General features: G+C 47.8%; 1 protein-coding gene and 1 non-coding gene across 5 annotated transcripts; both read right to left on the bottom strand.

Annotated features, from left to right (window-relative positions):
* Positions 1-6,624: 6,624 nt before the first annotated feature.
* Positions 6,625-50,682, bottom strand: AZIN2 (antizyme inhibitor 2). 4 transcript variants are annotated; one of them, XM_027576281.2, is made up of 13 exons: positions 50,554-50,682; positions 50,342-50,462; positions 49,497-49,670; positions 47,903-48,076; positions 39,389-39,561; positions 38,264-38,398; positions 37,331-37,496; positions 35,798-35,960; positions 34,464-34,576; positions 15,991-16,205; positions 13,262-13,396; positions 9,540-9,668; positions 6,628-7,575 (listed from the first exon to the last, which is right to left on the bottom strand). In XM_027576281.2, exons 3-13 carry the CDS (start codon positions 49,599-49,601, stop codon positions 7,488-7,490), a joined length of 1,596 nt encoding a protein of 531 aa, XP_027432082.1. In that variant the 5' UTR covers positions 49,602-49,670; positions 50,342-50,462; positions 50,554-50,682; the 3' UTR covers positions 6,628-7,487. The 4 variants fall into 4 exon arrangements, with proteins under 4 accessions (XP_027432092.1, XP_027432099.1, XP_027432082.1 ...); XM_027576291.2 differs by lacking the exon at positions 49,497-49,670 and adding an exon at positions 46,752-46,875 and having other exon boundaries at positions 6,625-7,575; positions 50,342-50,682; XM_027576298.2 differs by lacking the exon at positions 49,497-49,670 and having other exon boundaries at positions 6,626-7,575.
* On the bottom strand, positions 26,828-26,932 carry LOC113917236. Its single transcript, XR_003518173.1, has one exon. It is a non-coding gene; the product is annotated as a U6 spliceosomal RNA (small nuclear RNA).
* Positions 50,683-53,879: the final 3,197 nt, after the last annotated feature.

The following is a 53,879-nucleotide window of genomic DNA, read 5'->3' as shown; positions in this document are numbered from 1 at the left end:
AACCTCACCAAGGAACAGGAAGTCCTGCTCCAGGGACTGAATGAGAGCATGAGGGTTCACCCCAGTTGGGGCGTGGCTTATCACATTATCCAAGGCTTGCTGTCCTTAGAATTTTCCACCTGTCATATCTTTTTTTTTTAAGATTTTATTTATTTATTTGACAGAGAGGGAGAGAGCACAGCAGGGGGAGTGGGAGAGGAAGAAGCAGGCTCCCTGCTGAGCAGGGAGCCCAACGTGGGGCTCGATCTCAGGGCCCTGGGATCATGACCTGAGCCGAAGGCAGACACTTAACCAATGGAGCCACCCAGGTGTCCCCACCATTTGTCATGTCTTAAAACACACATCACCTGTGCTTTCCTGAGGTCATGGAGTTTCCACTTATTACATGGTTCTTCTGGAGAACATGGCCCTAAGCCCCTGACAGGCAAGGCTTGGATGGCATGGAAATTGCTGGGGCCCTGAACCCCTGCCCAGCCTGGAGCCTCCCCTCTACTTTACCCACTGCCTGATCTCTGGGATTCAGAGGGGCAACAAAGGGAGGAAGTGGGTATCACACAGCTAATACAAAAGCCCAGAATTCTCACTGGTGCCCAAGATCTCAGACGTCTATCCTGACTATCTGCCAGCCACAGGTTCATGGCTTCTTCCACCCATCCAACGATAACCAAGTATGTTGGGTGCTGGGTTCATAATGACAAATGAGACCCAGACTAGTAATCTGTGCTTGGAACAGAACAATGATAATGAGAAGTGCTTGGATGGGGTACAGGAGTTTGTGGAAGCATAGAGAAGATACCATTAACCAGCCAGGGAAGGAGAGTTAAGATTTCCAAGAAGAGGCATCTAAACCAAGAACTGAAGAATGACTAACAACTTGTTGGAAGGAAGGTGGAAAAAATAGAGGGAACAGAAAATGCAGTGTAGGGGTTGGCAAAATATGGCCCACTTCCTGGTTTTATAAATAAAGTTTTATTGGAACATAGTCATATCCATTCACTTATGTATTTGTCTCTGAGTGCTTTTGCTGTACACAGCAGAGTGAAATAGTTGTGACAGAGATACTATGGCTTGCAAAACATAAAATATTTACTACCTGTCCCTTAACAGGAAAAGGTTTGGTGACTCCTAGAGGTTACAGAACTCATGATGTCCTTTAGGAACATAATGGCTGAAGGGTAGAGGGAGGAAATGTGCAGTAGGCAGCTCACATTGAGTCCTTAATGGATTGATCCAGAAATAGACACATCTGATTTAAACTGATCTTATCAGGATCACCTGCATGGCTCAGTCTATTAAGCCTCCAACTCTTGATTTCAGCTGGGGTCCTGAGATCAGCCCCACATCAGGCTCCACGCTCAGTGGGGGAACTGCTTGAGATTCTCCCTCCCTCTCTCTTTGCCCTTCCCCCCACTCGTGCTGGCTCTCTCTCTTTCTCAAATGAATAAACAGATCTTTTAAAAAATAAATAAACTGATCTAATCAGATTCTCTCTTCCTAGGAATTTGAAATGAGGAATATAAGACCCAGAAATGGAGCTGAGTTACAATAACATCTGTGAACCTCTGCTGATGGGGCCCCCAGACTGGTTAATCAACGATTCCTTTGAGTCAGAAGCCTCTTGCAATCAGTTCCCCAAACTTTGAATTTTCATTTCCTTTCAAAGTCAGTTTCTGTTATTTTTAATAACTTTAAAATTCAGTGAGTAGAGAAAGAAGAATGTGAAGGGGTATGTAGGTTTAATCAGCATGGTCCAATGTAAGTATAATATGAACCACATATGCAATTTCACATTTTCTAGTACGCACACCGAAGAAGGTAAAAAAATGAGTGAAATTAGTTTTAATAACATATTTTACTTCACCCAATATATATAAATATTTCAGTATGTAGCCAATATTTAAAAACTGTTAATGAGATATTTTACATTCTCTTTGAATTACATCTTTGAAATCTGGGGTGGGGATGCCTGGGCAGCTCAGTTGGTTAAGCGTCTGCCTTTGGCTCAGGTCATGATCCCAGGGTCCTGGGATCAAGTCCCATATGGGACTCCTTGCTCAGCAGGGATCCTGCTTCTCCCTCTGCCTGCTGTTTCCCCCTGCTTGTGCGCTCTCTCTTTCTCTCTGATAAATAAATAAATAAATCTTTGAAATCTGGGGTGTATCTTACATTTATACCACATCTCAAATCAGACTGGCCACATTTTGAGCACTCCATAGCCACATGAGGTTGGTAGTTAACATAATGGACATTGCAGATTTAGATCCTCAGGGCCGTGGAGGGGCAGCTAAAAAGTCCCGGCTTCATTCTGAAGGCAGTGGGCATCCCCCAAAGAGATTCAAGCCAGGAAGTAACATGATTAAAAAAGATTCATTTTAGAAAGATCATTCTGACTTCCCCTTAAAGAATAGACTGGACAGAAGTTAAGGCTAGCGTTGGTGAGATCAGCTGGGAGGAGTTAAAGTCATCCAGATGAGAGATGAGAGATGATGATGACAGGCTTTGGCAGTGGCAGCAGGAATACTGAGATACAACTGAATTCAAGAGATGCTTAGGAGACAGACGCAACATGCCTCGTCATCACTGTTGTCCTGAAACACGAGTGCTATTTCCTACCTGCACACCTTTGTGTATCTCCTCCCCACTACCCCATCCCAAATATCTTCTTTTCTCTCTGGCAACCAAAGAAGCAAATCCTCCCAATTTTTAAGGCTGTAGTCCATGGTAGCTATGCATGCAGAATGGTTTGCAGCAGGGGATCAATTAACAAATGTCTCCGTCCTCCCTCAAGAAAGTCTTTTCCAAGGGTGCCTGAATGACTCAGTCCATAGAGCATGAGACTCTTGATCTCAGGTTCATGAGTTTAAACCCCACGTTTGGCTCACTTAAAACAAAACAAAACAAAACAAAAAACAACTGAGGGGCACCTGGTGGCTCAGTCGTTAAGCTTCTGCCTTCAGCTCAGGTCATGATCCCAGGGTCCTGGGATCGAGCCCCACATCGGCTCCCTGCTCTGCGGGAGACCTGCTTCTCCCTCTCCCACTCCCACTGCTTGTGTTCCCTTTCTCGCTGTGCCCCTCTCTGTCAAATAAATAAAATTTTTAAAAAACTGAAAAAAGAAAAAAAGAAAGTCTTCTCTGAATGCTCCTGCCCACACCTTACCCCCAAACCTGAAATATGAAAGCTGGGAATATTGGTGCCCCCCCAACTAGGTAGGCTAAAGGTCCTGTTCTGGGAAGTTGTTGGCAACTCCAAGAGGTGCAGTGATTTCAGCTGCATGAGTGATGGCGGAGAGTTGTATTGAACCAGGGTTATGGTTTTGCCAAGAGAATACAACAAACAGAAAAGAGACAAGATTGTTGAGGGTGATCATGAGAGAATGATGCTAAAGTTTGACCATGGAATTTAAGCTGGCACAGGAATCTTTAAGTGCTATTCATAAGTATTCCAATTCTCCAACCTCACCCCTCCACCTCAACCTTCTGGACTTTGGGTAAAAATGCACTTTCCTATTCACTTGATGTTAGACATGGCCATGTGACTAATTTTGGCCAACTAGTAACAGATCCTAGCTGAAGCATATTTTGTTGTCAATTGACAACAAAACCCTCAGAGTTCTCTTTTCCCTCTGACATAGTGACCAACATGACTTGAGATGTTGGCTTTTCTGTCAGTCTGGGTTTCTGACTACGATAAGCAGAGCCCCCTGTAAACCCACAAGGTTCAAGTTTGTCTGAGCAAGAAATAAAACCTTATTGTGTTAAAGCTTAAAATGTAAACCTTAAATGTAAGCCTAAAATTTTGGGATTGTTACTCCATTCCCACTTAGCCTATCTTGACTGATATAGCTGGAAGAAAGAACATTAACAGAGAGAAGAAATGCAAAATATAGGATTACTAGATTTCAGTTCCTGGTATTAAAGGATTGGTGGAGTCAGAATAGGAGAGAGAATAACTGGAAAGATATGAGGTGTTGCTTAGAAAGTCAGATTCATGGCGAGGTCAATGGATGACTATGAGTGAGTGGCTGAGATGAAAAGAAGACAAGATCTTTGAAGCAAGAAATGGAGAGGACAGAATGTTGGAAGGACTATCTCTGTGTGTACTGAAATCATTAAAGAATAAAACACAAGCAGTGTTGAAGAGAGTGACAGCCAGATGCTAAATATGGTATTGTTTCTCTTCCCACCAGCAAGACATGAATGCCATGATGGCAGGGACTTTCGTGCTCATTTTTGTGTCCCCAGTGCCTGGAACAGTGCCTAGCACAGAGAAGGCACTTATTAATATTTGCTGAATGAATGACTAGATGAAGAGGAGAGTAGCACCCCATACACTTTGACAACTAAATCTAACTCAGGGAAGAGAGTTCCCTCCAGTTCTCGCTTCCTTGACACTATTTTACTGTAGCATTTCTTCCCAAGACCACAGTAGTTGTTTTCTCTTTGTCCATCCTAGAGTCTGCTTGATCTACCTTGTTGTTGCCAGAAGTCTTAAGGAACTACTTTTTAAACTCATCCCCATGGCCTGCATGCTAGCAACTCTAGCTAATACTATCCCCCACATTATTACCAAACAGTGACACTGTTCTCTCCTCTGCCTTCTCCCTCATTCCCACACCCTACTCCATTGGCAAATGTCTTCATTTTATTTCCAGACATATCTCAAATTCGTCCCCTGCTCTTCCATCCCACAGCCACTGTCCTGGTTCCGATTCTCATCATCTCTCCCCTAGCCTACAACAACAGTCTCCTCCTAATCTCCCTGCTTCCCATCTCTCTATATTATCTAGTCAGCTATTGCTGCATAACAAAGTACTTAAAAATTTCATTAAAACTTAAAACCACAAACATATTATCCCACAGTTTCTTTTGGTCAGAAACCTGGTAGTAGCTTAACTGGGTACCTCTGGCTCAGGGTCTGTCACATGGATGCCATCAGGTGTTGGCCATGGCCAAAATCATTCCAAGGACTGCCTGGGGAGGATCCACCTCCAAGCTCACTCACATGACTATTAGAAGTCCTCAACTCCTTGCTAGCTATTGGACAAAGACATCAGTTCTTTGACACATAGTCCTCACCATAGAGCAGCTCGTACCATGGCATATGTCCTCCCTAAGAACAAATGAAAGCAAAAGAAAGAGAGGGTACCCAAGACAAAAGCTATAGTTTTTGTAATTGAACCTCAGAAATAATAATCCATCACTTCTAACACATTCTATTCATTAGAATGGAATAGAATCAACAAACACAGTCACGGAATCAATAAACAATCTCACCAGGCTGTGAGTACTGGAGTTCAGGATCATTGGTGACATCTTAAGAGACTGCCTACCACATCCTCTTCACTGCCTCCTAGGGAGCCATGTAAAGGGCATAGCTGACCATTTCTCTTTCCTGCTCAGAAACTTCTGTTGACCTGCTGATACCTCAAGGACATACCATTCATAATATGCCCCAACCTCCATTTCCTTCTCATCCTCCATCCAGTACTCCAGTTCCCAAGAAAGAACTCTAAATTATCACACTATTATTCCTTTGTACAGACCATTTCCCTGGTCTGGAATGCTCCCCTCCACCTCCCCTGACTTTTCTACCTGGCCAACTCCTACCCATCCATCAAAGCCCACTGCTTCTGTCCTAACCCTAGCAGGCAGTTACATCTATCCCTAATCAGACCTCCCTTGGCACCCTGTGCTTTCCACTAACAGCACTTACCAGACCTAATCATCAATATTCCCACTGGTAGATCTCACATGATCTTAAACTTAACATGTTCAGAAGTTCATTTCTTTCTTTTTTTAAGATTTTATTTATTTATTTATTTATTTATTTATTTATTTATTTGAGAGAGAGAGAGAGAGAGAACAAGCAGAGGGAGGGACAGAGGGAGAGGGAGAAGCAGACTCCCAGCTGAGCAGGGAGCCCACTGCGGGGCTTGATCCCAGGAACCCAAGATCATGACCTGAGCCAAAGGCAGACCCTTAACCGATTGAGCCAACCAGGCGCCCCCAGAAGTTCATTTCTGCTGATTTTCATATTGATAGGATTTAGCAGATGGATCTTGGAGCCTCACCCTCTTAATTGGAGACGTACAGAACAAGTTATTGAACTTCACCATCTTAATGGATGTTATTAAAATGCCCAGAGAGCAGCCATTTGGTATAGGGTCCTACTAAATAGATACATATGCTACTGTAAAGGCAATTATGGTCCCCGCAGGCTTCCGTAGGGCTGGGTGGATACGATTGAGAGGTTCCTCCAGAGTGGGTCAAGATGCTTCCCAGCCTGCCTTCTGTTCTAGCCAAGCTACTTCCTATGGAAGGCTTAGTCTCCTAACTTGTAAATGGAAATAATTTAAGCAGTTGCTATGTTAGCAAGTCAGGTGCAGTTTTAAGTGCTTTAAATGTTCGTTAATTTAATCCTTAGAACAATGGTATGTGATAAGTACAATTATTCCATTTCACACAGAAACTGTGGCACAAAATGTGAACTTGCCCCAGGAAACGGGCAATCATGACAGAACCAGGATTCCAAAACAGGCAGTGAGGGGTCGGAATCTGTCAAAATAACTCCACAGGCTTGTGCAGATTAAATGAAATAAAACGAGTGAGAGGCAAGGGCAGGGCAAGGCACACAGTTAGTACTCTTTATTATTTTAAAACGTAAAAACAGCTTGGCCTCCAGGTCAGGAATTCGTTCAAAGTCCCTGATTTTCCGCGTGAACTCATCAGGTGTCTCTCCCGGGTATGAAATGGGTGGGCAGAGAGGACACCTGAGACGAGCTTCCAAGCACCCCACAGCAATCGGGTCCTTTTCCTCTAGGATCCTCCCACTTTGTAAGTGAGGCGGAAGTAGCTGGTGGAAACAAACCCACTTCCGGTGTTACTTCGAGCCTTTCACGCCCGGCCGAGTCCAGGTAGCCGCCTTCCCACGCCGCTTTCGTCCCGGGCTGACCCTTTTCCTGTGCGAGCCCCGCCCGCGGCGAAGGTTCGGTTTTCCATTGGTGGAGGCTGGTAGCTGCGTCGGTCTTTCAACCAATGGACTCCGCTCTCTCTTCCGTTTGGTAAGGTCAGCTCCTCCTCCGGGCCGGCAGAGAGCGCGAGAGCGCAGGGCTCGAAGCCTAGGAGGCTGTCTGGCACGGAAGGGACGTCACGCTACCGGAAATCCGCGCCGCCGCGGCTGGCAGCCCGGCGTTTGAGGTTCCGTGAGGCGGTGGCGGAGGGAGTGGTTTCCGCCCTCGGCGGTCTCGCTTGTTCAGTGAGAAAAACCGAGCTCCTTGCACGTAGTCACTCGGCGTGAAACTCTCCCGAGACCAGCGTGCTCGCGCACGACTTAGCAGAGGGACCGCCCGGGGGCGGGGGGGGCAGCTGCTCCGCCTTTGGAGCCCCCGAGGCCGGTCTTGCAGAAGTATCTCCGTTTCACAGATGGGGAAAGCGAAACCGAGACAGAGTAAGGTTACCAGCGGTAGTAAATACAATGCAGGACGCTCAGTAGAGCTGAATTTCGGTGTCATCCCTCCACAAGTAACGTCCCTCTGTAAGAATATCCCACGTATTTTCCGAGACATAACGCTTCCTAAAAAAAAAAAAAAAAAGTCCGTCGTTTGTCTGAATTCAGATCTATCCGGCAGGCCTAGGCCAAGCTCACCCAGCTGAGTGGAAGAGCAGAAAGAGCTATTGAGACACCCTGTATGCCTTCCCGGCTAAGGCTCACCCGTGTGTCGACCTCACTCCGCCTGCGTGTATGCTGAGGTGGCCTGCGGGGGCCCCAGCCCGTGCCGGTCTGCGGTCGGCCCTCTGCGGGGTCCAGGCTGCTGTTCGGGAGCTGAGCCGAAGGGGCCAGGTGCGCGCCTGCCTCACCTCGCCCTCCAAGCCTAGTGTATTCAGAATACACTAAGCATCTACTCTACCAGGCTCAAACCCAGGCTCCAGGTGACACTGGCAGTTAGGGGAAGCTCCCTGTCTTTGTGAGATTAACAAATGTAGAGAAAAATTACCTTGTGATCAACAGTTCTTTAATACCGGTAGATAGATATACAGGATACTGTGAATGCTTAAGCACTACCTAGCAAAAAGGGAGAGACACCTAAGCAGAGACCTGAGAGAGTCCTTCCTTCAACCTTTATTTATGGGACAGCTATGTATAGAGCAGAGTCTAGGCACTGGGGACAGGCAGTGAACAAATCTCTGCCTTTAAGAGCTTAATTCCAAATAAATAGTATGTCAGATGGTGAGCTTTGAGGTGGGGGGAAGAGTAAGGGTAGCAATGGGTTACAAAATGCTGGGGTGGGAATGTTCCTTTTAAAGAGTGGTGGTCAGGAAGGTTTCACTGAGAAGGTGACATTTAAGCAAAGACCTGAAGGGGTGAGGGAGAGAGATCATGGAGCTGTTTGGGGCTCTAAGGATTTTCAGGGATAATCTTGATGTGTTTCTTACCTTAAATAACGCTTTCAAGGATCTAATTCCTATAAAATGTGACTCCACCTAACATAGATGGGGGGGCCACTTTGTATGGTATTCAGAAAAGGCCTTCCCAAGAAGGTGACATTTAAGGTGACCCTTTAAAATGGGAATAAGTCAGCCCAGGAACAGCAGAGGGAACGGCAAGGGCAGAGGCCTGGAGGCAGGAAAGAACTCTGTAAATGTGAGGAACTGAAAAGAGGCCAGTAGGCTGGAGCACGGTGAGAGCAGAGTGGCATGAGATGGGAGAGGTGGGCAGAGGCCTCAGGCAATTTCGCTTTTAGTGGCATTACAGTGGGAATCAACTGAAGGGCTTTCAGCAGAGGACTGACAAGATCAGGTTCAGGTTTCAGTATGATCCCTCTGACTGCTAGGAGGCTGTATTGGATAATTTTGCTGGTTGAATTTACACAAGTTTAGCTGCTCATCCCAGAGGTACCAGGAAGAGGATTTAAAATGGAGCAAAGTGTTGAGAGGGAAGTCCCATCCTGTGGCCTTCCCTGTGGTCCCTTTACAACTGAATGAGCTGGCCTGAGCTTCCAAAGGGAGGGGTGACACCCAGAGAGGCACAGTCTCCCTCCAGAACAGGCATAGACAGAGATGACAACTTGTATCCCTGGGACCTCCATAAGGTTCCCTGGCGGCCACCAGCCCACCAGCTCTTCTCCTTCTGCCCCTTTTGAATATACTTCCAATTATCTTCTCAAAAGATCCTGTCATGTTTCTGTTCCAGAAGCATATGGGGCTCCCTACTGCCTACAGAATTAAGGTCAGACTCCTTACTCTCATTCAAGGTCCTTTATGACCCCACTGCACTGTGAGTTCCTTGAGGACTCATCTCTGCATCACCAGCGTCTGCTACAGGGCATGACCACAGTAAATGCTCAAGGAATACCTCTCAGCATCACTTACTTAGCACCTAATGATGTGCCAGGCTCTGAGCTGAGTACTTTATACCAATAGCCCTCTGAGGGAAATCTATTGAGCAGCTCCATTTTACAGAGGAGGAAACAGATTCAGACAGGTCTGATGCTAGGTTTGTTCACTTGTCCATTTGATATCCGCTTTTTGAGCACTTACTTTGTTCTGAGTAGTGAAGACCTAGCAGTGAAAAAAGTAAAGTTCCTGCTGCCAAGCTCACATTCTGGAGGCGCTGACAGATGATGCACAGAAGAACATGTAATGGAGGGTGGCGAGTGCTGGTAGGTACTGTGAAGAAAAAGAAAACCAGTTGAGGGAGGAGAGAAAGACTGGAAAAGTGCTGTGTTCTAAAGACTGACCAGAGAAGCTTTTGCCTGTAGAAAACATTTGAGTAGAACCAGAAGTGAGTGAGCCCCACAGATAACCCGGGAAGTTCATTTCAGAGTGGGGACAGCATGTGCAGGCCCAGCGTGGGAAGGAAGGACTCTCTCAGGTCTCTGCTTAGGTGTCTCTCCCTTTTTGCTAGGTAGTGCTTAAGCATTCACAGATGTAGGGAGTGTTTGAGGAATGGAGGGGCCAGTGTGTCTGCGGAGGAGTGAGAAAGGGAGGAGGAGAGGGAATCAGAGAAGTAGCTGGATGAGGATTTTAAGTGTTACTCTCGATGAAAGGGGAGTGGCGGCGGCAACTGGCTCCAGTGCTGAGCAGAGTGGACAGCGGAGGGGCAGGAGGGGGCCAGTCCCTGGGCGGGAGGGGTGGCGGCTTGGTCTAGGAATGGCAGGAGCAGGTCCGTGAGCCTCCCAGAATGAGCGAGCGAGCGAGCGAGCCCACAGGAGAAGCCTCAGGAGGTACAGATGGGTTGTGGGGAGGTGTTGAGAGGAGGGTGTCCCTTAGGTGTCCCAGGGCAGGATGGGTCTGGCAGAAGCCAACAGGAAAGTGACCCCCGGGGCAGCCAGCATGGCATGCACGTTCACTGCCAGTGGCCTGCTTAGGGAGGCGCTCAAAGGAGGCAAATGCCTGTGCAGGCCGGGCTCCCGGAGACCCAAGTCAGGTTTCCCTGGAGAGGCCTGAGGGCCTGCACATCCTCCACCTGTTTAATACTCTTCTCTTCACAAAAAGAAATGACAAACAAAAGCAACTGAAATGACTGTTTATTATTCTCAAGCCAATCACAGCAACTTCTGTGTGTATCTTTCTCTCAGAAAAGTATAAATTTCACACTCTTGCAGCAAATGGAACATGAAACATTTGAAAGGCTCCAGTGAGGAATCCGTTCAAACTCCGTGCCAGCCGCTGTCACTTTAAAAGCCACAGAAGCATCTCCCCAGCGAACCTGCCTGAACCCGCCTCGTTCGGAGGAGGCGGCGACGGGCTAGGCCTGGATCTCCCTGCAGCCAGCGGTCTTAGCAGTGCATCTGCTGCTTTTGGAAGCAGATGGCCGGTTCCAGCACAACCTGTGTTTGCCCTCCTTCCCTCTCCTCCAAAGGAGGAGCATGAGCGGGTCCAGATCTGCTCGGGCATCAAAACGGAAGTCTCAGAAACAGCCTCACGCTCGAGGGCTGAGCCCGGCACGGGTAAGATGCAAAACCTGGTGGTGGGTAGAGAAGCAGCGGGCAGTACAGTGACCCTGTCTGCTTGGTCCCCGAGTCTCTTGGGGTCCTGACCTTTCAGCCTGTTTATTGTCGAAGTACCACAAACTAGGCCCAGCCTGGAAAAGGCATCTCTGCTTTTGACGAGCGCCCAGTTCACTCAGAACACGTTGCCTCATGAGGTGACCTCAGAGCCACATGCAGGACCCAGGATTGGCTGAGATGCTGAAACTGGCTGACCAGGTATGATATTGTGACTTATAATAACAGACGTGTTTTGTTTTCATCCCCATTCCTGGCACAGGGATCCTAAAATTTCCTAAGTGACAAGAGCGACAAAGGTGTCTTTTGTTATATCCTACCCTCAAACCCTGGGGAGGGGAGGAGGCTGGAGATTGAGTTCAGTCACTGATGCCAGTGATTTAATCAGTCCTGCCTAGGTAATGAAGCCTCCACAAAAGCCCAGAGGACAGGGTTCGGGGAGCTTCCAGGCCGGTGAACACATGGGAGTGCTAGGAGAGAGATGCCTACGGGGCGCGGGAGCTCTGCACCCTTTCTGCAGAGCTTGCCCCCTGCAGCTCTTTCTCTGGCTATTCCTGAGTTACATCCTTTCATAATAAACCAGTAACATAGTAAGTAAAGTGTTGCCCTGAGTTCCGTGAGCCCTTCTAGCCTATTAACTGAACCCAAGGAAGGGGGTTATTGGAACCTCCAATCTATAGCTGGTTGGTCCAAACACAGGTCACGACCTGGACTTGGAGATCGGTGTCTGAAGTGGGGGGAGAGTGGGGTGGTCTTGTAGGAGTGAGTCCTTAACCTGTGGGATCTGAAGCTATCTCTGGGTAGTGTCAGAATCGAGTTGAATTGGGGGACACCCAGCTGGTGTCGGAGGACTGCTTGGCAGTGTGGGGAAAAAAACCCCACGTACCAGGCTTACCCAGGGAGAAGCTCAAGTGAAGGTATAAAAACATTCATAATAGTATGTCCAGAACAGGCCAGTCCACAGGGATGGGCAATAGATCAGTGACTGCCAGGGGCTGGAGGAAGGGGGAAGTGAGGCGTGAATGCTGATGGGCACAGGGTTCCTCTTCGAGGTAATGAACATGTTCTGGGATTGGACAGTAGTGATGGCTGTGCAGACTCTGTGAATATACTAAAAACCCCTGAATTCTGTACTTGGAAAGGGTGGGTTTTAAGGTCTATGAATTTTATATTTCAATTTTTTTTAATTACAAAAGAAAAAAATCTTTCAGGTCCCCTGTAGCAGCAGGAGGAACTCTAACATCTGATCTCCTTTGCTAAGCAGCTCACCCCCCGCCCCCGGCCGCCCAGTGCATTGCCTGGGACCCTAGCAGTGACAATGAACTTCCAGTTGAGGGGACATCAGTGTCAGGGCCCTTGGCACTGGAGATGGTGGTGCTCTGTGGCCAGCCCGGCTCTGGCAGTTACTGCCTGAATAAGTGAAACCAATCACCCATATCTGCATTGCTCTTACTGCCTTGCAGACGTGCAAGGACAGTAAGGGTGCAGGGTCTCTTCAGAACGTCTCTGACACCCCTCTTTGCTCTTTATCTTTAGTATGAATTTCCAAAGCTGTGTCAGGTACTCAGTTGCCCCCACGTTGCGCCAGGCCTTAGGCGGGGTGTTGGGTTCACATAGAGGCCCCCCACCAGTCGGGAGCTGCAGCTCCAGGGCTGAAGGATGGCAACTCTGACCCCTGCCTCAACCCCTAACAGCTCACTCTTCCTCATGACACCAGGCATAGTGGCCTGTGCAGAGGACAGAGAAGAGTCAGAGAAGCTGGGTGCCGGTGGGAGATGCCCACACTGCAGCTGGGTCAGGACTGAAGCAGAGGGCATGGGGCCATCAGTGTAGGGTGGGAAAGTCTTGGCCCTGGCCTAGCCCAGGCTGCTTTGTGAATTGAACTGCTAGATTCCACTGGAGTATTAAAAAAAAACCCTAAATATTTATTTGCTTCATATTTACAAAGGTGGGAAGGAGACCAAGGGAGACCCCAAGAACACCCCCACACCTGGCTGACCAGGCCCCTTGCGCTGCAGAGGAAGCAGACACAGCTGGAAGGGACAGGATTTATGTTGCATACTTGAACTACAGCGAGTGTAAGACGGGTCCTATTTACAGGGCAGAAACACTACAGGTGGAGCGTGGGGGGCAGCAGAGTGAGCACCAGAGTCCTGGCCAAAGGGTGCCCCTGCTTGCTGCCTTCCCCACGTCTCCCAGAGGCATCTCTGCAGCCCCACTGGAGTTCTCCGGGGGGAAACGGGGTCCGCTCACATGATGCTCGCCGGGGTGAAGACAGGGCCCACGCACAAGGTGTCCGTGATCTCCCAGCCACAGGACAGAGGCTTGCACATGCCCTCAGCATCCTCCTCCTGTTCTGCAGGCAGCAGCTGCCCTCGAAGTGCTTCCCTGCGGGCGAGAGAGGGGCACTGGAGGCAGCCGGCATGGGGCCCACAGGCCAGGGGCTCCTGAAGGCCCCTGCACCAGAAAAGCCAGCCCGCTCTGTATATACGGTTCCCACCTGGCCCCAGAGCATAGCCTCGGGCAGGAGCAGGGGTGGGTCTGCTGACCTCTTCCCCCACTGCTCTCTTGTCCCCTGTGGGCCCCCCTACAACAAGGGAAAAGGAACCCACATTTATTCAGTACTTACTACAGGCCACACATTGTGCCAGGCACCTTACTTACAGCATCTAATTGGGTCCTCCCCCAAACCATGTAAGGGATTATCCCCATTTTACCAATGAGGAAATTGAGGCCGAGAGAGAAGTGACCTGCATAAGGTCACATCCCTAGAAGGTGGTAGAACTAGGATTCGACACGACTCTCTCAGTCCAAAGGCCACAGTCTTTATATCCCAGGCTTAGGACTTTAAAAAAAATCCTCTCCTGCCCCCCTCAAAAATCCTACAAACCTACCTACCCGGGTTGATAAATGGCCCCACCGTCTGACCAGCTGCTCAGCCACAAGTCCGGAATCTTGTTCCCGTGCCCAGTCCATCCCTGCCGAGCCCAGCTCCTGAACTTCCTTATTCCTCTCTCCATTCCCAGGGCCACCACCATCTCTAGCCAGGGCTACACAGTCTCCCTGCTCTGCTCCTGCCTCCTCCAGACAATTCTGGCCCAGGTCCATTTTTCCAGGAGGCGAATTCCTGCGCTTGAGCCGCCAGCAGCTTCCGTCTGCTCTCAGGCCCTGCCCAGCCCAGGCTCCCACCTGCAGGAAGGCCACCCTCCTTGCTGATGTGTACACTTCAACAGCAAGTCAGTGGTCAGGCTGTTCTTTCCGGCGGGAGGCTCCCCAGGCCAGGCACCCTGCACCCTCTGTCTATCTCCTTATCTCTCAAAATGGGTTGGTCCAGTTTCTTAAAAAGCATCCATGACAGACTTCCCACTGCCTTCGAGATCAAGTCCAACCTGGGCCTCCAGGGTCCTTCTCCATCCAGCCTTCTGCACAGGCCACTCCAGCCAGATGCAACTATTTGCAGTTCTCTGAATGAACGGGACTCAAACCCCCACCTCTTTCAGTCTGGACCACCCCTGTCAGCCTTCCTGCGGCTGGCTAACACCTCCTAGCCCTGACCACCCCTCCGTACCCCGTTGTCCCTCGCTCCCCAGTGACCTTTCTGCTCTCTGCACCAGAGTCTGTGTGCGAAGGTCACCACGCCATCTTGGGTTCTCTTGTCCCCCGGGACCCGGCCCAGAGCCAGGCTCTAAAGCAGGGCGTTTGGGCAGGACGCCTTTGATAATGGGGAATTTCTGGCACAGCCATTTTAATACATCAAAATGTTTTGTTTCTAGCAATGAATAAACGGACTCCCTGCACCTCCTCTGCCAGTATTTGCTTATGATGGAGCAGGGATAGTCTAAGGAGGCCTGTGTGGTTGGCTTTTTAAGTTTGGTTCAGGCCTTGTCACAACACCCCTGATGTCACGATGGCTGCATCAGCCCAATCCTGTGCCCCCCGCGGGGAGTAGCCACAACAAAGGTCTGTTGACTGGATGAATGAAATGCGACTTTGAGACTGAGCCCCATCAGGCTGGGGGTTGGTAGCATTGTTGGGGAGCAGGGTGCTCAAACACCCAGCATGTCCCCCAGAACACAGGCTGCACTCACTCCTGAGGCCCAGCATAGAAGTCCCATCAACTGCTGCTGCCCCTGCAGGCATCTCCAGCCCCAAGAGGAGGCTCATCACCACTGACCAAACCTCTGTCCTTGTGATAGCACGATTCTGTGCAGGTGAGAGGAGATGACTGACAGAAGGCCAGACAGGAGGGTTCAACCAAAGTGACTTCTGTCTGCCTCGTGCCCCTCTTGGCTTACTGGATCCCAGCACTGGCCCAGTGAGGCAAGCGGGGTGAGTGTTGTGTGCATTTCCTAAGGAGGCTCAGCCAGCAGGCAAGTCTTTCCCAGGCCACAGAGCTCAATCCACGTCTGCCCTTGTCCTCCCTTATTGCCCCCAGTAGCCAGAGTGGTCTTTCTAAAATCCAAACCAGACCATGTCACTCCCCTGCTTCAAATCAGTCCATGCTTCCCACTGCTCAGAGCCCTTCACTTGGCCTTCAAGGCCCTTCCTAGAGCCAGCCCTGCTCCCTCTCTAGCCACAACCAACCTCAGGTAGTTTCTTGAAGATAGCATGCTCACTCCCTGTTCTTTCTGCCCGGAATCCTGTGCTGCCTCTTGCTGGCTAACTCCCATTCATCTACCATCTTCCTTCCTCTGGGAGGTCAGTCTGGGCTCTCAGGTTCCACAGCCCGCCCTCACCCCCGGCTATTATCAGGAGTGACTGTCTGCTCTTCTGTGTCTCTCACAGGGTGCTGAGCTTCTCAAGGGAAGCTCTGTCTCATTCATGGCCACGGCCAGGTGCCAAGCGCAGGCCTCACTTGGAATCAAGAGCCAAGAGCTCCTTGTCAAACTGGATTACATGGAAACCAGTCTCAAATCTCAGATTTCTCTTGTTCCCTGCCTGCTCCCTTCTCCCCCACTCCCTTCTCAGCAGGGCCCCCTTACCAGGCCACCCGGGACATGGCATAGGTGACTCGGCAGGTCTGGGTCCCCCCAAGGGGGGAAGCCATGCCCACGGTGTAGGCGCCCATGTTCTCAAAGACCAGCCAGTCCCCTACGTGTAGTTGCGGCAGCCACAGGCCCTCAGCCACACGGTCACGGCCATCGGCCACAGGGCCCCACAGGCTGCTGCTGTACAGGGGCTGCTCCGCGGATGATTTCTGCAGGAGAGAGGCACAGTCACATTCAGCTTTCCTGGGCACACGGAGTGCAGCCTTAGCACTCCCTCCCTCAAAAGCTTCCCATGGCTCCCATAACCAGTACAATAAAGACTGGAGGGGCCTTCTAGCCTGGCATTTAAGCCCCTCCCACTTCTCTACATTCATTGCCTTGTACATTCTGAAGCCACAATGCCTGGTCTTCAATCCAGGCTCCAACATTTACTAGATATGTGACCTTGGGCAAGGTACTTAATCCCTCTGAACCTCCGTTTGCTCGTTTGTAAAATGGGAATAACTATAGTACCTACCTCGTAGGGTCACTGAAAGGATAAACGAGTGTATGTAGGGCATTTAGACCAGCGTCTGGCACATGACAAGGGCCCAGTAAGACAGCGCTATCATTATTGTTGTTATTGTTACTACCTCTCTGCTTTGGTCTTCACTGGCCTCTCTGCCACTTTCCAGACCCTGGGTCTGTCCACACCTCTCCAGCCCTTCCCCCTCCCTCAAATCCAGCTTGGCCTCTGGGCCCAGCCCTGGGGCTTCCTCTTCTGTGAAGGCCTCCCAGATGCCCTCTCATTCCATGCCAGGCCCCGTCATAGGAGCCAGAAGTACACAGGTGAGTTAGACTCCCCCCCCCCCCCCCCCCCCCCCGGCTCTCAGTCTGGGGAGGAAGATGGGCCTCCAACAGATAAGCACAGGGTGACCTGGCAGAGGTCACAGAGGAACCCATGGGGTAGACAAAATTCCTCCCATTTCAGGAAAACTGAGGCTCTGAGAGGTTATGTGACTTGCCCAAAGACACAACTACCAATTACATAAAATTAAAATTTTTTTCTTAAATGACTTAAAAATGCAGAAAAGAAATCTCTAACACAGACCATTTGCCGACAACCAGTGCAATTTGTCACAGTGTGGGATTCTGCCAGGCAGGTCCTAGAGGAGGAGTCCCGACTGAAAGATGGATATGAAGGAACCCTGCCTGTGCCCTTTAGTCCCCTTGTCCATCCCCACTGTGCTACTGTGTTCCAGTCACTCCCTTTGCTCTGGGCTCCCAGGGAAACCTCGCTTCCCTTCCCCCAACCCAGCCCTCCCCCTGCTCTTCCCTGAGGGGAACTCCCACCACTCCTAATTTCCCTTTAGATCTCAGCTACAACAGCTTCATGAAAGCCTTTCCTAAAGCTCCATGCTCCCCCCAACAAGCTTAGCCTTCATAGCATTTGTCATAATTTATAATTAGGTATTTGTGAAATGTACCTGCTCAGGCCTGTCTTCCCTGTCAGACTCTAAATTCCATGACCCCAGAGATCATGACCATCTTGTTCACCCCTGTCTCCCCCATGCCTAACAGTCTGGCATAGAGTAGGTGCTTTTTTGAATAATGTCTTTTAAGTGAATGAATGAATGAATGAATGAATGAATAGGAAATACATGAGTGATAGAAAGAGAAAGAACCAGAAGAAAGAACGGAAAGAAAGAAAAAAAAAAAGAGGGAGGGAGGAAGAAAGGAAGAAGAGATTAATAGAAGCCATCTAAAGAGTCTAGAAGGAGGTAGTGGAGAAGACCAACAGGGGAAAAAGAAAGTGTTACAATACCATAGCCAGCAGCAGGGATGAGTAAAATTGAGAAAGAAAAGCCACAGATTGCATAAGCAGAAATAATATTCATGTATATGATAAAAAGCTAATAAGCCATTAGTCTCAATAAAGAAAAACATGCACATATTAAAGTAAAATATTAAAGCTATCCATATTCATTAATTGAGTCATTCAACAAATACTTATTGAGCACCTACTATGTGCCAGGCTTCAATCTAGGAGCTGGGAAGTATATATTCTGGAAAAGGGAGACAAATACATCCTTGTTCATATAACTTAACGTTCTTGTTTATGAGCTTTCTGTTAATAAATAAAATTAATCTCAGTTGCTCTGAATTATTTCCCTTAGCTCCACTTCTTAAAAAGCATTAAGCTAACTTTTAAAGCTTTTCGGGGGAAATGCTATACAAATGAATCCATGAGGATCCTGAGAAAAGAGGTTCCAAAGTTTTTCCACAATAAAGTAGAAAGAAAAGACACCCTTGCATTATAATAAGAGTTCTCTTACTTCTTATTAGTGGCATAAATAAAAATCAGTGGAAAAAAATTTTAACTTCACAGGAAATAATGCAAAGCTACCCTTTTGCTATTTAAAGCCCCCCACCCCCACCCCTTGGGATGCCTGGGTGACTCAGTCAGTTAAGTGTCTGCCTTCCGCTCGGGTCCTGGGATCGAGCCCCACGTTGGGCTTCTTGCTCAGCGGCGAGCCTGCTTCTCCCCCTGCCTGCAGCTTCCCCTGCTTGTGCTCTCTCTCTCTCTGATCAATCAATCAATCAATCTTAAAAGAAAATAAAGCCTCCCCTTCTTTAAGAAAAAAGTAAACAAAAAAAATCTGCAAAATAAATATTCCAAAAGCATGTGGCAACAGGCTTATTAAGTCTTAGCTCTTTCTAATGAGTGTGCAAACTGAGTGGAAATGGACAAGCCCCTGTAAAAATACAAGCTGCCCAATCTGCTACCAGGCCCCCTCCCTGAGAGAGGGCAGGGAGTTTACAGAGCATGCCCACCATTGCCTCACACCTCATCTGGGAGGCAGCTGCAGTTCCCATTTTACAGATGAGAAAAGTCAGAGGATGGAAGTGACCAGCTCTAGGTTCTGGAGGTAGTTAGTAGCAGAACTCCCGAGTGGTCCCAGACAAGGGGCCTCCTAGCTGCACCAACTGGCTGCCCTCCTCAAACAGGCCCAATGAGTGAGTGGATCCACACAAGAAACAAGGTCAAACATTTAAAATATCTTCTGGCCCTGATGGAGTCCTTAAATAATTCCCCAACTTTTTAAAGAATAAGTCAATAATCCCTATTCTACATAAAGAGCACAAAAATATTTTAAAAAGAAAAAAATGGAGTGAACCAGGGCAGCACACAAAAAGGAAAGAAAAAAGAACAAAAACATATGGACAGAATTTAACTTGTGAACATACAGGAAAATCTGAAATGAAACCGTAACTAACCAAATCTGCATTCGTAGCCAAAGATTCACCTTCAGTGATTTACCTCTATATGGAACAATATGGACAATTTACCTCTTTGGAAGACAGGAACAATATGAGCAAGGTGACCCCTGGCTTCATCATAATATGGAAAATATAAATCTAAAATTCAAATCTAATTTTCCCAGTACATGTCAATATGGCATTCAATAGCCTATAGCATCTATTCCTGATTAAAACTACAGACAAAACAAAGTCAAACCCTGCAATGCAGAGAGACTATTTAAAATAAAGAGGCAACTCTAACTTAATGGAAATACATGAGAATGGCCTCATTTCAGAACCAGAACTAACCTTGGTAATTAAGTTCAGCCCTTCATTTTCCAGATGAAGAAACGGGAGAAACAAAGAGAGATTAAGTTAACTTGCCTAAAGTTACTCAGCTACTGTATGGTAAAGTCAGGACTCCAACCCATGTCTTCTGACTCCCAAGTCTGAAGCTTTCTGTTATCATTCCTATTTTATATATCATGCTATTGGGGGGGGAAGAAACAAAAAGGTATAATATATAGAAAATGAAAAAAATATATATTGCAGATGACATGTTTGCCTACCTGGAAAATCCAAAGGGAAGGGGTAGTTTTGGGGGGAAATCAGTGAATCTCAACATGCAAGCCATTGTCTTAGCTCAGAAACACAGGGAAATGTTTCCATTCACGATAGTAATGAAAGCATTATATTAAATTCTTGGATGTCCTTGAGCCACAATAACTTACTCAAAGAAAATAAGAAAACCTTAATGAGAGAAATAAAATACAAGAGCTCTACCTCTCCTAGCTGGAAAAACGTAATACAGCAAAAAAGAGAATTCTCCCCAATTTAATAAATAGATTAAGTAGGCTACTACTAATTAAAATCCTCAAGATATTTTTCTGAATGTTAGAAGTGGCATGATAAAAGAATAAATGTGAGCCTATCAAAGAATACTAATAAGCAATAATGACAGACTCAATTTTTGTTAAATATTTAATTCCTACAAAAAATATTTGTACCACATGTAAGATATAAAGAATAACAATAAAATGAATATCTGTGTACCCACCACCAGCTAAATAAATATAAAATTTCCAAGATCTTTGAAACTCCCATGTGGTCCACCCCAATGACATGCTGCTTCCCTAACCCCTCCAGAGGTACCCATTATCCTGAATTTTGTCTTCATTATTCTCCTGCTCTGTTTGGTACAATATTTAGTACACTTTTGAAATTTGTGTAAAATGAAATTATAGAGTATGTAATCTCTGCAACTTGCTTTTTTTGTTGTTGAAACCCACATTCCCAAGATTCATCCAACTGATATATGTAGCCATAATTCACAATATGCTGCATCGAATTCATTATATGGAACACACCGTAATTTATTTATTACCCTGCCAACAAATGTTAATGTTGTTTCCAATGTTTTATACTATAAAAATAGCTCCTGTGAACATTCTTATATATCTCCTCAAATACACATGCCAAGAGTTTCTTTTCAATATATATCTAAGAACTTGCTGGAAGGTAGGGTATACACATGTCTAACTTTATATGAGTAATGCCAACTTGTTTCCCAAAATAGAAATAGCAACTCCTACCTGTCAGTGTCTAAGAGATCCAACTACTCTATACCCTCACCAACTCTTGATTGTCATGCCTTTAATTTTTTTCTAATCTAGTCAGTAGAAAATGGTGTCTCCTTTTCATTTGAATTTATGTTTCCTTGATTACCAGTGAGGTTGAGTACTTTTTCATTTTCTTTTTTTTTTATTAAGATTTTATTTATTTATTTGACAGAGGGAGAGACAGCAAGAGAGGGAACACAAGCAGGGGGAGTGTGAGAAGGAGAAGCAGGCTTCCTGCTGAGCAGGGAGCCCGATGCAGGGCTCAATCCCAGGACGCTGGGATCATGCATGACCTGAGCCAAAGGCAGATGCTTAATGACTGAGCCACCCAGGCACCCCAACTTTTTCATTTTCTATTTGGATTTCTTCTTCTGTGAACTGCCTATTAAAGTCTTTTGTCTGTATTTCTACTGCTTTTTATTTTTTACTGCTTTTCTTCTTATTTTCTTAAGATGGTTGTGTAAGAGTCCTTCATATCGGGTCATGATCTCGGGGCCCTGGGATTGAGTCCCACATTAGGCTCTCTGCTCAGCAGGGAGTCTGCTTCTCCCTCTCACTCTCCTTCAATGTGCTCTCTTTCTCTCTCTCTCTCTCAAATAAATAAAATATTTTTTTAAAAAAAAGAATCCTTCATAAAATCGTGTACTGATCCCTTATCCAGTTGTATATGTGTTTCCATATTTTCTCCCAGGGTGTGATTGCCTTCCTTTTGCTAACAGATGAACAGAGGCTCTTCATTTTAATGTAGACAGACATCAGTCTTTTCCTTTTTTGATTTGTAAGAGATTCTTTACTGTTCTTCCCTGTTTCAAGGTCAAACAGATATTCTCCTATATGTATGTCTGGGATTTATATTCACATGTGCATTGAGATAGGGATTCAACTTCATTTTTTGCATGTGGACAGTCAGGTGTCCCAGGATCATATATTAAACAATCTCCAGTGATCTGCTTTGCAAGCCCTGTTGAAAATCAAGTTTCTAGATATATATGGGTTTTTCCTGTGCTTTAGACTATGTTCTTTGTCTATTTTTTTATGCTGGTATCTAAAATAAACCATTTTAATTACCTTCAATGTTGGCAATTATATTATCTACTTATATAGATACATATTTCTATTACATATAATTTATTATCCATTACATTATCTATATTTATTATCTTATGGTTACTCTAAACATTTACATTTTAACATGCATGCCTAACTTAAAGTCTAAAATTAATCAATATCTTCCTCTCAGTTAAAAAACTTAGAACACCAGCTTGGTTCCTTTACCTCCCAATTTATATTCTGTTGTTGTCCAGTGTTTTAGTTGATTTTATTTGTGGCAGAGGCTGCTAATTGCCTACCCCAGCAATTCCAACCCTCCATTTTTGCTAGGCACATGACCACCTAGAATAAAGACCATGTGTGGTAACTTTCCTTGCAGGTAGTTATGGCCGTGGGACTAAGCTCTTAGCCCAAGGGCTATGGGATAAGAACTTAAGTATTATGTAGCTACTTTCAGGAAGTTTCCTTAAAAGACAACTGGCACATGGGCTTCACCTCTTCCTTCCTTCCTATAATGGCTGGCACTTCGTGTTGTACCTAGCAAAACGAGGCTGACTCATCTTGCTAGGTATAACTGGAAGCAATGTGGTTCCACATGACTTTAAACCACTATACCAGCTCAGAATTGCCTGTATCCAGACATTTACATAAGAGTGAAATAAGCCTCGATATCTTGTTCAAGTCATGTATTTGGGATCTGCTACTCACAGCTGAGCCTAATCATAATTGAAAACTTTTTTTAAAGATTTTATTTATTTGACAGAGAGAGGGAGAGAGAGAGAAAGGGAGCACAAGCTGGGGGAGTGGCAGAGGCAGAGGGAGAGGGAGAAGCAGGCTTCCTGCTGAGCAAGGAGTCTGATGTGGGGCTCCATACCAGGACCCCAGGATCATGACCTGAGCTGAAGGCAGATTCACCGAATGAGTCACCCAGATGCCTCTGAAAATTGTTTTTAACCCCCATGAATTAAATGTTATTGGTGGTGGTGGTGGTGACAGTCAATGATCCTTTGGATGTACCCACATATTTAGCTATCTTTGGTCACTATTCCTTCTTGCAACACAGACCATCCTTCTGGAATCATTTTCCTTATGCCTGAAATATATCCTTTGGATTTTCTGTTAAGGAAGCTCTGTCTCTCAGTATTTGCTTGTCTGAAAATGCCTACATTTCATACTCATTCTTGAAAAACATTTTGCTGGATAAAAATTCTAGATTGATATATTAAAGATGTTATTCCAGTATCTCCTACCTTCCATTGTTATGGGAGAAAAGCTCTAAGTCTGTCATTCTTCTACAGGTAGTCTTCTATCTGTCTCATTAGTCTCACTAGTTTTAAGATCTTCTCTTTGTCTTTGGTGTTCAGTTTCACTAATGTGTTGTCTAAGTGTGGGATTTGTTGGATTTCCTAAATCTGAAGACAGGTCTTCCTCTCTCCCATTCTGTTGACTCTCTGCCAGTTATTAACTATTTGCCTCTCAGTCCCAGTCCACGCTTCTTTGTCTTGCTTTGTGGTACTGGAGCTGAACCCTATAGACATTCCTTCTTTGCCAGGTAGCTCTATGTTAGGCTTTGTCAACAGAAGTTGCTAGAAAGACATATTAGGAAGAAGAGACTTGCCCTCTTCCAGTGTGCTGTTTCCTGTGTGGCTTCTATGGTTCAGCATATGAGGGTCTGGTAGCCTTCACCTCAGTGGTCCAGTTCAGCCTTGGCCCACACCCTCCAGCAAGCTTCTCTTCCACTCAGCAGGAGGCTGCCCCTATGGTCCAGTTGTGCTGGGCACCCTCTGACAAGTTACTTTGCCACTGGCAGGCTGCATGTCTCTGTGACGGTCACAGCCTTTCTTCAAAGGTTTCAACCTCAGCCTTGGAGGGAGGAGCTCTCCTCTAAGTTGCTTCCTTGTTCACTCTCCCTTACCAGCAGTAGTAATTGCTTTTGCAATTAACCACCTTTAAAGTTGACAATTCTTTATATTAAAATTTCCCTGCTCAAATTACTGGTATGGTTTCTGTATCCTCATGCAATCTCTTCCTGAAACTCTAATTAGACATTGTGTCTGATGTATATTCATTCTGTCTGCCATTTCCTGTGCCTTTCTCATTTTTTATCTCCCTGTCTTTGTGCTACATTTGCATCAGTTCTTTAGGTCTATCTTCCCATTCTCTAATTTTCTCTTCAACTGTCTCCAATAGCTTGCTTACTCTGTGCACTCTTTCAATTGTCATATTTTTTTATTTTTAGAAGCTCTATTTAATCCTTTTAAAAATCTGCTGGAGAGGTGCCTGGGTGGTTCAGCTGGTTAATCAGCCAACTCTTGATCTCAACTCAGGTCTTGATCTCAGGGTCATAAGTTCAAGCCCCGAGCTGGGCTCCATGCTGGGCGTGGAGCCTACTTAAAAAAAAAAATCTGCTAGATCATATTTTTATATTTGCTTATTCTTTGATCACATTTTCTTTTTTTTTTTTTTAAGAGAGAGCACACAAGTTGGGGAGAAGGGGCAGAAGGAGGGGGAGAGAGAATTTTAAGCAGGCTTCAGGTCCAGCATGGAGCCCGATACAGAGCTCAATGCAGAGCTGATCTCACGACCCTGAGATCATGACCTGAGCCAAAATCAAGAGTTGGAGGCTTAACCAACTAAGCTACCCAGGTACCCCTTGGTCACATTTTCAATTTCTTATTTCTTTAAACATTGTAAACATTCTGTTTTATCTTTAACATCTGATAATTCTAACACATGAAATAATTGCAGGTCTGGTTTGCTGTTTAATACTTCTGCAGGTTTGCCCTCATGGTGACCTGGTTCTTTGTGTTTTGTGATTTTTGACTGCAAGCCCATGTACTTTGGCACTTTACTTGTGAGAATTCTTAGAAGTCTAGGCTGAAGAGTTCCACTCCAGAGAGATGTTGTGTTTGCTTCTGCAAGATAAAATAAATTCTAGCCATGAGGCTTTTCAGACAACACAGTTAATATGAATTTGGACAACAAACCCAAGAAAAGGCTAGCTTATGGCTATAAAGTCTCAATTTTATGCCCTCTTCCAACCACTACCAAGATCTAAAAGACATGGGTTTTTGTGGGGTTTTTGTTTGTTTGTTTGTTTGTTTGTTTGTTTGCTGTCCTCCTCTGTGAGATAGGTGTTTTTCTAGTTTCCCCTTACACTAATGATTATGTCCTTTGGGGAGGTTCCCAGCTTTATGCAAGGGATCATATCAGACTCCCCATCCTGACTGAGCCCCTAGGAACCCATGCAGCTATCAAAGCTGAAGATAAATGCCACAAAGGTTCAGCATACACACCCAGAGATAAAGCCAGTTTCAGAGTTAGGTTTTCTCTCTGGGTTAATGAATTCATTTACCACATATTTGAATAGTCACGATTTTACGTGCTTGGGACACACTAGTGAACAAAGTAGACAAAGTCCTTGTCCTCATAGTGTTTACATTGCAGCAGGAGGGAGGCGAACAACGAAATAAGGAAGTAAATTATATAGTAAATTAGGAGATAATAAGTGGTACTGCATAAAAGAAAGAACAGAGCAGGGGGAGGGGCAGGTAGCAGGATTAAATAAAGCATAGGCCTCACCGAGAAGATGACCTTCAGGAAAAGATGCAAAGGAGGTCAAGGAGTGAGCCTGGGTGGTACCTGGAAGAAAGGTGATCCAGGCAGAAGGAAAAGCTGGTGCAAAGGTGCAAAGGCAGGATGGTGCCTGGGGGAGCTCGAGGAACTGCAGGGAGGCTGCCATGACTGATGGGATGAGCAGGAGGGAGAGTGGGGAGGGAGGGAATCAGAGAGGAGACAAGGGCAGATCACAAAGGGCCTTAGAAGCCCTCGGAGGACTTTGGCTCTAATTTGGAGTGAGACGGGAGCCGCCAGCACAGGGTTTTAGGCAGTTTTAATAAAACTAGACATGATTTGACTTACATTTTAAAAGAATCCCTCTGGCTAGTGGGTGGAGAATAGGCTGGCTTTTACTCTAAGTGGAGATGCCTGCTTTCACTTAATTTTGACCTCTGGAGGATCCCCCACTTTCTTGTAAGGCAGGATACGGTTTTCTTTGTTGTCAGTGGGGAGGCTGTTCAGAGTATCTAGACTGCCACATTGCTGGGAATAGAAGGCACCCTACCGGTTTTCTAAACACAGCACAAAGCTATTGCCAAAACGCTACGGAATATGCCGAACAAAGAAAAACAATATCAAAAGGACAGAATAAAGGCAAGAGACGGAAAAAATAAAACTAGTGTACACCGTGGCAAAGCAGTAATCAAACCAAAGGCGTTAGAGATCACTACTTAAGAATTCTTAGGACAAGACCTACCCAGATCCACGCTTGACAAATGCTACTGCAGTACGCTCAAAACAGAGTCACACTTTGTAAACACAAATCACTAGAATAAAACACAACAGCAAGGAAGAAAGCCCAATCCTGTCAGCAGAGAGAGAGGCTCCGCCCAGAGTGGAGTGATGGGAGCTTGTACTCTGAAATTTGGTTCCCAGGAGTCTTATAAAACTCCTGGGGTACTTGCCCCATCTGGGTCCCTCCCCACACCCAACTCTACCTTGCATTTATAAAGTGCCATTACACAGTTACTAAATTGTATCTTTAACCCTAAATATATGTCATTTTAGACCACTCAATCAACATTTAAAGTGTTTATGTATTAAAAAGTCCACCTAAATATCAGTATTTAAAGAAGACCACATCTCCCAATATGTTTTTTTAAAAGTTAAAAACAATGTGTACTATGACACGTTAAAAAAAAAAAAAAGGAACCAAAGTAAATTTTAACAATAATCATCTCTGTATGGTGGGATTAAGGGATCACTTTATATCGCTGTTTGTACTAGATTTTCCCCAATTAACATTCCCTCTCTCTCTTTTTTAATTTATAGGACACTTCACAAATTTGCATATCATCCTTGCACAGGGGCCATGCTAATCTTCTCTTTCGTTCCAATTTTAGTGTATGTGCTGCTGAAGCAAGCACTACACATTCTATTTCTACAATAGAAAAAATATGTATAAAATAAAGGAAATCTATAACTCTCAGAGCACAAAAGGTAAAGAGGGACAAATTCCCTCACTATTAATTGCAGAGCACTTCGTGAAGACACATGATAGTATGTTGAAACTTCTATGAAAGAATAACAAAGAATCACAAAACTAGAATAAAACCAACAGATTGACAAAAAAACTATTTGTATCAAATACTATATGAAATACACACACATATCCATATGCAAGCTTATCTTCATTTGTAAGAAAAAACTCTAAATTAGGTAAATGGAAAATACAAAAAGATATTGACATCAAAGGAAATAAAACAATAAACAAAATGCTTTATCCTTGTCAAGAAGACAGAAATGAAAGAAATACTGAGGTACATACCATTTCAGATAAATTAGCCAACAAGAAAAAGTCACAGCGTGCACTGCTAGTGAGCTTATCACAAAATGAGCACAGCTGCTAACAGTATAGACTGGGCCAAGCTTTGAGGAAAACAATCTGGCAATATGTATCAAGAGACCTAAAAGTGCTCATATCTTTTTACTTGGTAATCCTATTCTAGAGACTCATCGTAAGAAAAGAGTTTTTTAAAGGGAACCCACTTTCAGTGTGTAACTTGAGCCAGCCATGCAAAGAGACTCACAAAGTGCATCCTAGGCAGAGGTAATACTCATGGATACATGAATGAACATAACCAAAAATTAGCAATGTTCAGGGCGCCTGGGTGACTCAGTTGGTTAAGCATCCAACTCTTGGTTTTGGCACAGGTCATGTCTCAGGGTCGAGGGATCGAGTCCTGCATCAGGCTCCGTGCTCAGCAGGGAGTCTGCTTCCCCTCTCCCTCTCCCTTCGCCCCTCCCCCCTCTCTCTCCAATAAATAAATAAATCTTTTTAAAAAAATTAGCAATATCCAAATGCCCAGTGATGGGAAGATTTTATCTGGAGGCAATAATTTTATAGGAAAGTAGTTAAGAGCTTGTTCTCCGGCGACACCCAGATAATTGAAGACAAATAAGCCATGCACCATACCCCCAAGCAGCTCCCATGCTGCAGTTTAAAAATTCTACCCTTCACTAGCGTGCAACTTTGAGCAAGTTGCTTCACCACACCATGCCTCAGTTTTCTCATCTGTAAAATGGGTCTGATAACAGTATCCACCATATAGGATTATTATAAAGATTACATGAGTAATGCCATGTAAAGTGCTTTATACAGCACGTGCTACAGTAAGTACACGGTGCCTTCAGCCGCCACCACTGAGCATGAGGCTTGCAGCTATGCACCACTCGGTGTGTCTGGTGAAAGAGGGGTGACATTATGGATAAATTAGGGTAGAAGACTGCAGAGCTTCTCCCTCCTTTGTTCCTTTAAAATTTTAGGTTGCTCCCATAATTTTTAAAGATTGATTCCATTCCAACATAAAGCACCTACTATGTGCCAGGTCCTGTACTGGGGAAACAGCTTCTGCCTTCAAGGGGCTCACAGTATAGTGGGTGATCCATTCATTCATCATTCATTCAACAAGTAGTTATCCCGCACCTACTTATGGACCAGGCGCTGTGCCAGGTGCTGGGAATGCAGAGGTAATGAGTAGACAAAGTGGCTGCCCCCACAGAGCCTGTGTGCTAGTAGGGAAGGCAGATGATAAGCAAGGAAACAAAACCAAATAAGAATAATTACAGATTCTGGCACATTATGAAGAAAATCAACACGTTGACAATATTATCTCATGGGGAGAAGCAAGCCCCCTTGAAAGAGAGCAGTCAGGAAAGGTTTCCCCAAAGAGGTGACATCTGACCTAAGACATATCAGAAAAGAATAAGGAAATCACCTCAGGAGCAAGGGGAAGAGCATTCGGGCAGGTGAATACAATGGTCCGTAGGGCTGAAGGAGCTTAGGTGTTCCAGGAGCAGAAAGGAGGCCACTGGGACTGGGGCAGGTGAGTGAGGGGCTCGGTGGGGACAGATGCAGCTAAAGATGTGGGCAGGAGCCTTGCCAGCCAGGGTGAGGCGTCTGGATTCTATCCTGAGAGTAACAGGGAGCCACTGAAAGTTTTAAGCAGAGGAGAGATATGATCTTTGGGTATTTTAAAAAATCACTGTGTCTACACTGTAGAAAATAGATAGTAGGAAGGCAGGAGTCGGGGCGAGAAGACCAGTTAGTGATTGCCACACTAGCCCAGGAAGGGGTGATGGCATCTTGCACCCTGCCATGGTGGCAGGGAAGAAATTAGATGGATTCCAAGTGTATTTTGGAATTAGACTGAAAAATTGCAGGTGAACTGCGTGTGGGAAGAGAAGAAAGCAAGAATCGAGAATAATGCCAAAGTGTTACAGCTTGAACAGCTGGCTGACTGGCTGTACTGTTTGCTGAGAGAAAACTGTGGGAAGGAAGAAGTTTGGGTTGGAAATCAAGAGTTCATTTCTGAACAAGTTAAATTTGAGTGCCTGTGAGACATCCAGTAGAAATGGCAAGTGGGTAGGTGGATACACGAGTCTGGAGCTCAGGGGAATGGTCCAGACCAGAGAAATAAATTTGAAAATGATGAGACTGTAGGAGATATTGAAAGCCTCAGCCTGGAAGAGCTCACCTAGGAAAGGCGTGCAGGCAGAGAAGATTACGAGTGGAGGCCTGAGAGTCAACATTCAGGGGGTGAAGCCACAGGGAACATGCCAGAGAGGCAACGTAAGAATGACAGAGGAGAGGGCAAAGCCAAGAGCATGAAGGTGGAGGAAGATCAGTTGCTGAAGACAGAAGTGCCACCTCTGGGCTGGCCACATGCAAGGAACTTTCAAGAGCATCTTCTGTATGGTTGTGTGATCGAAATCCCACTGGAAAGGTTTGAAGAGGGAATGAGAGCTGAGGGAGCAAGGGCAGTGAGCGCAGGCCGCTGGCTGGAGAGGTTTGGACACGAAGGGCAGTAACTGAAGGGAAGGTTACAAAGTCTCTGACAGAAGAGAAAATATGTATGTCCAATAAATGTACAAAGAGATATCCGACTTCATTAGTAATCAGGGACATGCACATCAAGACAGGAAAAACCATCTCACATCCATTCAATCGGGAGAATGTTTAAAGTCTGGCAATGCCAAGCATTGGGGAAAACGTGGATCCACCCAGCCTCTCCCGGGGGACCGCCAAGTGGTACAACCACTTTGGAAAACTGTCTGGCACTGTCTCATGAGGCGGAACAATCATGTGCCCTATCTATGCCCAGCGACTCCACAGAGTCACAAACGAGAATATTCAGAGCGGCAGATCTCACAGTAGTGAAGACCTAGAAACAGCCCAGCACCTGGAGAGGAGAGTGGACAACCGGCCGCAGCATGCTCACCGACAGGGTGAAACAGCAGCCCAAGGATGGGCCTCAGGTACACACAGCAGCGGTGGTGCATCTTAGACTGTGACAGCATGCTTTTTAAGAAGTCCAAAAAGGAAGGCGCCTGGGTGGCTCAGTCATTAAGCGTCTGCCTTCGGCTCAGGTCATGATCCCGGGGTCCTGGGATCAAGTCTTGCTCAGCGGGGAGCCTGCTTCTCCCTCTCCCACTCCCCCTGCTTGTGTTCCCTCTCTTGCTGTCTCTCTATCAAATAAATAAATAAATAGGGGCACCTGGGTGGCTCAGTCGTTAAGCGTCTGCCCAGGGTCCTGGGACCAAGCCCCGCATCGGGCTCCCTGCTCAGCAGAAAGCCTGCTTCGCCCTCTCCCACTTGCCCTGCTTGTGTTCCCTCTCTCACTGTGTCACTCTCTGTCAAATAAATAAATAAAATCTTTAAAAAAAAATTTTTTTTTTAAATTTATTTATTTATTTGAGAGAGAGAGAATGAGAGATAGAGAGCACGAGAGGGAAGAGGGTCCAAGGGAGAAGCAGACTCCCTGCTGAGCAGGGAGCCCAATGTGGGACTCGATCCCAGGACTCCGGGATCATGACCTGAGCTGAAGGCAGTTGCCCAACCAACTGAGCCACCCAGGCGCCCTCTTTTTAAAAAAATTTTTAAAAAGTCCAAAAAGTTTACATCATTAGAACAGCCTTTTTGTAAAGTAAAAAAAAAAAACAAAAACAAATTATAAATACACTGAGGAATAAACTTTGATGTGACAAAACTACTTGAAAGAAGCCATACGAATGGCAAACAGGCACAGGAAAAGAGGCTCAACATCATTAATCATAAAAGAAATACAAGTCAAAACCACAGTGAAATGTCACCTCACACCTGTTAGGATGGCTGTTAGCAAAAAAAAAAACAAAAGACGACCAGTGTTAACAGGGTCGTGGAGAAACTGGAACCCCGGTATGCTGCCCGAGGGAATGCAGCATGATGCAGACGCCGTGGAAAACAGGATGGTGCTTCCTCAAAAAATTCAGTGTGATCCAGCAATTCTACCTCTGGGTATTCCCCCAAAAGAATTGAAATCAAGATCTCTAAGAGGGCTAAGCCCTCCTGTGTTTGTTGCAATATTATTAACAGCTGCCAAGACCTAAATGTCCATGGATGAATGGATTAAAAAAATGCAGTATATCCATATAATGGAACATGATCAGTCTTTATCAAAGAAGGAAATCCTGCAACATGCAACAGCATGAATGAACACTGAGGACGTCATGCTAACTGAAATGCGCTAGTCACAGAAGGACACACAATGCATGCTTGCATTTATATGAGGTATCTAATAGTCAAACTCATGGAACAAAGAATAGAAGTATGGGTGCCAGGGGTTGATGGGAGGGGGAAATGGGAAGTTGATAATCAAAGGACATAAAGTTTCAGCTCTACGAGATGAACAAGTTCTAGAGATCTGCTATACCACAGCCTGTAGCTAATAGTACAGGATCATACACTTAACCATCTGTTACAAGAGTAGATCTTAATGTTAAGTGTTCTTACCACAGTAGAAAAAAAAAACTATATTTAAAAAAAAGAAAAAACCTATATAAAAAAATGGTAACAGGTAAGTCTAAATCGTGGGTACTTTGCACGGGAAGAGACAAAGGAATGAGGTGGTAAAATGAAAAGAATGCTTACTTCACTAAAACAAAACAAAACAAAACAAAAAACAAAGACAAGTCCTCCCATGAAACTTTTTTTACCCCAAAACTGATTAGGAATCTACTGAAACCATGAAATCTAACTATCTAGTTTCAAAGAAATACAGGGCATGGAATAATATATTTGATAACAGCAAAGGGAAATCCAGGGAATCCACCAATCAGGAATATCCAGAATGCAGGAAACTTTAGGACCAACAACTCAGTTTCATCAACAAATAATTAAAAAAAAAAAAAAGTGAGTTTGGGGAAACCAATAGGTTAAGAGAGAGACAATCGACCAAATGCAGTATGTGGACCTTTTTTGGCTGCTGATTTCAGCAAGTCAACTAGAAAAACCATTTATGAGGAAGATGACAGGGGATACTATGGAATTGTTCACTTTTGATTTGACAATGGTATTATGATTTTTCTCAAGTCCTTTCCTTTTAAATATATTAAAATATTTTTGAAAAAATTCCAATAACACTTGTTCTGTAGTTTTCTGTGCTTTTTTCATGACACTGTTGTAGCCTGTGTACTGCTCACCACACGTACGCACACACACACACACCCCTACCCAGCAGGACTGCATTTCCAGAGCGTAGACAATTCTGTCTCACCTACCGTCCTGTGCAGGCCTCAATATAGGGCTTTGCATACTGACAGTACTCAAATGTTTATTAAATTTTTAAAAAGAAAGAAAACAAAAAAGAGCCAGGAAGGCTCCAGCGATAAGAAGTATACTTTGAACCAAGGATTGATTATGTTTAATAGGACTTTCTGTGCCTGAGGTCCAAACACAAAGTCCTAGGGAATGAAGAGCAGGGATGCAAAGCTGCCACCATGACTCGTGAAGGGGACCTTCCTTGGGGAAGAAGATGCAGATACCCCCAGCCAGGCTGGGTCCCTCTAACACACACCCAACACAACTGCAACTAATTTACTGTGTGTGTTGTCAACTGCCTCCACCACCAGACAGGGGCCCAACCCTGGATCTGGTCACATGGCTGGACCTGGTAAGTGGTTGACAGCCCAAAGGATGAAACTTCAACAGCGTCCGGAGGAGGAACAGGGCTGATCACAAAGAGGGTCAGTAACATCCTGGTGTCCAAGGCAGGAATACCAACTGGAGATTAATCAAAATGGAGACCCTGGATGGGGGGTGTGGTAATGAGCTGGGCCCACAGTCCTGCTCATCTGAGTTGCTGATGAAGGGAATGCAGAGTGGGTCATGGACAGCATGTGACAGGAAGAGGGGCACTGGAAGGTGGAGGGGGTCTGGAAGGGGACAGGACCTGGGAAGCAGCTGCCGCCTGCTGTGTGACCTGGGGCGCGGCTGGCCTAGGCCAACCTGGTCCTTTCTCAGTGCGGTAGGATGTGGGAAACCACAAGAATGCAGGTAGGACCGGTGCATCACAGCAGAAAACTGAATTTCTGAGCGCATCAGGGAGGCTTACTCAGACTAGCTGGAGGAAACCACACTGAACAACCCAGCTATGGAACGAGGACATAATCAAGTCATGGCATGGGCAGCTGGAGGTGGGGGGGCCTCCTTCTGCCTGTGATAGATAAGGGGCAGGAAGAGCTACAAAGAGGAGCTGACATTTGAGTGGGTCTTAAAAAACTAGACGGGATGGAAAAAGAGAGAAAAACAAAAACACACTCATGATGATCTGGGTGCCCGTTAGGCACTGCAGTTCCCTTCCAGAAAAGGGGCCACACAACAAAGGCCTGGAGATACGAAACTACAATGGTGTGTCTGATTTTCTTTCCCCTCTTTGTCCATTCCTATTCCCTTGTCACCCTGGAAAAACCCATTAAAGATGAACTGTTTCTTTTTGCTTCTAGAAATTCACTCCAGGCCTTGATCAGACATGGACGTCAAGATAGATATATTCACAATGCTCGAAAATAGCAAACCGGGGCGCCTGGGTGGCTCAGTTGGTTAAGCGACTGCCTTCGGCTCAGGTCATGATCCTGGAGTCCCGGGATCAAGTCCCACATCGGGCTCCCTGCTCAGCAGGGAGTCTGCTTCTCCCTCTGACCCTCTTCCCTCTCGTGCTCTCTATCTCTCATTCTCTCTCAAATAAATAAATAAAATTAAAAAAAAAGAAAAAAAGAAAATAGCAAACCAACTACTAGGTTAGATGGGTTAAAATACTATGTAGTCTTCAAAAAGCATGTTGTCAAAGGTTAGCTAACGGCATGGAAAGAGCTATACCCCATATTGAGTGGAAAAAAGCAGTTACAAAACAATACAATCCAACTTTATTTTTAAAAATAGAATACATTTTTTTAAAGACTAAAAAATCTAATGTTCAAAGAGTCTATCTCTACCTGGTGGGATTATGGATGATCTTCATCATCCCGCCATTTTCTACAATGAATATGTTTTACTTTTTTAAAATGAGATAAAAACACCCCCAGAATGTTATTTAAACACACACACCCAATTGAAAAGATGCCCACGTGGGGTAGGCTCACCTTCTGCAGGATGGGGGTAGGGCACATGTTGTCAAACAGGACTGAGTTGAAGATTCCATACACGCCCTCACCGAGGTGGTATACGATGGTCTTGGGGGTGGAGCCATTTTCCTCTGTGGGGAGGGGAGGGGTCAGGGGCAGCACAAACAGCAGTGTGAGGGGCTGGGAGTGGGGCGCTGGCACAATGGGAGGCTCAGCAAGGATGATGGGTAACTGAAGCAAAAAGGCTGCCCCTTCCTCAGCTATGGGGTGGGTCCTGCTGCCTCCTATGACATGAGGTTCACGTGGTGCACACTCATCCCTGCAGCTGAGCACCCCTGCACAGGACATACTTCCTGCCTGCATCTGAGTCCCTGGAAGCCCCAGCAAAGGCCAAAGAGCAGCCCACCCAAACTCGATACCCCAAGAGGTTAAGCCACTCGCTCGGACTTGCAGCTATAGCAAGTCCTCAGTATGTAAACCCCCTTCACAGCCCCCTCACGGGGCAATGCATGAACTGAAATGAGAAACCAGGCCTCCCGGCTGGACTAACACAGTAATTTTAGATTTATAAAGGAAGCCAGAAGAATGTCATCTCTACACACACACACACACAGACACACGACATTCTACCTGGAGCCCACCACCCCTCCAAATGGATTCTCAGGGGAAGACACACCTCAGCTCTCCTGCCTGGGACCCTGGAACAGAAGGCTCCAAGATCAGAGCCCCTGACCCCACTCACTCAAGGGGCTGCTGGAAGGACTGATCTCTCTGGAAGGGCAGGGATGAGCGCTGATGTTGCAATGTGGGCAGAGAACCCTGAGTCAGCCCGGCCTGAACTTGAATCCAGGCATTGCCCCTCACCAGCTATGTGACTTTGGGCTAGTGACTCAACCTCTCCAGGCCTATGTTCTGTCATCTATCAAGTAGACTTAGACAAATATAAGTTGTCATTAATTATTTTCATTATGTTATGAGCAGCAGTAGGATGAGTAAGAGCCTATACTTTGGAGAGGAGACAGGCATGGGGTCGAATGCAGGCTTTACTTTTTACTATTAAGCAATTCACTTGTATTCTCTTTGGCTCTCAATTTTCTCATCTGTACAATGGGTTAATAAAATATCTGTTCTCCCTAAGGTGGTTTTGATCTCAATCTTCATAAAATGTAAACATGCATAGGAAAAACTAACACTAAATAAGTGTCTTGGGGGTAAGGGGACTTGGTTGTAAGTTTCCCTAAAGAAAGGATCCATCCTCCAGATTCCCATCCCCTAAAACCAGACCTTGCTCAGCCAGCCACTGTCCCTAGCTTTGGGAAAAAACGGGGCTCTGCTGCCCACCTGGCACCTACCCTCCCTTCCAGGCTGGTCCAGAAGAACCTCCTTCTTGGCAATGATGCTGACTGCCAAGGTGAAGGCCGAAGTCACATAGTAACGCCCCAGCCTGGCAAGGATGTCCACGCCACAGCCCTCTGGGAAGTACAGGTCCAAGGCTGAGTTGATCACAGAAGCAATCTGGTGGGACAGGGATGGGGGACAATGCATGTGTGAAATGGGGGGTTTACATACTGAGGACTTGCTATAGCTGCAAGTCTATTTCTTTTTTAAGATTTTATTTATTTATTTGAGAGAGAGAGAGCACATGAGAGGGGGGAGGGTCAGAGGGAGAAGCAGACTCCCTGCTGAGCAGGGAGCCCGATGTGGGACTCGATTCCGGGACTCCAGGATCATGAACTGAGCCGAAGGCAGTCGCTTAACCAACTGAGCCACCCAGGCGCCCTGCAAGTCTATTTCTTGAAAGCTTCTTCGATTTCAGAAAGAAGCACTTGGCAGCTACTAAGGCCCCAGACTGGGGACTGGAGACCGCCGGTCAGGCTTCCTGACGTAGGAGGCAGACGGAGCTGGGTCAAGACCCTCATGCTTGTGTAAATCACCTTCCTCAACGCCCCCACGACGGGAAGAGGTGTTCTTAACGTAATACTTGGTACTCAGGTTCCAGAAGCCCTGATGTAGATCTTTCATAAATGGCCAAAGTGTTAAATGACACATTTTTCACAGAAAATAAAGAGAATGAAAATCAAAATCACCCGCAATTCTATCATCCAGATTGTTAATCACTGTTAACTTTTTGGAGTAGTTCCTTTAATTCTTTTTCTATATAAACACTGTTTTTTATTATAAACATGATAAGGCTATGCATATGCTTTATAACCTGTTCTACTCAACAGACTCTGAATGATCTCACATGGGAGTCATACGAATGTACCATAATTTAACCACTTTCCGAGTGTTAGATGGACCAGGAAAGTCCACTGGGTTTTTGTTATGAACACTGCTACGATGCTCATCTTTGAGGCTAACTCTTTGCGTCTGTGGGGGATTATTTTCTTAGGGTCAGTCCTGAGATATGGATGTCCCCGGACCTGGCTCTTATTAGGGAGAGGCGACCCCTAGTGGTTGGAATGGGAATTGCGGGGGCACATTTTTCTTGATTTCATCTCAGACGGAAAGAAGCAGACAGAAGGTGGGCTTTTCCCTTCCCTGCCCTCCCGTTTGATTTCTCATCAGCTCACCTGAGGGAGAACAGAGCATGCCAGGCCCTCAGAGAGTTTCAGGACTTATAGAAATAGGCCTGGTTAAACAAATACATGCAAGGACTAGAGTCAGAGAGTGTTGGATGTGTGTCCAACTCGGCCGTAGACTCAGAAAGTGACATAACCTCGAGGAGCCTCAGTTTGCTCAGCTGTAACATGGGGCTAATAATAAGATGATCCGAGTAAAGCAGCAAGCACAGCATGCAGTGCCTGGGACCCACTCAACAGTGCCGGGTATGCCGACCCCACCTCCCGCAGAGCCCAGTACCACACTTCTGACCCCAGGGTTACCTCTTCGAATCTCACTTTGGCCCCCTCCAATCCAGGGAAGCCACCGCCAAGGTCCAGGATGTGCATCCCATGGCCCAGCTCAGCGCCCATTTCAAACACAAGCCGGGCGTCTGCGATGGACTGAGTGTAGGCGTGAAGGTCAGGACAGCCACTGCCAATGTGAAAACTGGGAAGGGTGGAAGACCCTCGGCTTACATGCAAGGCCCCAGGTGCCACCGCCTCAGCCCCCGCCAGGAGCAGCCTTGGACAGGCACAATGGGCATCATGCCCATTCTACAGATATAGTGACTGAGGGCCCCGGAGGGTAAATGCATTGCCAAGGGTCACGGGGCAAGTGAGGAGTGGACAAGAGACTAGATCCAAGGTCCCTTAGCACTTGGTGTCCCTCCCATCCCATCATGCTGCCACTGGGGCTAAGCCCTCTGGGATGAAGAGCTGGGCCCGCGTCAGCCAGGTCCGTATATTCCTCTCAGTCAGCGCTGCGCTTTCATTTCCCCGTCTGTAAAGTGGGGATAAGATCCCACAAGGCTGTGGGATAATGTTCCTGAAGCATTTAGCACAGTGCCTGGCATATCCTAAGCACAGAATAAATAAAAGCTATACTATTAGGTCATTATCATGACTTCGTCCCTATCCCTGAGAGCAAAGATGTGGCTACACGACCTCTGGCCTATAATAAGTTGGTATAACTCCTGCAAAGCCAGGTACCTCCTGGGGCCTCCTGGGACAAGATCTTCTGGGGAACCATGAGGTCGAGGCAATGGGACACTCCATCCTTTCCTTCCAAAGAGAGGAAACTCTCCACTGGCAGGATTCTAGGCCCAGGGACAGGCCTTCCTTGGAGGCCCTGAGGGAGGTCTCATAGAGAATTGATTCACTCCTGGGAAAGAGGCAGTGGGCCTGACAGGGCTGGTGCAGCTTCCGGGCACTCACCTCACCCCCACCACCTCCACGTGGCTCCTCTTGGCATTTTCAAGCAGGTGTCTGCAGGATTTCAGCGACGCTCCAAACTTGAAGCTCAGGGGGCTCAGGGAGTGAGATTCATCAGTGGCAATGCACAGAACCAGCCTGAGGAGACACACAGCGCACCTCTGCCGCGTGGACCCCACCCCCCCAACCCCAACCATGTCCTCTCGGAGAACAAGGGTATAAATTCAGAGCTGCCCACCCCACCGGGCCCTCACCCCTTCCTGCCCCTGCACTGCCAGTCAGCCTCCGAGGCCCATCCAATCCCCTCCCTAAACGTCCCTCGGCCCATCCCCACGGCCCCTGCCCTGGTCCCGACCTCACCAGCTCTCCCTGGCAGCTCCACTTCCTCCGAATCAGCCTCTACACCGGCCAGGCTTTTCCAAATTTTCTTGTATGAGGGGAACCATTTTTTTAAATACAGACATATTGAGAACCCCCAAATCACGTAAAACTGACAAAATGGAAGCTGCTTTGGGTGAACCAGAGTGGCCCCCCCAGCCTCCCCATCACCCCGAGGAGGCCTCCCTGGAGCCCCCCACAGCGTCAGGTGACCGCGTGAAAGCCTCAGCCAGAGCAAAATGTCCAGCCCTGAGCCCCGCCAAAGCCCATGTGCATCAGGTCCCTGCCCTGGGACTGTGACCCACCAGCGATCATGTTTGCCCTCACCCCTCGCACAGGTCTGTTCCGGCCACACCAAATTTCTGCTCATCCCTCACACGCCCCCGGCCGCTTCCAACCCCCTCGCATTCTGTGCTTTGATGCGCTCCGCTAATTCTACTCCCTCCTCAGGCCCACCTCGAAGGCCACCTCCTCCATGCAGCTTTCCTGACCACCCTCCTCTTGCTCCTTCAGCCTGTGACTTTGACCCCCAGAATACCACCAGCTTTGTTCTGACTGGGCTGCCATGGTTATCTCTGCCTTGGCCCTCATCAGGCCCCGGCTCGCTGGGTCCGGTCCAGGAGCACCCGCCCCAGACTCCTGGGACTGTGGCCAGGTCCAGGGCAGGCTCCTCTGCTCCAGCACCACTCCTCCCTCCCCCTCTGCCCTCACACTCAGCCCAGCCCTTCCCACGAGTGGTTCTCTGCTTACTTGGCACTGGGGTGGCTCTTTACCACCTTAGCCAGCTCCGCCTCGTTGTCAAAGCTCAGCAGCCGGACCCCATGCTTGGCAGCGTACTTGATCTGTGCGATTTGCTTACAGGGGTTGGCGTAGACGATCTTACTGGCAGGGACGCCAATACGCTGGACCAACTCCATCTCTGCCTGTGGGGTCCCAAAGGTGATGGTGAGGAGGCTCAAGGCCTACCAGGCCCACAGAAGTCGAGGAAGCACAAATGAGGGGCAGAGTCATAGCTATGCAGGGGGAGGTCCCTAAGAAGTGGGCCTCATTTGTACACAACAGATATGTGAAAATCAGGACTCATGCCGGTTCACCATTCTTTGACAGACAAGGCTGCCATAGACAGCCGTGCAGGTGGTGCACTGTACAATTGAGGGGAGGGAGGTCCCATTCACAGAGAATCCATGGTAGATTTTTCTATTTGTTACGACTTCCTGGCAGTAAAGCATCTCAGTCTCACAAAATCAGTATATTCATTATAAGTGCCTCAAGGATGGGGTACATTTTCTAATTCACTCAAAGACATTACATGGAGTCATGATAGCCCTAACAATAGGCACCTGATACATTTTCCTGGCAGACTTAATGTTTAAAGAATATTCCCGGGGCGCCTGGGTGGCTCAGTCATTAAGCATCTGCCTTTGGCTCAGGTCATGATCCCAGGGTCCTGGAATGGAGCCCCGCGTCGGGCTCCCCGCTCCACGGGAAGCCTGCTTCTCCCTCCCCGACTCCCCCTGCTTGTGTTCCCTCTCTCACTGTGTCTCTCTCTGTCAAATAAATAAATAAATCTTTAAAAAATAAATAAAGACTATTCCCTGATGGGGACACCTGGGTGGCTCAGTTGGTTAAGAATCTGCCTTCGGCTCAAGTCATGATCTCAGGGTCCCTGCACAGCGGGGGGAGTCTGCTTCTCCCTCTCTGTCTGCCCCTCCCCCCACCTGTGCACGCTCACTCTCTCTTTCTCAAATAAATAAATAAAATCTTAAAAAAAAAAAAAGTATTCCTTGATGTACTGGAAAGTTCACCAGACCAAGAGTCTTTTTGACACAGGTCATCCCACAACCCAAGGCCTGCTGTGCGTGTGGCGCTGTGCTGGGTGACTCTGGCCAGCCCCTCCCATCCCTCCGGGAAGGCCTTCTCTTCCTCTCTTTTACAGAACACCGTCCCACCCGATTGCTGCATTAATGGTACAGACGAGGATGATGATGAGAGCAACCATTGTCCCTGAGCACCTACCACAGGCAGGCACTGAATGAGATGTCTGTAAACTTCTTCTATAAAGGGCCAGAGAGCAAATAGTTTATTTAGGCTTTGTGGGCTATATAGGTTCTTTTATTTTTTTTTAAGATTTTATTTATTTATTTTTAGAGAGAGGGAGAGAGAGAGAGCACCTCTGAGCTTATGTGCAAGCCACAAGCAGGGAGAGAGGCAGAGGGGCAGAGGGGGAGGCAGAGGGGCAGAGGGGGAGGGACAGGAAGAGAGAATCCAAAGCAGACTTCATGCCAGGCAGAAAGCCCAGTGTGGAGCTTGATCTCACAACCGTGAGATCATGACCTGAGCCAAAACCAAGAGCCAGACACAACGGACTGAGCCACCCCCCAGACACCCCGGCCATATAGGTTCCGTGACACCTATTCAACACTAAGGCAGCCAGACAGGGTGCATGAGTGAACGAGCGTGGCTGTGATCCGATAGAACTTGACAGAATCAGGGCGCCTGGGTGGCTCAGTTGGTGAAGCAACTGCCTTCGCTCAGGTCATGATCCCAGGGTCCTGGGATCGAGTCCCGCATCGGGCTCCCTGCTCAGCGGGGAGTCTGCTTCTTGCTCTGACCCTCTCTCCTCTCATGCTCTCTCTCACTCTCTCTCTCTCAAGTAAAAAAAAAAAAAAAGAACTTGACAGAATCAGGCAGTGGCCTGGATCTGGTGACCATCCATCGTCTGTGAACCCTTGCTTTGGATTCACTACTTTATCTACTCCTTACAGTAACCCTGCCAGAGGGGTACGGGCTCCGCTCTAGAGAGAAGGAAACTGGTACTCAGCGAGGCGACGCAGTGGGGAAGAGACAGACCCAGCTTGCAAACTCAAGTCTGACGAAGATGGAGGGCAGGAAGTCAAGAGGCAGCCAGTTCTGAAACACCGTGAGAGACACAGGGCCATCTTGAGCCATCCTGAGTTTCTAATAAGGCTCTAATTTTAATGTAGCAACTTCTCAGCACGGGGTACTTACGTGCATTATCTCACGTGATGCCTGAACTGTCCTGTGAGGTATGCATTGGCCATACTTTACACAGGACCACACTGAGTTCAGAGAAGTCCACCTGCCTGCAGAGACACAGCCAGTAAGCAGCAGAGTGGGACGAAGCTGGAATCGCTGCCCTCACAGCTGGCTTCCAAAGTCCCTGAGTCTGAGTGGATGTGCAAATGCGCTTTTGCTCCCCGCTTCACCAAATGAGGTAAGAGGAGGAAGCCACGGTAGCAATTTGGGGCTTGTGATTTAGCTCTGATTAGAAACACTTATACAGTAACTAGTGTTATTCACTGAAGGACTTCCATATGCCAGCCACAGCATTAAATATTTTATGTACCTCTTTATTTAATTCTCATGATAATTTTATGAGGCAGGAAGCAGAGGCTCAGAGGTGAAGTGACTTGTCCAAAGTCACACAGCTGCTGTGTGACTAAGTGGCTCAGCTGGGATTCTAACCCAGGACTGTCAGACTTCGGCACACGAGCTCTTAACCACAGTACTGTGATGGAGACTTCAACCTCGAAGCTGAGCTGACAGGTGTTTCTTGAGCATCCACTGAGATGCCAGGCTCTGTCCTGGTGCTAAAGAAAACAAGTGGTGAGTAAAGTAGACAAATTTCTGACCCTGTGGAACTTTCAGGCAGTGGGAAAAATAGGTAAGAACAAATGAGCGATAAATAATGAAGGAGTTACAAACGCAGAACCCTGAGGAAAAAGCACAGGATACCAGAGAGCCGGATGGGGGACCGGGATGTGAGGAGCCAAGGACAGCCTTTCTGAGGGTCAGAAAGTTAAGCTGAGCTCCACAGGAGGTCTCGTCCAGGCCCAGAGGGAAGGAAAGAATGGTTCTGATAGCAGGAAGCGGTCTGTGCTGAGGGGCTGAGGAAGAAATGTGCTCAGCCTGATCAAGGAACAGGGAACACGGGAGTGGCCTGGGCAGAGGGAGCACCATGGGGGAAGATAAGGCTGCAGGGAGGTGGGCAGAGCCAACAGGGAGACCAAGATGGCTGATGTGGATTTATATTTCATCCTGCGAGTCAAGGGAATCCATTGGAAGGGTTTCAAGGAGGGAAATGGCACAGTCAGATTTGCACTTTAACTGCAGGGTTTAAACGCACATCGCTCTGGCTACCATGTGAACACGGACTCAGGAAGGGCCGAGAAGATTCTGGGGGGACTGGTCGCAATCGTCCGGGGTGAGGGAACAGATGGGGGAGAGGTGATCTGGGGGCAGGGCCGGCAAGCCTGGTGGTGGCTGGCTGGTGGGGCTGTCTGACTCCATGCCCAGCAGGCCAAGCAGCCCTTCTCCAAGGGGAAGATGGTGAACGCGTTGGAACACACCGGGTTCCAAGCGTCTTGTGGGATCCCGGCAGCTGCTGGAGATATAAGGTCTGGGCTGGTGATCAAAACGTGGGAGGTGGCGGAATACTGATGGTATTTACAGTGGTGGGAGGAGATGAAATTCCCTAAGAGGAGGGAGAGTTTGCAAGAGAAAGGGAGCCTGAGACAGAATCCAGAGGAGCTCTCCCATTGAGAGAGAGGGAAGTCAGGCACCCAGGACCTACAGAGAGGGGAGGAAGAAGGACATGACCAGAAGAGGGGCAACAGCACATACATTATATATTCTTGTCGCGGCACAACCGACAGAATGGGAGAAGATATTTGCAAATGACATATCAGATAAAGGGCTAGTATCCAAACTCTATATAAAGAACTTATCAAACTCAACACCCAAAGAACAAATAACCCAGTCAGGAAATGGGCAGAAGACATGAACAGACATTTCTTCAAAGAAGACATTCAAATGGCCAACAGACACATGGAAAAGTGCTCAACATCCCTCGGCATCAGGCAAATACAAGTCAAAACCACAATGAGGCCACTTCACACCCGTCAGAATGGCTAAAATTAACAAGTCAGGAAATGACAGATGTTGGTGAGGATGCGGAGAAAGGGGAACCCTCCTACACTGTTGGTGGGAATGCAGGCTGCTGCAGCCACTCTGGAAAACAGTATGGAGGTTCCCCAGAAAGTTGAAAATAGAGCTACTCTACGACCGACCCAGCAATTGCACTACTGGGTATTTACCCCAAAGATACAAATGTAGGGATCCGAAGGGGCACCTGCACCCCGATGTTTATAGCAGCAATGTCCACAATAGCCAAACTGTGGAAAGAGCCTAGATGTTCATCCACAGATGAATGGATAAAGAAGATGTGGTATATATATATATATATATATATATACAATGGATATTATGCAGCCATCAAAAAGAATGAAATCTTGCCATTTGCAACGACGTGGATGGAACTAGAGGGTATTATGCTAAGTGAAATAAGTCAATCAGAGAAAGAGAAGTATTATATGATCTCACTGATATGAGGAATTTGAGAAACAAGACAGGGGATCACAGGGGAAGGGAGGGAAAAATGAAACAAGACAAAACCAGAGAGGAAGACAAACCATAAGAGGCTCTTAATCTCAGGAAACAAACTGAGGGCTGCTGGAGTGGTGGGGGGTGGGAGGGATGGGGTGGCTGGGTGATGGACACTGGGGAGGGTGTGTGCTATGGTGAGCGCTGTGAATTGTGTAAGACTGATGAATCACAGACCTGTACCTCTGAAAAAAATAATACATTATATGTTAATTAAAAAAATAAATTATATATATATATATATATATTCTTGTCATGGCAAACCTTGTCTTGCAACTCGTGTCTGCACAGAGGGAGGGTGTCGACTGTCCCAGGAGCAGGGGGTGGGAGGCCAGGTACAGAGCAGCACTCCCATTCAGCTGATTGACGTCTGAAGTCTTTAAAACTAGCAGCATAGGTTATTGTTGAGTGTCTTTAAAAAGAATCTGTCACAAATGGGGAGTTGCTCTTCAGTGGGTATAAAGTTCCTGTCCTGCAAGATGAAGGAAGTCCTAGAGATCTGCCGAACCATGTTTATAGTCAACAAGACTGTGCTGTACACACAAAAATGTGGTAAGAGGGTAGATCTCAAGGTAAGTGTTCCTTTTTCTTTTTTAAGATTTTATTTGTTTGAGAGAGAGAGGGTGCATGTGCAATGCACAAGCAGGGGGAGGGGCAGAGGCAGAGGCAGAGGGAGAAGCAGGCTCCCGCTGAGCAGGGAGCCCAACGTGGGGCTCGATCCCAGGACCCTGGGATCATGACCTGAGCCGAAGGCAGACGCTTAACCGACTGAGCCACCCAGGCGCCCCTCACATTAAATGTTCTTACTACAAAAACAGTTGCTGTGTTGAATGTTACTGAGAGTCCGGAAAATAAGAGGACCAAGGAATGTCCCTGACAAGGTCTAAATGCATGGACATGACGGACAGATCTTCAACACCTGCCGAGTTTAAAGCTATTGCAACACAGTACCCACCACATAAACATCTCTTACATTTAATACATTTTCTATGGATCATAGTTGTACCTAGTTTTTAAACACCATATACCCACCAAACTCAAACTCATAATGGTGATTATCTCTGGAGACAGAAAGCTGATGGCCTACATGTGTGTGTGAATGAATCAATGCATTCTTTGAATAATTCAAAATGCATGTTTAAAATCAAGTACTTACTGAACCTTGGAGATCGCTGGGGATGTTAGTAAGAGATTCCTTGGAGTAGTGACAGTGGAAATGGGGACGCATGGCTCAGATGCCGGGGCTAAGGGAAAGAGCCAGGTGCACACAGGCGAGTGTAGACAACTCTGGCCTCAAAGAGGCAGCACGGGACTGGGCTAGGGGATGGGAGGATGCTGATAGAGACAGCAAGTTCTAGAAGGCAGGATGGAGGCAGGGGAGGTGACATAAAGTCCCTGGGAAGGTGGGTGGGTGGACCAGAGCCCCATGCAAGGTGTGGCTTGTGCCCTTGACCTGTCCACGGCATAACTACAGCCCCGCTCACACCCGGCCCTAGGTCAATGTCGGCCAATGTTAAGCGTACCCACTAGTGATGGCCAACCAGAAGAGGGCAGCGTCGGCCTTTCAAGAGAAGCATCCCGGATCCACCTCTCAGTAAGCCGGCTCCTCCCACCTGCAGGGAGGGGGCGTGGCCTCTCTCGGCCCTGGGGGTCAGCAAGGCAATCGTCACCAGCTGGAGCCCAGCTCTGCCCTGCCCTCCGCTAGGGAAAGATGCTGTAGACCCCACTGCCGCTGGCCCTACTCACGTGGCCACTTCCCAGCGAGTCGCTCTCCCCCTGCGCCCCCTTGCCAGTCTGTTAAATGCTTCCTCACTGGGCTGTTGTCAGAATCAGGGTAGTAATAATTACCTCACAGGGTTGTTGCGAGAATAAAATGAGATCATATACAGAAAACACTTGGCAAAGTGCCTGGCAGGACAGAAGCACTCAGCAACAGTACGTGCTTTTAACATCCCTGCGGACTTCAAAGTCTAAGCCCTTAACACCCTCTAACTCTGCTCTTTGGAGGCCAGCCCTGAGGCCAGACGGCCAAGCACAGGGGCCCACCTCTGGGTTTCCAGACACACAGGACTAGTCAGGGGGTTTGGGTCCTGTTCTTCACCCCTAGACCAAGAAGGCTGGAAAAGGAGCCCCTCCCTCCTCTCCCAGGGCCGAGCCCTGGCATGCCCGCAGGGGGACGTCCAGGCTCTGCTACCAGCAAGCTGTGCGGTTGGCCCCCAGTCTCCTCGACTGTAAAATGGCGATCTCTCTCCCTACGCACCTCACGGGCTTGATGTGAGACACACATGAAGCTAGGTGTGCAAAACAAGAGCTAATGCAAGGGGGTTTTGCGGTGACAATGGGGAGAGACTCACCTATCACTAAGAGCGTTAACGTCGTCTTTGAAAAAGGTTAACCTGCTTATTCTCACCATCCCACCATGGTGCACACCTCTTTCCCACCCAGAATCCCTCCACCCCTGTCATCCTGCCCAGGCTAGCTCTCCTCCTTTCTCCTCCAGGGTCCCTTTCTAGAATCCTCCTCACAACACCCAACCATACTGTTGACCAGGATTTGAAAAGAGTTCCCCTCAAAACAATCATTACTAACCATTAAAAAAATAACAGTAATGACAATATCACAAAGCAACGCCCACCAGGTTTGTTCTCACCTCAGGGCCTTTGCACTTGCTGTGCCCTCTGCCTGGAAGCTCTTCCCCTAGTTATCCACCTGGCTTGATCCTTTGCTTCCTTCGGGTCTGTCTTCAAATTTCAGCAAAGCCTTCCCTGGCCAAACTACATAAAAGTACAATCCTCCTACTACATCAAAAACTTATGATGTAATGTATGGTGATTAACATAACAATAAAAAGATGAAAAAAAAAAAGTACAATCCTCCCTCCTAACATTTCCTACTTCCCTTCCCCACTTTAACTTTCTCCCTACCATTGACCATCTAAAATAATATAGATTTTCATTGTTTAACTTATTTGGTTTTTAGAAAGCAAGTTCCCTGAAAGAAGAGCCTTTTTTGTTTGACTTGGTTTGGTTTGTTCACTTGCTAAATCCCCACCTGGAATAGAACGTGCCCCCTGGTAGGTGCTCAAAAAAGTTTTGCTGAATGAATAAATATGTCCAAAGCAGGACTCTGAGGAAACTTTGTAAGCTTGAACGCTTTCATCAACTAAGAACAGGAAGAAAATAGATGAGTGAAGCATTCAACTCCAAGACAGCAGAGCCTGTCTTACTCAACACTGTATTGTCAGCCCTAGTTACACACTGACCCTCACACTGGAGTTCAACGACTAGAGAACGACAGTAAATAAGCAAAGTAAATCTAGAGAGAGCAGGAGGGGAATTAAGTCAACAGCATTAATCTCATTACAAAGGCAGAAAAATTGGCAACACAACAGAATTCTCAAAGGATTAGTTGAGAAAATGTACTGTCACACATTACTAAGACTATAAAAGAAAAAAAACAATGGTAAGAAGGTGTTTTTGTTTTGTTTTGTCTTGTTTTAATTAGAAGAATACCATGTATAGCTCTATGCCAAGAAGCTTGAAAATCTCCATTAAAAAGGTGACCCACCTGCCCAGAGACACACACGGCTTTCGGCTTCCCGGCTTCCCGTTTAGAACTTCCATGCTTGTTTCTCCCTCCCTCATCCCTTCAACCCCCCTCCCAAGTGGGTGGCCTGTCCCAGGGGGCAGGGGCCAATGGCAGGTCACCCCTGCTTCCCCAGGGCCCACTGGCAGCACCCCAGCCTCGTGCGTGCTTAGCAGGCAGAGACAGTCAGTGTGTCGGCTGGGGGCAGGGGCTCACCTTGTTGGCACAGCTGAAGCCCAGCCCCAGCTCGGCCAGGACCTTCAGCACACCTGGGCTGCTGTTGCACTTGACCGTGTAAAAGGGCCGGACTCGAGGCAGGCACTTCAGGAAGCAGAAGTGCTTCCTCACCACAGCACCCAGGTCGGCCACGAAGAAGGCAGCAACATCACCCTGCGCAAGAAGAGTGAATGTGAGACCCCCGCTCAGCTCCCTCCTGGAGCATGCCATCCACCGTCCTCCTGGCGAACCTGCCCCAGGCCCGGCTCTGGCTGCCAAGCCACCTGGCTCTCCATTCCCTGCACAGAAGGCCTGCATTCGGGGTTCTATGATCTGGCTCCCGCCCCTCCTCCCCTCACGGCAGCTCCAGCTCCAGCCCCACACTGCTGCGTTTCCCCACCTCCAAGCTCTTGCTGCCACCATGCCCTTCGCACAGAATCCCCTTGCCCCCGCTCAGCTCTGGCAAATGCCCAGTCTATCTTCAAGTTTCACCTCCCCCAAAACAATAAGGCAGTTAACTCTGCCTTTAATGCTCTCACTGCATTTTGCACATGCTTTCAAAGTATTGGAACTTTATATACATTCATCTTCTCCTGAAAAAGTTAGATTCTTTGCAGGCCAAAGCTATGGCCTGCAGCCCACGGCCTTCCACATGTAGGCGCTGGCTGAAGCCTTGCGCGAATCCCACCGCCACTGCGACCAATGCCCGGGAGCAACCGGTCATCACAGATTTGCTGAGGGCAAAACATGTACGAGGCTCTGGGTGAGACAGCATTACTTCAACCCTCACTGGAACTGTTTCCCTTTTATGCTACACTTTTTTTTACTGAAGCCCACTTGGTGTCTGACATGATGCTAAGGGACAGAGCTGACCAGACAGGGCTCCAGCCCTGAAGGGGCTTGGGTCTTGAAGACAGGATTGCTTTGAGCAATGACAGTCCCGTTCAATAAATGCTCCGTGGGAGTTCCCCCACAAGGCAGCGGAGGCCACAGAGAATAGGAAATACAAAATCGGCCCGGGAGATTAGGACAAAGTGACACTGATGAGTAATGAGGAAGGACAGAAATAGGTAGGGCCAGACAGGCCGGCAGAGGGGCATTCCAGGCAGAGGGAGCGGCTGTGAAGGCAGAGCTTGGGCTTGACCCTGCAGGTGGCGGGGGACCGCCAGACAATTCTGAGCTTGAGGCCGGCTGTGATGGAGTCGGAGCAGGTGGGATGAGGGCAGGGAGGAGGTTAGTGGGCCCCTAGAGAGTTGAGGTCTGAACTACAAAGCCAGGGCCGGGCACAGCACCCCGGCGGGTGGCGTAAGGAGCTTGGTGGCGTCCTGATGACAGGGGGAAGCTGGACTCCCAGGTTTCTGACCTAGAGGGCTGGGTAGATGGTGGTGGTGCTGTTCATCAGGGCAAGGCAGGCAGGGAGGACAAAGTTTGGGGCAAAAACAAGGAAATGGGGGTCAAATGAGCCCATCTCTGGCCAAAAGCAAGGACTGAACGCCAAATATGAAGGAAGATGAGGGCCAGAGGAGTCCTTCCAGAAAAGGCAGCTGGGCCTGCACGGGGAACAAGAGACCCACCCCCACTCCCAGTCCCTCACCGCGGTGGCCTGTGAGGCCCCCAGAGTGAGCTCCTCCAACAGGTCTCGGGTGCTGAAGCCCTCCTCCACCATCACAAAGTCTGTTTCGCTCAAGTAGCCAGCCATGCCGAGGAGGAGGAGCAGATGGGCTGGATGGAGCCGCCGCCCGGGCCGCCTTAGAAAGTATGCAACACACTGCGGGGGGAAGGGGGTGTGTAAAGTGAGGGGGCCCGCTGGGGGGCTGCCCTCTGATGCCCGTCTGACCTCCCCAAGGCGGGGCGCCCAGTCCTGACACACCCCACCGACTGCACAAGCCTAGGGAGTTTAGGTCCCCTGGGAAGGGTGGGGACGACCAGGAATCCTGACTGGGACAAGGCATAACATGCCTAAGATGTCACTGCCTCTCCGAGCTTCAGTTTCCCCATCTGTAAAATGGATGGATTATTTTGGAAATCCTTTCCAGTTATGAAATTCGGGTTTTAGCAAAAAGGGAAAGAACGAGAGGGAGCAGGAAAGTCAAGAAGCTCGGATGGGGAAGTTTTCAGGGGACCCTCAGTCTTGACCACGCCCAACTAGAGGCTGGGAGTGGCCCCACCAAGGAGTCTCAGCCCCAGAGCAGGAGTTTAGGTTCGAGTCCGCCCCCGCTCCGTGACCTTGGGTACGCCCTGTCCCCTCTCCGAGCCTCAGTTTCACCGTTTGTAAATGGGGGGGGGAGCAGGTCCTGACGTGCTAGGATTCTAAGCGTGCATGGGGCCACATGGTGGGTAGGGGTCGTGGGCTCCCGGGCGGGAACCGAAGGCTGAGGTTCTGCCCCGGTGAGCCTTCCCGAGTGCAGGGCCGAGAACCCGCCCCCCACACCCCCTTACCAAGCTCCGTCCTCCTTCGCGGGGGCCAGAGCCAGGCGCGCTGCTAGGGGGGGTCGCCGGTGACCTCGAAACTTGTGCAACACCCCAAGGAGGAGTGGCAGTTGCGGAGCCGAGGCCCCTGCTGAGAGGAGGCAAGGGGGCCAGGGGCAGGTCAGCACTGGAGCCGAGGACGCCTGCCCCCGGAGGCTCCCCGAGCCACTCCCCGCACTCGCCTTAAAACGCATTTACACGGCTTCGGCCCATAGGTCTCCCCAGCGAGTGAACTGGATCCTCGGCGCCTCCGCTCGCCCCCTCCCCCCGGCTCGGGCCCCGCGGCCTGCGCCCCGCCCGCCCAGCAGCCACCGACCCCCACGCCCCGCCCGCCGCCTGCCGCCTGCTTATATAAACCCCGCCCAGGCCCCGCCCCTGGGTCCCAGGCCCCGCCCCTCTCGGCCCCCTCCGTAGCCCTGGCAACCGGGTGCCGCCACCCCATTGGTCGATTCCGACATAAAGCATTCAGCTCCGCCACCCTGCTCGGCAAACCTGAGTAAGCTTCAATCCTCCCGGCCCGGCTGGCTCCACCGCTACCCCACCGCTACCCCACACCGGGAAGTGGGAACTGCAGAGCCGCCGCCTCAGAATCCCGAGCGCCTACACGCTGGGAAGCTTAGGTCCTGGATCTCGCATCTTAGCGAGCGGGCAGGAAGCCAGGAGGTTTCCTTTTTGCTCTGGGATATCTTCTCTGACTACCTCCTCTCCCGGGTGCCTCTCTCCTCAACTCTGGTGATCTGCTCATTCCATCCCTCAAAGCCCGGGTCAAATGTCATCTCCTTGTGTTACTTTTCTAATAAAATCCTTATTTAGTTACCTCTCCCAGCGTCTTCTCTGATTCCTCCAACTCAAAACCCAGCTAAAATGTCTTCAGAGATGTGACTTTCCCAGCTCAGGGCAATCTTTCCCTTCACCCCACCTTCTGAATGGGGCAAACTCCTACTCACCTGCAAATAAAATGTCTCCTCCAAGGTGCATTCTCTGACTTCCTCAACTCAAAGCATTTTTTCTCTTCTACACCTAACAAACTCCTCCTGCTCACCTATCAAAGTACAGTATAATGTCACCTTCCCTGTTGAGCGTCCCATGACTTTTCTAGCCTGGAGGGACAATGGAACTCACAGCGGTTATATCTGTGTGGACTCCTCACTCATTTGGCTCTTGTTACCCAGAGCATGAGATTCCTGTTGTTGCTTTACACTTTTTGTTTGGTTACACTTCCCAGCTATTTTGTGAGTTCTCAAGGGCAGGAACTGAGTGCCTGACTCCTCAGAGTGCCCAGTGCCTGGCTGAAGAAGATTCAATATCTGTGTTACTCAAAAGCTAATCCAAAAGTTCATCTGAAACAGTGATCGTACATGAAAGAAAGAAAGAAAGAAAGAAAGAAAGAAAGAAAGAAAGAAAGAAAGAAAGAGAAAGAAAGAGAGAGAGAAAGAAAGAAAGAGGATTTCTTCGACCACATATCAAAATATGTTATAAAGCTATGGTCTTTAAAACATCATGGTGCTGTGCAGGAAGAGACAGTAGTAAAACAGAACAGAATCTAGAATAGTCTCATGCATATTGGAGAATTTGATAGGTAATGGGGGCAGCATTTCAAATCCATGGGGCCAAAGAGCTCTTTAGTCTAACATATGTGTTTATGTTCTCTGTCGGGCTGTAGGCTTCTTGGAAGCCAGAGGCACTTCTTGTCATGCCTCAGTATCTCCCTAGGGCATTGTGCGCAACCTAATCGGAAGGTGCTCAGCGTATATATGGTGTAGACCATGATAGTATGGAAGAGCCATTTTCTGCTCCCCACTCAGCCTGGCCACATGACCGCTGGGTGTCCTTGGTTGGGTCATCCTGCTTCGACCAAGGTTTCCTCTGCCTGGCTTGGTTTCCCCGCTGTGAACTGAGAGGGTTCAGACTGAATGAATTCTCTAGGCCCTTCTGCCTGGAAACTTCTTGCTTTCTATGCATTGGAGCACCCTTTCAGGGGCAGTCTGCTTTACAGGATGGGTCATTTGCAGGTCCTGGCAGGTCCATGCTTTGCGAGATTTGTAGTCATTTGCACCATAATATGAATTATGACTGAGGTCTTCCTGAGACTAAACATCTACTGATTAGGAGGGGGTAGACCGACATTGCTATGGCAGAAACCTCAAAGGGAGCCCTCAAGAAAAAGATGACAGTAAGAGAAGAGTGGGGGCACTCAAAAAAACTGGCTCTATTTTTTAAAATTATTCTTTGAGCTAGCTGTATTTGGGTGCCATGGGTCTAAGTCCACCTCACTAGCTTTTTTCATCACCTGGTACATAGTTAAATGCATAGTGGGGCCCATTCAGTACTCTTACTGAATCAATCAAAAAAGGTAAGAAGGAACAAGCCTGAATCTCCTCTGTACATTTGTAATTTGTTTAAGGGTTAGTAGTCAGAGCAGAAAAATCTGTAACCCTGGACTGGATACAGATTTATCTTTTTCCCTCCTGGGTATGTGATGTCACTGAATCTCCATGACAACCCTATGTCATAGGGGCTATAATTGTTCCCATTTTATAGATGACGAATCTGAAACTCAGAGAAGTTCGGTAAACTGCCCAGGGTTACATAGCAAGTAAAGGGGGAGCCCGGATTTAAACCCATCTGTCCCAATTCAGCCTTTATGCTTACCTGCCAACCGGTGCCTGAGCGTTTGGGCCCCAGCTCAGCAAAAGTCACGCAGTCATCCTGCTGGCATCCAGACCAGAGGCCAGTGACTCTTCTTCTGCCAATCTCCTGTGCCACCATTACCCGTGTACAGCCCTCAGAAACACGCTGCTGAAGCAGAACAAAGAGCCTCTCATCTCTGGCCAGGATCGTGTCAGGCAACTTCAACCCATTCTTCCTAAACCAATCATAATTACAGTCACAACCACCGCAAAAATATAAATGCCTTACATGTGTAGAGAACTGGAGAGTTTACAAAATACTTTCTGGTTCATCATTTCATTCAGGCTTCCCTGTGCTTCACAAGATTGGACATCGGTTCAGTTTAGGCTTGGCTGAGGAAAATAAAAGGTCAAAACTCACAAAGCGGGGCGCCTGGGTGGCTCAGTTGGTTGAGCGTCTGCCTTTGACTTGGGTCACGATCCCAGGATCCTGGCATTGAGTCCCGCATGGGGCTCCTTGCTCAGCGGGGAGTCTGCTTCTCCCTCTGCCCCTCCCCTCATGTTCACTTTCTCATTCTCTCTTTCTCCCTCTCTCTCTCTCTCTCTCTCTCCCGAAAAAATAAATAAATAAAATATTTTTTAAGAAAATATTTTATTTATTTAAGAGAGAGAGAGCAGAGCAAGAGAGAGAACACGGGCAGGGAGGAAGGGTAAGGGGAGAGGCAGAAGGAGAGGGAGAAGCAGGCTCCCCGCTGAGCAGGGAGCCCAGTGGACTGGATCCCAGGACGCTGAGATCATGACCTGAGCCGAAGGCAGACGCTTAACTGACTGAGCCACCCAGGTGCCCCTATTAGTCCCATGTTACAGATGAGAAAGTT

This window comes from Zalophus californianus, chromosome 4 (assembly GCF_009762305.2).
Source record: "Zalophus californianus isolate mZalCal1 chromosome 4, mZalCal1.pri.v2, whole genome shotgun sequence".
NCBI classification, from domain to species: Eukaryota; Metazoa; Chordata; class Mammalia; order Carnivora; family Otariidae; genus Zalophus; species Zalophus californianus.
The sequence above is the reverse complement of the archived record's forward strand: the minus strand, read 5'-3'. Positions and strand labels throughout refer to the sequence as shown.

Excerpts from the sequence above, each read along its gene's own strand:
- AZIN2 (XM_027576281.2), bottom strand. The coding sequence starts at position 49,601 with ATGGCTGGCTACTTGAGCGAAACAGACTTTGTGATGGTGGAGGAGGGC. Across the intron at positions 37,497-38,263 it reads GTGGAGGTGGTGGGGGTGAG|TTTTCACATTGGCAGTGGCT; the intron begins GTGAGTGCCCGG and ends CACCCTTCCCAG. Across the intron at positions 7,576-9,539 it reads TCTTCACTACTCAGAACAAA|GAAGCGTTATGTCTCGGAAA; the intron begins GTAAGTGCTCAA and ends TTTTTTTTTTAG.